Source organism: Piliocolobus tephrosceles, chromosome 4 (assembly GCF_002776525.5).
Source record: "Piliocolobus tephrosceles isolate RC106 chromosome 4, ASM277652v3, whole genome shotgun sequence".
Lineage (NCBI taxonomy): Eukaryota > Metazoa > Chordata > Mammalia > Primates > Cercopithecidae > Piliocolobus > Piliocolobus tephrosceles.
Window position 1 is genome coordinate 113,937,603 of NC_045437.1, and position 66,731 is coordinate 114,004,333.

Sequence of the window (66,731 nt, forward strand, 5' to 3'; positions counted from 1 at the left end):
AGCAAGACTCCGTCTCAAAAAAAAAAAAAAAAAAAAAAAAAGAGTATTACCTCTTTTAAGGCATCTATATTTAGTAAAATCAAGAGGAAAAAATTCTTAATAGTTGTTACTTCTGGGAAGGGTAGAGGGGGCTGGGATTGGGGCCGATAGTCACAGAGTCTTTACCTGTGAAGTTCTAGTGTTTTCAAAAGGAGAATGAATCCTTGTATGACATGTGTAATTTATCATAACCCAAGAAAGACAAAGAATTCCAACAGCTGGGGCACAGGCCCCTTGTGCCAGCCTCATTGCTGTTTCCCTCAAGGACCCTCTGGCTGCCCGAAGCGCCCCCACCCCATGCCCCGCCACACTCCCTGTCTCGCCCGCCACCCCCCACGCCTCCCTCAGTCCTCCGCCTCTCAATGGACCTAGAGCTGGAGGCTGTTAGATCTTCCATTTAAAACTCCTCTCCGCACCCGCACTGGGGAGTTTCTTATTCCCTTTCAGATGTAACTGTCTGTCACCAATAATAGTCTTTTTCGATTTCATTTCCTTCAGCTCCTGCCAGCTACTCTGAGAGCCTCCTTCCCATCCCTGCTGCCCCCCCAGCCCCAAGTCAAGGGAAAAAAATACATTTTTGCCTTTACTATGATGTATGCGATCCCATAAAATAGTGAAACAGATATGAAAGGTTGAGAGAAGTTAGATAAATGGCTCCTATTATTCTACCAATCAAATGAAATACCTCTCCACGTCCTCATTTGAATGATAATAAAACTCAGGGAGGCTGCTGGTTCGCTGTTGTCGTTGCTGCCAGTAGCTTGAGCCGCGGAGCCACAGGCCAAGGTAACCTTGGGGTGTCCTCTGCAGGACCTGCAGGGGCTTGCATCCCCCCACCCCATCTCCTCCCCTCCCCACTGCCTGCCCCCCACAAGAGCTCCTCCCCAACCCCACCCTCCCCTTCCTGCCGCGCCCCCAGGTCACCTCTGTTTGCCCAACCCCCTGCTCCCTCCTGGGTTCACAGGGTAGAGTCAGGGCCCAAGAATCAAAACCCAGGGTCTCTCCCCGCAGGAATGCCCTCCTTTCTGCCACGGCCTTGCCCTATACTGCTCAGCCTTCCTGGCCTCCTTTGAAAGCCCCTGCCTCGCATCCAGGTGGGTCACCTCCTCGGGCATTCCCCTAGCCCTTGCCACATGCCTCAGTGACTGGACGGTAGCCTGTGCGTGCCAGGTCTCTGCAGCCTCTTCTAAATTCCTAGCAGGTGGGGCCAGGTGAGACTGCCGAGGCCCGTGTGCTGGGCTTCATTCGTCCCACGTGAACTTCACAAATGTGCACGAAGACCCTCCCGTGTGGAGCCGCTGGGTCAGAGAACAGCTGGGAAGGCCTTCCCTGGTCTGGCCACTGGGTAGGTGGCAGCCACTTCTGACGCTCACAGCGCCGAAGACTTCTGCTGTTTCTGCCCCTTGGAGTTCACAGTTCTGTTTCCCATGCATTTGAGTGCCTCTGGCAAGCTCCACCTGACACTACTCTCCCACTCCACCAGTGTCCCCAACCAGGGGACACTTAGGACTTTTTCCTTCCCTGCATTTCCCCCACATTTTGGGGAGCCCACTGCAGGCCAGCTTAGTCATGAGACTCACCCTCCACCCTGGTGGGTACTCACCCCTCTGTGCAATTTTGAACCTCAGCGGAATTTCTCATCTGGGAGGCCACACCGTAGAGAGGCTTTCCTTCAGTTCTCACCACCCAGCTCCCCAGCATCGCCCTGACTTCTGCCCTTTCCTTCCAATTAATTCCCCTTTGTATTAAGGCAGTCAAAGTCAGACCAGGCACAGTGGCTCACATCTGTAATCCCAACACTTTGGGAGGCCGAGGTGGGTGGATTATTTGGGATTAGGAGTTCAAGACCAGCCTGGTCAACATGGTGAAACTCTGTCTCTACTAACAATACCAAAAAAAAAAAAAAAAATTAACCAAGTGTGGTGGTGCGTGCCTCTAATCCCAGCTGCTTGGGAGGCTGAGGCAGGAGAATCACCTGAACCTGGGAGGCAGTTGCAGTGAGCCAAGATTGCACCAGTGCACTCCAGCTTGGGCAACAGAGAGAGACTCTGTCAAAAAAAAAAAAAAAAAAGTAGTTAAAGTCAGTTTCTGGTACCAGGACTGGTCAAAGCATGGACAATGCCCCAAGTTAGTCCCCAGAGCATTGGGACCTCCTCTGTCATCTCCAAGGTCTGCAACAATGCATCTGCCTCTCCTCCATCAGGGCAGGGGCCTGTCTGGGTCCCTCTCCTCCGCTGATCCCCAGCCTCAGGGACAGTGCCTGGACCCGCAGGAGATGGGGTCAATGACAATGAATGAAACTGTGGAAATGGCACCAATTTTAGAGATGAGGAAGATGAGCCCCAGAGGACAAGCAACAACTCAGCACCCAGATCTTCGTCCTCGTTCCCTGGGCCTGGGGCTCTTCCCTCTGCATCAGTTGCTGTCAAGTACCAGGCTGTCCCCTCTCTGGGGCTTCCTTGCGCCAACAGAGGGGCAGGAGGTGGAGTCCAGGGGAAGAGTTCGCTAAGAGACAAGCCGGTGCTGAGGCCTCAGGGGCTTGAGGGAGGGGAGCATCCACTGTGGCATGCAGGGATCGCTGACTGCAAGCAACGGAAAGCTTCCGGGAGGCTTTGGGAGGTTATCAGGCAGCTTGCTGGGTAGCTGGGAGACAGAAACCTGGACCTGGAAGGGTGCAGGGCGGAGGCTGCCTGGAGCCTGCTCTGGCCATTTCTCAGTCCCTGTGTCAGTTCTCTGCACAAGGATCAAGGCCCCACCATAGAGAAGGGCCAGAGAAGACAAGCCCTCGGCATGTGGGCCTCCTCCAGAGAGCGTAAGGCCTTGGTGGCAGTCCCCACTGCTCATCCCCTGCAAATGCTAGAGGAGGATGAGCCCCTAAAGCAAAAACAGGTGGCGTCACCTCCAGCAGGGGAATGCATTCAGGACAGCTGAAGCCCTAGAAGCCAGCCAGCCAGCCCACCCACCCTGTCAGTCTTGGCTGTAGCCCTGCTCTGCCTGTGAAGGGCTGCAATGGGGCTGGGGTGCAGCCCACTGCCGTGGCTCAGGCCCCAGCAGGATTTGAAACACAGGCTTGGAGCTCAGGGATCTCAAAGGGGACTGAATCTGCACTTTGCAGCTGAGGACCTCTAGGCCCCTGGAGAGGCAAGGACAGAGCCAAGGCCTTCCCACCCACCACAGGGCCAGGCCGAATAGGGACCCCCAGGCCTCCCCCAGAGAAGAGACTGTGCACCGGTGGCAGTTGCTGTGAGCCATGTGATAGTCAGCAGGCCACCATAGCTCCGCTCTGAGCCCAACTCCTTATGCACAAAATGAGGCTGCTTTGCAGGGCTACTGCAAGCATTAAGCAAGTAATAAATGTATGTGCTCCTATGCTGACAATTAGAATGGAAATGAAAACATAGGTCCACACACGAGTTTGTACATGAAAGTCCACAGCAGCTTTGATCATAATCGCCAAAAGCTGGAAAGAACTCCAATGCTCCATCAACTGCTGAGTGAATGGAGAAGCTGGCGTAGCCCCACAATGGAACACTCCTCAGCAACAAAAGGAACCACAGGGATGAATCTCAGCAGCGTTATGCTAAGTGACAGAAACCAGACTCAAAAGGCAGCATCTGTATGACTGCGTATATGGCCGGCTCTCATGCCTGGCAGTAATGTTGCGTGACATTCCCGGGAACACTGAATTCGCCAGTATGGAAGCATTACTCCCAGGGAAATGCAGAGTTAGGTTCCTGCGAGGCTCTGCACACAAGATTTTGGTCATCTGACCAATGCATACTTTGTGGCATGTGTGCTTATGTTTAAAGACACCTTATTTGATATAGAGGCTGTTGATTTATGAGCATGAACTCATGGCCACAGCACTACAACTCATGACTCAGCAAAGCTTATCCAACACACACATTTTCTCTGAAAGACACGTCACAGCCTTCTAGCATCGACGAGCACCAGCCAGCGCCTCATTCCGATGCTTGAGGCCATTATCAACAGCGAAATCCCCAAGAAAAAGTACAAAAATGCGGGAAAGGTGGCCCTGAGTAAACGGGGGAAAGGCACTCACTGAGTTTGACCTCTGCAGGAAACGTGTGCATCCGCAAATGAGACTTCTCAGTGCTCTGCTGATGTTCAGGAATGATCACAAAAGTGTGAGGATTGATCTGGGGATTACAAATACATTTTTGCAAGTCATCAGCTTCACAAATATGGAATCCGTGAATACTGAGGATTGACTATATGCAAAACTTTAGGGAAAAATAAATCTAACCCACGGTGACAGAAAGCAGCTCAATGGTTGTTTGGCAGCAGGGTGGGAGCAGAGATTGACGTGGAAGGACCACAGGGCACCTTCTGGGTGATGGAAATGTTCTCTATCTTGGTGGTTACACAGGGGAATAAATTTGTAAAACTCACTGAAATATGCACCTAAAGTGTGCAGACTTCGATGTGTGTAAATCAGACTCAATAAATTGACTTTACAAAAACTCCTTAGCATGATGCCTGATCATTCCTCCACTCCTCTAGGGATCTTGGGATCAGCTCCCTTCGGAGGGGCGCTGTGGGACAGAGAGAGCAGGGATCACCAGCTTGGGCTCCATCTGGAAGTGGTTTGCATCTCGACCCCACCCTCGAGAGAGGGCATGTCGGACCCAGGCCTTCAACTTTTCCCTTCTTTCCCACTATGTCCGTCAGGACTTTCAGTTGAAGATGACAGAAACCCAGTTCAGACCCCCTTAGACAAAACAATGGCTCTGCCATAAGACATGGTTACCCCTACAGCTCAAGTGCCATCACCAAGCCAAGGTTGCCCACCTTCTCTGGACTCTGTGTTTCTCTGTCAGCCTCACTCTGGGACTACAGGCAGGAAGGTGGTCACCAGCAGCTTTAGAACTCCAAGGGGAGGGAGTGGAGCCTGTCTGTCCCAGTGAGGACCCAGGAGCAGGCATCCTCTGCCCCCTCCATGGCCAAGGCCGTGGAACATGCTGATGTCAGGACTGGGTCCTATGCCTCTCCCCTTGAAGAACATGAATCAAGGGTGGAGGGATTCTCCCCAAAGGAAAATCTAGGTGCCACCACCAGAAGTTGGGGGAGAGATGGGGACTAGGCAGAAGCAGTAGGTGCCCGACACACAGCTTGCCCTGAGCCAGGGCCAGCTTTCCTAAGTGTGTCACAGACACATAAGGAACCCAAACCTGGCAGTGAATAAACAAGAAGTGGGAATTAAACTCAATATTCTAGAACCCCATGGAAAACAGCAGCATATTCTGACACTCAGTGTCCCAGGGCAAAGAGTGAAAAGGCTTCCTCATCTCCCTGCAGCTCCCCGTGCCTGGAAGACACCGCCTGGCTTGTTCCCCCCAGCTCCCTGCTCCCACTTCAGAATCCAGGGGCCATTGAGTCCTCTGCCACAAAGACTCCACCAACCCAAACATCTTGCCCCTGTTTTTGGATCAGCATCAACTATTTTTAAAATGATTTTCCTGGCATCCCAAGAGCTCTCTCATTCTGCTCTGGTCTTAGGAAAGTATCACGCTTCTATCTTTTTGGCAGATCCATGACCAGTGGAACTTCTTGAAGACCACTGAATTTTTCAGACTCTAGCTACTAGATAATCCATTCTGCTCTGTCACTTTCAAGAACCTTCTTTAAGGATATAATGAATTTTTCTTCAATTTAATACAATTTATTAAGTATCTGCTTAATTGGAAACAAGAGGACGGAGATGGTTCCTGCCCTTGTCTCCTCCCTGCTAATCTTTATCATTCTTATTTATTTTCTTGTGTTACTGCATTGGCCAGGATTCCATGACAGTGCAGAACTGTAGCACTGAGTCAGCATCCTTGTCTTATTCCTGCTGCTAACGTTTCAACATGAAGTATAAAGTTTCTTCCATATGTCTGGTACATGCCCTTTATCAGGTGGAAGAAATTCCCTTTTATTTCTAGTTGCTAAGAAATTGTGACTTTTTTTTTTTTTTTTGAGACGGAGTTTCGCTCTAGTCGCCCAGACTAGAGTGCAATGGCACGATCTCAGCTCACTGCCACCTCTGCCTCCCAGGTTCAAGCAATTCTCCTACCTCAGCCTCCTGAGTAGCTGGGATTACAGGCATGGGCCATCACGCCCAGCTAATGTTTTATTTTTTTTTTTAATTTTTTTTAGTAGAGGCGAGGTTTCACCATGTTGGCCAAGCTGATCTCAAACTCCTGACCTCAGATGATCCACCCACCTTAGCCTTCCAAAGTGTTGGGATTGCAGGCGTGAGCCACCCCACCTGGCAATTTTTGTTTTAATTATAAATTGATGTGGAAATTTATCAAATATTTTTTCAAGATCATATTTTGCTAGTATCTGTAATCCAAACACTATTCTATTTTTTTCTCTGTCGAAGAGACGAATCTGCTGTGGTCCTTTCATGTGAGACCCTCCCCTGGTTTGTGAGCATCTGCCCAGTGAGGGTCGAGGGCACGCTTCAGTCCACAGGAACTGTAGTGGCAACATGCAACCGGGGTATTCGATAGTGAGGTCAACACACATGACAAAAATAAAAAAACAGTCATGATCACCCTTGAAAATTGCTTAAATTGCACATAAGAAACATACATGGGTTTTAGGTCTCAAACCCTGAAAGAATTCTTGAGTGTCCCTGCCTGCTAGGCTGGCTCCATCCTGCTTCAGTACTGAGCTTTATTGTATAACTTTAATGCTCAGGCTGGGCGCCGTGGCTCATGCCTGTAATCCCAGCACTTTGGAAGGCCAAGGTGGGAGGATCGCTGGAGCCCAGCAGTTCAAGATAAGCTTGGGCAACATAGTGAGACCCTGTCTCTACTTAAAAAAAAAAAAAAAAAAAAGAGTCAGGCGTGGTGGCACCTGCCTGTGGTTCCAGCTGCTCAAGAGGCTGAGGCGGGAGGATCGTTTGAGCCCAGGAGTTTGAGGTTGCAGTGAGCCATGATCTCACCACTGCACTCCAGCCTGGGCAACGGAGCAAGATCCTGTTGCAAAAACAGAAACAAAAACTTTAACACTCATGAATAGATTTCTTAGTTGCTGGGAGCTGGGTTCTCAAGTCAGACAGAAGTGGGACGAGACAGGAGGTCAGAGCCATGCCTGCAACAGGGGCCGGATGGCTTCTCCTAGAGTGACCAGGAAAGCCTCTTTCTGTCCTGTGCATTTGGCCATGGCTGGACCAGACCCCCGGGGCCTCCCCTCTCCCATTTGCAGGCACAGTGACCAGGCAGTGATGGAGTCTTCCCAAGCCTGGCTTCCCTTAGGTCCTCAGGCCCAGCTGACCCAGGCAGGACCTCACTCTCAGCTTTTGTGTATGGTCCATACCACTCAGGAAGGGGGCCCTGCCCACTGATCCCTTAGACCTGGCACCTGGGCTCTGGTCTTGACCGTGACTTTCCTCACTTTCCTGCCACCCATTTCTCAGCTCATCTCTTCCTCACGGGCCACACTGCAGCCGCAACAGCCCCTTCTTTTTCCTGAAATGCCCAAGCCCATTGCTACCTCAGGACCTTTGCACTGCCTGTTTCCTTTGCCTGGAATGATTTTTTTTCTCACCATGAAGGTTTCAGCCCACATGCTGCCTCCTCAGAGAGACGTCCCTGGAAATCTTCTTCAAGTAGTACCTCTGTCCCATCACCCCATCACATAACCCTGTTTGCTTTCTTCTGAGCATGTATCATCCTCTATGCCCCCCATCCATGGAAGAAGATCTTGACTGTCTTGGCCACTTCATACGGGCACCGGTCCTTGGCACAGTGCCTGGCACATGTAAGCACTTGGTGTTTGTTGACTCACTGAACAATGGCATCCTGCCTGCCCCATGCTGCCAGGTCCAGCTTTGGAGTGTCTCCCTCCCTCCCCAACACTGACTCCCCTCCGACACTGCCTGCCTAACCTTGGGGTCCCAATGCTCATAGCCTTCCTGGATGCCACCCCAGAACTCCAGTTCCACTTTCTTTTTTTTGACGGAGTCTCGCTCTGTAGCCCAGGCTGGAGTGCCGTGGCCGGATCTCGGCTCACTGCAAGCTCCGCCTCCCGGGTTTACGCCATTCTCCTACCTCAGCCTCCCGAGTAGCTGGGACTACAGGCGCCCGCCACCTCACCCGGCTGGTTTTTTTGCATTTTTTAGTAGAGACGGGGTTTCACCGTGTTAGCCAGGATGGTCTCGATCTCCTGACCTCGTGATCCGCCCGTCTCGGCCTCCCAAAGTGCTGGGATTACAGGCTTGAGCCACCGCGCCCGGCCTCCAGTTCCACTTTCTAAGGCTGGGCCCTAAACCCAAGGCCTGCTCCCATCCCCGTGGGCAGCTGAATTCCAGAGCTCCCCTCCTCCGCGCCGCATCTCCCATGTCTGCTCATCCTGCCGCAGGACCCAGGTTGGCCAGCAGTCCCAGCTGCGTGTGGGGCCTGGCTCTGCACCTCTCCATCTGCCTACATCTCTGCCCTGTGTGGGCTACTGGGCAACCCTCTCTCGGCGGCGCCTCCCGCCCCATTCATCCCCATTAGCCGCTGTCCACACTGGGCCCAAGGGAGATCAATTCCCAGCGCCAGCCGCTGAGCCGTGTTAATGAGGATGTAAGCGCCCCTGCGGCTGGGGTGGGTGGGAGTGGCAGGAGGAGTCCAGGAGGCGGAGCGGGCCATGGGGGATTCCTCACTGAATGCTAGGGGTCATGCTCCCTCTGGAGATGCTGGAAGATGCCCCCCCGTGGGGCAGAGACCTTCTCCCAGCCCTCCTCCAGGAGCCACAGTTTAGCTCAAGCAGAGAAAGAGAGCAGAGGAAGCAACCTGACTGGGGCCTGAGGGATCCAAGGAGCAGGGACCATGTGGCTTACCATTGAGCAGAGGGGCCAGGCCAGGCCTCCCTGCCACCCACCCCTCTGAGCCTTTGCTCAGGCCGGTCCCTCCACCAGGAGCACCCACCTTGCATCTACCCAACACACCACCGACCTGTAAGACTCCCAGACCACCAGCTCCCTCAACCCACACAGAACCACTCCAGCCCGGGGGGTTCCCCGCCCCTGGAGCTGGCTCTGGTAATTCTGACTATGCCAAATCGCACTGATCTGCATGGAAAGATGCTCAGCCTCTCTCATAATAAGAGCCATGCAAAGGAGAACCACAAAGAGACCATTTTTCTTCCATCAGGTTGACAAAGATGAACCGGGTGAGCGAACGAGAGCGGGCTCCGGCTGCCACTAGCAGGAGGGCAGAGGTTCCACACAACGATATCTGTGGCACTGTAAATCAGTATGACCTCTTCTGAGGGCAATTTGGCAACAGCTATGTAAATTAGAAATGCACCTGCCCTTTAACCTGGCAATTCACTTCCAGACATTTATCCCACAGAGATCCAAGTGCCCAAAGATAGAATCCAAGGGTGTTCGCTGCCTAGACACCTCCTGCATGTGCAAGAGGATGGGCTGAGTCCGTCAGGCAGTGTCCACCCAGTGGGGCACTCCTGGCTTCCTCGCCTGTGCAGCAAGACCAGCGGGTGCCTATCCCTGGAGTTCTTAGAGGAGTAGAGCAGTTAATATAAACAAAGTGCTGTGAGAAGAGTCCAGCACTTAGCAAGTATAAATTCTTGTTATTATTATCACTTTCCTGTTGTTGAAAATAACTGAGTAGATCTATACATACTGATATGTCATTATCTCCCAGAAATGCTGGTCAGTGAGAAACGCAGACAGGGTGTGCAGAGGCCTCCGGTGGGCCGTGCGGGTCTGTGGATGTGGCTCTGGCCTGCTTTGTTTCTTGAGGAACTCGGCTTTCTAAGGCATAGCCCACGTCCAGGGTGGCACAGACAGCACTGGCCACAGTCGCTGTCTTTGGGAGGGGAAGGGGACCAGGGAACGGGGGAGAGAGGGGATTTGCACTTAACTTTCCATGCAGTGTGTGGTTTTTAGCCACCTGCCTATACTACCTATTTGAACAAATCAATCACTTTTAAAGCCTGGTGATGTACCTGTCTGTGTCTCCCCTGGACAGTGAGCCCCTGGAGTGCAGGGACTGTGTTGGAGTCACTAATGAATTCCAGGCGCCCAGCACTACCCGGCGCACAACGTTACTTGGTGAACATTGGCTGATGGCAAGCTGGCTGAATTCCACGTGGTCCTGCTGGAGTGGACTGCACCCACCCCAAGAATGATTCCAGGGAGGTTCCCACAGATTGGGAGTGGGACAGACTGGAGTAGCCTGGGAAGGGGCTGGTGGAGGAAAGCCGATCTCTGGCAGGGAGAGCCTAGAAAGCTAATTGCCAGAGAGGATGATCCCGGGAAGCGGGACCCAGGTGGGCAGGTGCAGCCAGGCCTCCAGCACCCAAGGCTGCCTCTAGTCAAGGGCTGGATGCTTGGGCCACAGCAGAGGCCCCTCTCTTTGCAGGGTGGTGACATCCCCATCTCTCCACATGGCTGCCAAGGGGCCCAGGGAAGCATTACTGTGGCAACAGCCTTGGCAGGCAAGGGGTTCCTTTGTGACTTTCCCATCTCTGATGGGCTGATGCCCAGACCCTCCAGACCTGTGGTCTGCCCATCAAACCAACGCCTGGGCTGAGGAGCAGAAATGAGGCCCCTAGGCCTGAGCTGGGACCTGCTGGGGCCACCTCCATCGTCAGCCTTGATTTGGGGCCACCTCCCATGTCCCTCGTCCTCCTGCCCAGTGAAGCAGGAGGTCTTGGCCATGCCTTGTACCAATATGCCTTGGCGTGGGAAGGGCCCCAAAGTGGGCACAGCCTGATGATCCTCACGCATCAGGTAGAGAGGAAAAGCATGGCTCACCCCTGCTGGGAGGCACCCCTGCAGTCATGACACGAACCGGCTGAATGCATGAACTTTATTTATGTATTTATTTTTTGAGACGGAGTCTTGCTCTGTTGTCCAGGCTGGAGTGCCATGGTGTGATCTCAGCTCACTGCAACCTCTATCTCCCAGGTTCAAGTGATTCTCCTGCCTCAGCCTCCCGAATAGCTGGGATTACAGCTGCCCATCATCACGCCTGGCTAATTTTTTTTTTTTTTTTAATTTTTAGTAGAGACAGGGTTTCACCATGTTGGCCAGGCTGGTCTCGCACTCCTGACCTCAGGTGATCCACCTGCCTCTGCCTCCCAAAGTGCTGGGATTATAGGCATGAGCCACCACGCCCGGCCAATTTTCTGAGTAGAATGGGTTCCTATTTCACTTGTGCTGTCAAAAATGTGTTACAGTTAAAATGAAAGGTCTTTGCTCCATCTGGCATTGACAGCAAGGCCCGCTCCGACTGACCCATTTAGTGCCAGGCCTGCCCCTGCCTCACCCTTGCTTGGTCCGCTGTGTCCCCACTCGCAGCAGGGCAGGCTCACGTGATGATGTTCACTGTGCACCGTCTCCTCCCTTCCTGGACCTGAGTCTGCAAACTCCAGCCACGAGGTGGATCCCACCCGCTAGCTGTGTTTATAGAGCTTGAGAGCCAAAAACGGTTTTCTGTTGTTTAATAGTTGAAAATCAAAAGGAGGATGATATTCATGACTTACGAAAATCACATGAGGTTCGCCGTTCACCATCAGCATCCACGAGTACAATGTGATGGGGACACTCCACCTGGAGCTGCTTTCCACCATGAAGGCAGAGTCGAGGGGAGCACGGCCCCACAGCCTAGTGGATTTAATTAGGTTGGTGCAAAAGTAGTTGTGGTGTTTGCCATTACATGTGACCGTTGGCAGACAAAGCCAACTGCTCCCTGGCCTGGGCTGTGAGTTCCACGAGGTGGGGCCTTTGTTTTGTCCCTCACATAAGTGCCTGCGGCAGTGCCTAGAAGCGACGGGGTGCTCCGTTGCCCTGGCTGAATGAGTGAATGGAGGTGTAGGTTGTGGAGCACATTGCGTCATCCTCCTAGAGAGAGTGATGCTCACCTCCTTCTCCAGCTCTGTCTGGCAGATACCACCAACCGCCCAGCCCAGCAAGTGGGCTTGGGCCCTGTGAGCACTGAGAGAGGCACCCATGGGCAGGCAGCATCATGTACTGTACTCCCTGGAGAAGACAAGGCAGAGGGTGGTAAGGCCTGGATTTGACACCAGCAGGGTGGGCCCCTGAGTCTCTGAAACGATGGCATGGGCTTGCTTGGCCCTAGGAGTCACCCCAATGACCCTACACAGATCCCCTTCCACGAGCTGAGCCTGCTGTGCTGCGTGGGTGGCACTTTGGTGCCCTCTGGTGGTAACTGGGAGAGGGAGCTCTCCAGCCCATCTGACCACCTCACCCAGAGATAAAGGAGCTCGCCAGCCTGGGTGCTCTCTGTCCCTTCAGCCCTCTCTATAGGGCATATTGGTGTCACAGGATGTCCTCTCACCAAGCTGACCAGGGAGCTGCTGGAAGCCTCTCCTGTGGTTAGACAGGGGACTCCCAGGCTGCCAGACAGTGTGCACCTGTCTCTACAAGTGTGCATCTCATCCTGACGGAGGGTGGGAGGTGACCTTGGTCCCAAGGCCCAGGGACCCTTCTAGAGGGATGGCCAGCCATACAAGCTCCCTTGTGTTTTTCGTGTATCTGGAGAAGCTGCATCATCTGTGGGTAAGAGCCCCTTGGTGCACAGAACTGCTCTAAGTTCTACTATGGGGACAGGAAATTTGTCTGTAGCCAGCCCAAGACCCCACTTAGCAATGATCATCATGTCCTTGTTACCACGTATACATTGTACATTAGCAAGCATTCCTTGTCTGCCTCCAACAAGATACTGGGCTCCGGGAAGGCAGGGGCAGGTCTGAGCTGCCTCAGTAACCCCAGCCTCTAGCTAGGGCCTACCTGAGTGAATGGCAGTGGATAGCTGAGTGAGTCAATGAAGGATGAACATGGATGGATGGAGGGATGGGTGGGTGGATGGGTGAATGGATGGACGAAGGGTGGGTGGGTGGATAGATGAATGGGTAGGTGGGTGGGTGACTGGAAGAATGGATGGGTGAGTGGATGAATGGATGAACGAGTAAGTGGATGGCTGAATGGATGAACGGTGGGTGAATGGACAGATAAGTGAATGTGTGGATGAATGGGTAGGTGGGAGGGTAGGTGAGTGGATGGATGAGTGAACAGATGGATAGATGAGTGAACATGTGAATGAATGGGTGAGTAGGTGGGTAGGTGGGTGGGTGGGTGAGTGGATGGATGGATGGATGGATGGATGGATGGATGGATGGATGGATGGACGGACATTTGGATGAATGGGTAGGTGGGTGGTGGGTGGGTGAGTGGATGATGGATGGATGGATGAGTGAACATGTGGCCAGAAGGATGAGTGAATGTGTGGATGGATGGGTGGGTGGGTGAGTGGATGGATGGATGGATGGTAAATGTGGGTGGATGGATGGAAGAATGGATATCCAGTAGCAGAACTGAGCTTTGGATTACTCTGGGTCCCTAGCCAGGGCCTCAACCGCTCCTACTCATCACTCCCATCCCATCTCTTCAATCCTGTTTCCAAACAGATCTTGGTTACACCACTTCCCTGTGCTCATGCCCTTTGCCCCTCCCCACTCCCACATCTCCAGCCACCCCAGGCTCCCTCACACGGGACCCACCCTGGCTTCAGGGCCTCTACAGAAGCTGGTACTAAAACCTAGAACATCATTCCCCCAGAGAAGCCCAGAGATGGTACCCCTCCGCTCCCCTTCTCCCAGGCTCCTCTGCAGTCACTCCTGCTTTCTTCATAGCATGTATTACTAACAAAAATGCTGGCCAGCTTGCTTTCTGTGTCTCCCCCACAAGAATGCAGCACACAGGCAGGACCTTGCCCTTCTCTGTATCTCCACCCCTCAGTTGATGTTCACCTCACACTTGGGGGATGAATGAACCACCCTTATTATTTTGAGTACAGAGGTTTTACCCAAATGCATCAGATACACAGGACAGGTGTGGTGCAAAACTCCAGCAAGAGGGGTCAGATTGGTGTGCCTCCTCCCAGCTGTGCACTCCAGGCAACCTCCCTCCCGAGTCCATCTCCTCAACAGGAAAAGAAATTCTACCACACAGGGTGTTGTGTGACTTGAGGGATAAAATGAAAGTGAAAATGCAAGACACATGCACAATGCTGCGAGCTGCATTTATTGTATATGTATAAACCACTCCCAGCCAGCGCCTGTCAGGGGCCCAGGACACTGTCTGGCGGGGCCAAGGAGCCACATTGCTGGGCACATGCCCCACACCCTGGCTACCCAGCAGCAGTGCCCAGCATCCCTGAATAGCAGAGCAGCCAGGGCCCCAGGGGTGACTGTCCCGGAGGGACCTACAGGGGCATGGGGCCAAAACTGGGCCCTGCACCTTGTTTGGCCTGCAGATTTGATTTCTGAATTAGTTTCTGCCAACAACTTAAAAAATCAGGACATCTCGCATACAAATCTGTATTTCTGGCTTCTCCAGATTTCTGGCATTAGGCCTATATTCCCACACCAGAGCAATTAGCTACACCTGAATACAGCAGCGGCCACTGTCAGATGGGGACCCATGCTCTGCCCCCATCCCCACCACACTCTATCGGTCTCAAGGTAAGTAGCTGTTACCGACTAGCTTGTGCGAACTTTCTCTCATCACGATGTCTTTGTCTCCAGCAACAGACGTAAAGTCACAGTGAAGCAGGCTCCCAACTCAAGGGCCTATTTCATCCGTTTATACCACCTACGTGGACCCAGGGTCATCTGACTTTGAGATCTCTGGACGAGCCCAGGCAGGGGGCGGCAGGATCACTCCACACATACCCCTTCACATAGCTGATGAGGCAGAGCTGGGGACAGCAGCCAGCCTTCCCAAGCCTGAGCCAGTTGGCTCTTGAGAAATTCCCAAACTCTCGGAACCCCGGGGCGCTAGTAGGCAGACGCAGGCTCTACCACGCTGAGGTTGCAGGAGGAAGCCAGACCCAGGGAGTGTGGGGCTGGCGCGCCCTCTAGTGCCCATCAGGCAGCTCTGCAGCCACGGCGAAGATGCTGAACTTGATTCCTAGGAATCAACCATCCAGAGCCCCCAAACAGGCTCCCCCCAGTCCCATGGCTTCCAGCTACTTCTTTTGCAAAATTGTCCTGACCCCAACCCACCCCTCAGACCCTCTCCTGGGCACTCTACTCCCACCGCAGTCCCCAGCAAAGCCGCCCTTCCCAGACTGCACCCTCTTCAGAGTGGGGTCCAGCCTCCCCACCCTTCAGGTCCCTGTGCTGCACTCCAGGTTGGCCCGCAGCGGCCTCGAGGTGCAGGGAATAACCTGCAGCGGCAGGAGAGGCCAGATCCTAGTGTACAAGCGTCAGGCGGCACTTAGGTGAGTAGAATGGGCCAGCTGGGGCCCTCGGTGACTGGGGAGGCAGTGTCCCAGGTAGTGCTGCCACTGAAGAGCCGGCGTAGTCAGGTGGTCATTCTTCAAGAGAAGCTGTGGGTCTGGACGCTTATGTGAAATCTACCAATTTTTAAAGGTTGGCTCAGGGTATAAACCACCCAGGCCAAAGAAAGCATGTTGGCTGGGTGGGGCCAGGCCAGGGGCCCCAATCACAGAGTTCTGCTGAGGCCCCGCCGTGGACAGGACCTCGGAAACGGTGGGTGTAAGCCAGTGGTTTTCAAAGTCATCATTCCATTTGCTCCTGAGAGGCAAGCAAGAGAAAGAAAATTCTGGGACCCATTTCAGAGTCTGGGACACTGAGGCTGAGGTGGGTTCCTGGCAGGCTCAAAGTTACAGCTCATAGAAAAGAGTGCTCTGAAGCTGCGTGAGGCGGTGGCTCGGGCAACATGCCCCATACAGCTGTGCACAGAAAGGTGCATCCCAGCATCGGGGGGGTGGGGAATGGGGGGGCCCTCCACACAGCGCCTCCCACCCCACTTGGCCTGCACCCTCTGACCTGCACCCTTTCTAGTCACCTGGAGAGCCCACCACCCCAAATGTAGCCGAGACGGTGGCTCCCTGTGCACATGTGTGCCTGCATGTGTGTGTACACACGCACACAGGACAAGCGGCCCAGGCAGAGGCACGGCAGCTTTCTCCGTGGGTGGACAGCACAGCAGCTCAGGCAAACCCCTCAGGGCTCAGTCCCAGCAGGAATGCCTCCTGCAGCCTTGCCCATCATGAGTATAGTAGGAGGGTCCTGGGGGGCCCCCCAGAGGCCTGGGTAGGCTGGGCATGTGGCCATGGCCTGTGGCGGCCTCACCAGTTGGCTTTCACTGCCTTGATGTCACTCACGAGGTTCTGGGCCAGGCAGATGCCAAAGATCTGTAAGACAGAGGACAGGTGAGGGGAGAGCAAGGGCAGCCCGGCAGGGGGAGGGGCACGTGGGGCCACAAGCGTACCTGGAGGAGGGCGATGCCCACAAAGACTCCTGCCACCACAATCAGGTTGTCCTGCAGCCACTTCTCAAACTGGCCCACGCAGCCTTTGGTGTGGATGAAGCCCTGCTGCTCCAGTTCCTGGGGACACGCAGGCACCAGGCTCAGCCTGCCTGCCCTTCAGGCCGGCTCCCTCCCTCCCCAGCCTGCCAAGCTCACACCCACCCCAGGGCCTAAACCTGCAGCACCTCTCCCCACAGGGCCTCCACAAAGCCGGCTCTTCTCCTGGGGCCTCAGCACGGATGCACGCCCCCTCCTGCCTGCCCGGCTCCTCTCCTATTACCTCCCTTATTTTCTTCCAAGCTTTCGACTGAGACCGTCACACGGCTGTTCATACTGCTTTCTCTAAGGGCTTACCGTCGTTCTCCCTTCACTCCTCCAGAGCCGACTGTCTCATGAGCACCAGATCTCTGGTCTCCAGGGCAAAGCCGGGCACCCCAAGGGTGCTCCACAGAGCAGGACTGAGTAAACGCACATCTTCCCAGGCCCAGGGACCTACTCCCGCTCTGCTGCCTGGGTGTCTGGCTGGTTCCTGGGACCCAGCACTCTCTCCCCAAAGAATGCCTTACCCCTTCCAGAGGAGGTTATAGACAGTCGCATTCCCACCCCAGTACCCCCGCCTGCCCCAGCCCAGTTCCTACTCCTCTCACCAGTTTGAGCCGGACGTCATAGCCACACTGGGTATTGAGGACATCCTCCTGAGGGAAGACAGGCCAGTTAGTGACTTGGTGAGGAACACATCCCATGGCGTCCATGGTACCTGGTCATTGCAGTGGCTTTTCCTTCTCAGAGGAAGCAGATAGGCCCATGGAGTCTGCTGTGTCTGCCAGTCTTAAGTGAGGCTCTCTGAGGCCCATGTGCCTCTTTTATTTTTTTTTGAGACAGGGTCTCACTCCACGGCCCACGCGGGAGTGCAGTGGCATGATCATAGCTCACTGCAGCTTGAACCTCCTGGGCTCAAGTGATCCTCCCACCTCAGCCTCCCAAGTAGCTGGGACCACAGGATTGTGCCACCATGCCTGTCTAATATGTTTTTGTGTGTGTAGACCTGAGGTCTCACTGTGTCGCCCCAGCTGGTCTCGAACTCTTGGACTCAAATGATCCTCCCATGAGCCACCGCAACCGGCCCCACGTGCCTCTTTCCCAGATGCTGGAATGCATGGCTGCAATCGCCAACCTACACCTGCCTCCGTTCAGGAATCCTGCCTGCAGGTTTCTCCCCATTCTTATCTCCCCATAAGAATGGGGAGAAACCTGGCCCTTGGCACCCCAGATGAACTATGACTGAAGAAACATCACCGGGAGAGGTTTCTGCCTTGAAGAAAGTCATAAAGGGACAGAGGTCCCCACTCCCTGCTACCCTGCAATGGTGGCCCAGTGGGGTGGTGGCTGGCAATGGCCCAGGCGACCTCTGCCACATACAACTGTAACTGAGAGTGATAGCCTGGCCAACCTTCAAGCTGGCCAGGAGCAGACAATGGCTGTGGCTGTGTTTCTGTGGATGTATAGGGCGCAGGGAGGCCCTCCAGGCCAGTCCCCATCCCTGTGCCCCAGGGTCCTGCGGTTTCCATCTCATTACAATAAAAAAGACAGGTCTTGCTGAACAGGAAAAGCAGCCGCATCCCAACAGGCTTCAGTGCCACCCATGTAAAACGACCTCCCCCAGCATCCGTGCCTCCAGAGCAGGGCAGAGCAGAGCGGGACCCCGTGGGGGGTTTCCCCGGAGTCTGTGCACTGGAAAGCCCCTCACCTCTCCTCCCCCAGCCCCACTCACCGCAGGGTCCCTGACGCAGCAGGAGAAGGGCACCCCGCAGCGCTCCCGGCTGGGGTTCAAGTCAGTGCAGTTGAAGTAGATATTGAGGTTCCAGTCGTTGGGGCCTCGGGCTCCACAGCAAGACCACTGTGGGGGAAGGGGAGAGCCCCAGGTGAGCCAGGCCCACCCCAGCAGCCTCAGCCTGTTTGGGGACAAGCCCAGGCTGCAGGAAAACAGGGCTGTCAGGGACAGGGCTGGGACAGCCAGGTGGGTGGCCACCTCCCCATCCCCACAGGCCTGGGCCCAACCTCCAGGTTCCAGGTTGGGGAGGCAGAGGGGTGCGAGGGAGGGGATCCTGAGCTTTCCCCCCGGCCCAAGAGAGGCTAGAAAAAGGGGGGGAGTGGGACAAGGATACTGGTTCAACGACCATGGCTTCCCCCGGACTACCTGAGAAGCAGGCGCCAGGCCAAGCCCTGTGGCTGCAGAGACCTCTGGGCCCCATGTCTGCAGCAGGCCTCCCACACTTGCCCCAGAGGTTATACAAAGCCCTCTTCTCCTCAGTGCAGGGACAGGAGGGGAGTCCTGCCCACCCCAGCCCTGCCACTCCCATAGCCATCCTACCCCATTTCCTCCATGCCAGCTGGCATCATCTGCACCCTATCACCCCCACCCAGAATACCCTAAGCTGTCCCCTAGCTAGGCAGGGGCAATGGCGAGGTTGGGATCTGCCATGAACCACGGTCTTGTGGGGCACACGGGTGCACACAGCCTTCACTGAGCAGCAGCGCCGGGGCTGAAGAGCAGCACACAGGGCTGGGGGAGCTCAAGCTCGGCAGCAGACACAGACAGGCGCCGGGGCCGAGCCAGAGAGCTGGAGGAGCCAGGCCTGCCACACGCCCTGCATGTGCTGGTCCCAGGGCAGGGCTCAGCCTCCACCTGCCTCCTGGCACCTGCTCAGTGCCAGCTGCTCCTGCTAGAGAACACTCTCCCTTCTCTTCCTTCTCCTCCTTTGGGAGGCTTCAAGCTCTCCACGCAGAGGCCTTCCCATTCTCCACCCTTCATTTTGACTCTTACCACAATGTACAATTTTGCACACACGTGTGTACATGCACACATTCGTTTGTTCTGCTTGTTCACCATCTGTCTCTTTCCAACTGCCATCCCTGAGAGGACAGGTCCCAGCTTTTTTCCCCGCCGAATCCCCAGGGCCTGGCTTGGGGTCTGGCATATGGTAGGCCCTTAACAATCATGTGCTGAATGAATGAACTGCATCATAACTGCCTGGCTGTGTCTGCCTCTGCCCTGGGTTGAGAGCTGCTTGAAGCAGGCACCAGCTCTGCCTCATCTCTGGATCCAGAGCTGACTCTTGGTGGTGACTGGTGCCAAGGGCCTGTGGCCATGCGTGGGTGTGATCGGGTGTGACTCATGTGTGACTGTGGGACCATGTGTAGGTGCAGGTGTGATCAAGTGTGCCTGTATGTGACTGGGTGTGGGTGTGACTGTGGGTGACAGTATGTGACTGTGTGTTTGTGGTAAGGGGTGAGTGGGCGAGATGGTGCAGGTGGGAGGCAGATAGGGTTTTGGGAACTCTTCTCTGGCTGCTCTTCACTAGGGTAAAGTTTGCAAGCTTGAGGGCAGACCTTCCGTCAGGGGTCTAAACTCTAATATGCACAGAGGCCAAATACAGTATAAATGAGAGATAAGGGCTGATACATATAATAAAATACAGAGTGTTGGGAACAGTGGCAAACAGAGCCTCTGTACCAGTAAAAGGGCAGCAGCAACATAGCTCCAGCCGATACTGTGGGCCCAGGGTTGAGCAGAAGTAGAAATCTATATTTTTATGTCTCATTTTCTCCATTCTCCTGTGTGTCATGGGCCCTGGCCTGGGAGCTGCCAGTGTGGAGCTCATGCCCTCTGTTCCCCAAGGCCGCGGCCCCATGGCACTAGGCAAATGGGGAGCCATAAGGATCACTAGGGGCTGGCTCTCCTCGGACGAGGACACTCCTGGGTCTCTCTCCTGGGAGCGCTAGCCCAGGTGGGTAAGCAGATGGTCCCATCACAGGGAACTTGCTTCCTCATTCGTCTGCCAGGAAGGGGCCTCCTACAGGTGTCCCAGGCTGGACGCTGGACTCACGTATTCCTGAGCAAAGTCAATGAGGTTCTGGAGGTCAATGTCGTCCCGGTAGGCCTTGACGTTGTTGTTGATGAAGAGGTTGAGCTGGTCTCGAATCCAGTCCTTGAAGACAAAGGCCAGGATCCCTGTTGCCAGCTCCAGGAAGAAGATGAGGCCAAGGAACACGGAGAACTGGGGTTGGGGCATACAGACAGTGGGGGTTGGAGACGCAGGGCTCTGGTGGCCTCCCAGGGCTTGAGTGTGCCACAGGGAAGGGTTACATCTCTACCTCCACCAAGACCCAGAGGCGCCCAGAGTCCCCACCTTCTATTATTTTAGTATTGTTATACGATGGTAAAAGGCATCTGTTCTTACCTACCCATCCAATTCCCTTTGTCTGGTAATGACACCCTGCTCGCTCTGAAAAATCATCCTCCATGCAAAACTTTAGTTTCCAAGGTTCGGATGGAGCCACCTCCCCGCACCCACCAGTCCCAGATACAGGACTGGCAAGTGCCCAAAGCTCACGAATCAGAGCACTACCTCCCTCGGCCTCCAGGGATTGGTCCAGTGGCAGCCAATCAGAGCCAAGGAAATGCAATTAAAGCACTTTGGGAAAACAGTTGGGAAGAGAGCTCTCAGCCCCCAGCAGGAGTTCCTGGGAGGGCATGGGGAAGCCGGCTCTGTTCCTGAGCCTCCTGCCACCTAGGAATGGAGCCAAAACGGGGAAGCGGGGGGACCTGAGAAACAGAGAGAAAGCAGGCCGAGTGACACTGTAGCAGCCCCTGGATCAAAATGCACTGGCAGCCAGCACACCCCTGGACTTTTCCTATTTGAGTCAATAAATATTTTATGCTTGGGCCACCAGGTCTCGGTCACTTACCATATCACAGAAAGGATCCTAGTAAATGTAGATAACATGAATCTAACGATGACGATTATAGCATAATAATAAAGCTACACATCATTAGGCTCCAACTGTATTGCAAGAACTGGATGGGAGGAGATTGGGGTTCCCAGTGGATCTCGAGGGCAGCACTCACAAACTTGAGCAGGAAGGTGTTCTCCCGGAGGGCCCCGATGCACCCAGCAAAGCCCAGCACCGACATGACGCCGCCAACTACCACAAACAGCCACACGGGGTCAAGACCTCCCAGATCTGTCAGCGCTGAGATGTTGGAGAGAACACCCTGTGCCGGGCAGCAGAGGCAGGTGTGGGGAGCTGACCTCCCCACCACCTCGTCCCACACCAGCCCCACGCCCGCCCACTGCCTTACCTTCTCACCCCAGGCCCAGAGGCCAATAGCCAGGAACAGGGCTCCCAGTACCTGCAAGGGCAGCAGCAAAGAGCTCAGGGCTGGGAGCAGTCCCAGGACTCTCCCGGCTCATCCTTCCCCAGTGGCCAGGGCCTTTGGGAAGCCAGTGGAGACACGAAGAGGCACAAGGGCTGTGAACAGGATCTGGGGTCCTTTCCATCTTCCCAAGAACACATCCCAGTGCTTCTTCCCCACAGGACGCAGCCTAGAGGACTGAACCCTCCCCTAGCCTTGGGATGGACATCAGGGGCCCCTTCCTGGAAACTGGAGCAGACTGTGGCCAAGACACTCCTGCCAAGGAGCAATAGCAGCAGTGGCAGCAGGGGTAGTGACGGCACCAGCATACTGAGCCTCTACTCCTGACCGAAGCTGGTGTTTGGGTTCCAGGCTCCTAGCCTCCATTCTGCACCCTCCCAAGTCCAGCTCTCCTGCTGCCCTAGAGTCCTGTGACTGCTGCCCCACCTTCGACACTCCTCCCCAGCCCCATCCTACCCCTTTAACCGCCTGCCAGAGTCAGTTTCTGTGGCTCACAACCAGACGCCCTTGAATGACAAGGAATCTCAATGATCCCTAGCAGAATCCAGCTAGCATTTGGCCTATGCCAGTGGCTTTGCCCCGTAGTCACAGCTCTGCTTGGGCCTTCAGAACACCAGCGAGACTCCCCACCAGGGCAGTCCAAGTGCCCCTCCTCCATCCTCAGCTTTCCCACCTTCCTGCCTCAATTCCCTACTGGGAAGAGCCCTGGATGTCAAGGCTGGTTACCCTCACACCTGACCCTGGGCAGGTCCCTGGGCATGCAGTCTCAGAGGGGGCAAGCCTGGGGCCATGACCCCACCTCCTACAACCTCCCCACCCACCTGCTTTCTCTGCAGACTCCTTTCCCTCAGCACATAGCCACAGCCAAGGCCTTTATCACTTTCCCTTCCCTGACCTTGGGCTCCCCACACTGCTCTATTCTTTCTCTGGAAACATCTTCCCTTCCATCCTACCTGGTGGGTCTGCTGATGTGAAACCAAACATTACTTCTCCTGCCTCCTCCCACTTGGCCTGCCCTTGGCCTTCGGACAGGGGAACTGAGTGCCACTTTCTCCTTCCTGAACCCCACCTTCAGTTAACTCAACCCCATTCCTCCCCGAGCTCCTTCCCAGGATGCTCCGCCTTCACCTGCCCCACACCTGCAGCTGGTCCCACGGCCTCCAGCCTCAGCCTTCTGCCGTTCTTCCTCCTCACACTCGTCTTCCATCCCATCATGGCACTGGTATCTCCCGATCTCCACCCAGACCTCACACTGGTCCCACACCCCTTCATCCACCCGCCTGCAGCAAATACCTCCACAACCCACCGGCACTGATCCCCGCCATGCCGGGAATTCACTGGTGAACAGGACGGACTCGACCCTCACAGAGCTTACACTCCAGCAGGGGAGACGGACAGTGAGTGAGCAGACAAGGAAACTTCAGATACAAACAAATCCCTTAACAAATATCAAGCAGGGTTAAGATGGGGGATGCTGGGGTTGGAGGTGAGCTTTAGAGAGAGCAGGAGGGAGGGTGGGGGCATTTCAGCGGAGGTTTGAATGATGAAAAGAGTAAGAGGGAAAAGCCTGTTCCAGGAAGAGAGTTGGGCAGAGGCAGAGGCCCTGACACAAGACCACGTCTAGTTGAAAGGCAGACAGCCCGGATCCACAGGGCCCTGGAGGCTGTGGAGAGGAGACTAGACGGTACTCTAGCGGCAGTCAGAAACCATGAGCCAGATGGCCCGGCGCGGTGGCTCATGCCTGTAATCCCAGCACTTTGGGAGGCCAAGGCAGGCGGATCACCTGAGGTAAGGCGTTCGAGACCAGCCTGACCAACATGAAGAAACCCCATCTCTTCTAAAAATACAAAATTAGCCAGGTGTGGTGGCACACACCTATAGTACCAGCTACTTGGGAAGCTGAGGCAGGAGACTCGCTTGAACCTGGGAGACGGAGGTTGCAGTGAGCCGAGATTGTGCCATTGCACTCCAGCTTGGGCAACAAGAGTGAAACTCTGTCTCAAAAAAAAAAAAAAAAAAGAAAAGAAAAAAAGAAACCACAAGCAGGTTCCAAGCAGAGCAACACCAGGGTCTGCCTGACATTAAACATGAAAACCTCTGGGCCTGTTTCACAGGCATCCTACCTTAGGCCACCTTGACCCAAACCTGAAATCCTCTCTCCAGCCCCCAAGTGACCCAACCCAGTCAATTCAGCCTCTTGACTTTCCCAGCAGCCTTCCTCACCTTTCCCACCTCACCATCCCAGCTTTGCCCCAGCCCTGCCCGCGTTCCAAACCTCCAGGCCCTACCCCTCATCCACCCTCCACGCATCAGCCAGGCAAGCGGTCTCCAGAACAGAAGCCAGATCAGACCCATCACCTGAAGCCTTCACTTCTCCATGCCACCTTAACACACAAACCCGGGTCTCTCACACCTGCTCCCCCTCGGTATTTGAGGTTATTTCTGCTCACAGCTCTGCCTCACCTCCACCCTCGGCCCACTGGGCTGTCACCTTGGCTCTGTACTTTCTGGCTGTGTGACCCTAGGTAAGTGACTTAACTTCTATGTGTCTCTTCCTTCAGTTTCCCCATCTGTAAACTGTAGATAATAAGGTAGTTGTGAGAACACAACAAATTGAACTGCTTGTATCTGCCTAACAGCCCTCATGGGCAGATTTTTTATCATCCCCTCCCAGGCAGGAAAGCTGAGGCCCGGAGAGGTGAGGTGACTTGCCCAAGGTGTCCCAGCCAGGCCTGCTACAGCCAGGCCTTCTGACTTCCTTGCCAGTGCTCCCACACACTGCCCACACCCTCAAGAGCCTAGTGCTGCAGTGCAAGGGCACCCACCACACCAGTGAGCTCGGTGGCATGTGGGTGGAGGGCAGTGCCACTGAGTCTTGCTGAACACAAGTGGAAGGGCCTGGCATCTTGACCCAAGGCCTCAGGAGCAGAGACTGCAGAGGCCACAGCTTTGGAGAGATGGGAAAAAAGACTTGGCATGGTCCAGGGGGACAGACGCCACCCTGGGAGGGGCACTAGCTGCTCCCTTCCCCTGTAGGGGCAGCTCCACCCAGGAGCCTCAGCTTGTCAGCTGTGGAATGTTGAATTCTGTTCCCCAAGGCCAGCTCCCAGGCTCTCAACCAGGGAGATCCCCTCCCAGCCGCCAAGGACTCGCTATTGCCCCTCCCTGCCCATCCTGGCAGGTCAGCCTCCTTGTACGGGACGGGGGTGGGGAGAGGGCTGTGACCCACCCCACTTTGCAGGAGCCTAAGGTGAGGCACCTGACCCAGGTACTACTGGAAGGGAAAGGAGGCCGGGGAAAGGGCCCGGCGGCTCCCTTCACGCCAGAATCTCCTCCCTACCGGCTAAACCAGTGGTGGGGCTTGGCACGCATCCCACATCCCAGGGATGGAAGGAGGGCTGGGCGAGAGAGGGGGCAACCCGCACCTAGCACGACCCTAGGGTCTTCAAGGAAACACCTTCCCTTTCTCCACAGGGCCTCGGGATTACTCAGGGAGACTCCCTACCCCAACCCCCACCCCACGCTGTAGCTGGGACCCGCCCCCAGCAATCCGGGCCTCTGTAGCTACCAAGGGTGGTCCTGGAAGTGGGCGTGGGGGTGGCAGAACTGGGGGGATGGTCCCGAGCTCCAAACTCTTGGGGCAGGGAGTGGTCACCCCCAGCAGAAGACTGAATCTCCCTCTCCCACCACCCCCCCAGCACAGGGCAAGGCGCAGACCCCGCGCTCACCCAGAAGACAATGTTGAAGCCAAACAGGAAGTATTTCCCGCAGCAGCCGACCTCGGGTTCCTGGAAATGCTGGTGCTTGCCGGGCATGGTGAGCGGCCACCCGCCGGCCCGGAAACCGGAGCCGGGAGCCAGGCCCAGCGCCCCGCGGGCCGCCCTGGGCTAGAGCCGCCCGGGGCCTAGCCGGGCGGCTGCGGCTTCATCGCCTCGGCCACACAGAGCGCCGGTCGGGCCCCGCCCGCCGCTCAGGGACCGCCCTCAGCATCCAGACCGCCTTGCCCGGAGCCCTGCTGTCCCCGCCTCTGTCCAAGCCCCGCCTCTGGACCGGGCTCAGCCTCTGCATCAGGCTCCGCCCCCATAGCCCTCAGTCCCTTTGGAGCCCCGCCTTCTCACCTGGCTCCGCCCCCATAGCCCAACTCAGTCCCGTCTGAGCCCAACCTCTGGATCTGGCTCCGCCCCCGAGCTCCGCCCCCGCAGCCCGATTCGGACCTCCTGGCAGCCCCGCCTTCGGCCAGGTCCCGCCCCCGCGCAGGCCGCGGCCGCCGCGTTTCCCAGCGTCCTGTAGACCGCCTGGGACGCCGGCTGATGGCACCGGAGGCTGCCTTGCTTCCCCTGCTAGGTACCAGCGCCATCCCGATCCCCAGCCTGCTGTTGGAGCCCATCCCAGGGGAAGATTAACTGTGGCTCCGGCAGGCGAATGGGGAAGCTAGTCCGGATTGAGTTAACACGTGCAGGACGTTTTATCATTGTGGGGTCGCATCAGGCTCACCTTCACCCAGCGGAAATTCAGCTCTACTTATTCTGACTCAAACTCAGGCCAAACGAGGGCCTGGGCCTTGGTGCCACGCCGGCTGCACCCTGCCAGGTGCATATGCCCCAGCACCTGGCTCAAGCCCCTTTGGTGGCTGAGTTCCCCCAGCCGCGCCCCCTATCCTCCATACTGGCCTGGGTCCTGGTCAGGCTCCTTGATACCCAGTGATCTCACAATGAGCCCCTGTAAGACAGGACACGGGCAGATCAAAGTTTGGGGGAACCTGAATCTTACTCCAGTTTGAAGCCCTCTTAAAAATAATTCCAACTTTGTTCAGAAGTTTTTATTTAAAACAGGAACAGAAACATGCTTAAGCTTTTATTGTCAAGTTTATCCACTTCTACCAGAACCTTGGTGAGATCTAGCCCAGCATCCCCCCACCTCCACCTCAGTCTGGTCCTGAGGCAGACAAGGCCCAAACAGCCTGGCCACAGCTAGTGAGAAGGGGAGCGGCCTTGCAAGGCTCTCTCAGTCCTGAGCAACCCACATATCCCTCTGTACAAATGATGGTGTTCACCCTCCAGAGTGTCTGTGCCCTTGAGCCCCCCACCCATGGGAGAGTCTGTCTCTCAGGTCACCTCGCCCCCTTCTTGGGTAGCAACAGAGTAAACACTGGACTATGGGCTTCTCCACCTACCATAGAGCTCTCCTTCCCCGCCATGACTCACCCCACCCCTGGGAGTTTCCTCCACCCTGCTGCTGTCCTGTGGCCCCAGGACAAGCTAGGTCCTCAGACTGCCACCACTACCCCCACCTGGCCCCTAGGGCCCAGGCCCCAACTCCTGTTAAAGAGTGTTTGCATTCCTGTTCACTTGAGGACAGGTAAGAACTAGGCTGTCTGATCCCCAGTCCCACCCCACCCCCACAAAGTAATGAGGCTCGGGTGGTGGCTGTCCCATTACATAGAAGGGGTGCCAAGGCCCCCCTCACACCACAAACTTGTTCTTGGCTAGGGAGTTGCTCTTGGTGGCTGTGTCTGCGTGGGCCTGGTACCCAATGATGGTCTTCGGGGAGAGGCCCAGGCGCTCTTTGTATACACGCCTGCAGGTGCAGGGGACACAGGAAGAGAGACACAGGTAGTCATCAGAGGGTCCTAGAGATAACCTAGGCCACCAGACTCCTACCCTCATTCTGGCCACAGCCACACCTGTTGTGTCTTATCCATGTGGAAAAACAAAATATGACCCCCTTAATGCAAAAGGAGAACCGCACTGCTATAATAGAAAGTTAGAAATCTGGACACCAGACCCTTCCATACAGGTGGGCAAGGCAGAAAGGAGACAGGCTACGGAGACTTCCAGAGGTCTCCCTTGGAGGCCAAGCCACCTCCACCCACCTTCCCTCTAGAAGAGACCCAGCCCCCACCCCGTGCCAGAGAACCTCCTCACCCAATGTGCAGCACACCCGCCTGGTTTTCTGCCTCCTTGGTCCACACAGCGATCTTGTCCCCCTTGGTGCGGATGTTGACGACGGCCCCACATACCTCCCTGCTGTGTTCCTCAAAGCTCTCCCCGATCAGACACAGCAGCTGGACTCAAAGTAGGGAGTTGTGAGATCACCGGCTGGGACATAGGGACTGGCCTGCCATCCTTGAGACCACTGCCACCATGAGACCCACACAGCCCGTCTCTTCCCCTGAGGACCCTCCTCCTCCAACTCACCGTCTCCAGCCACAGCCGGTCCAGCTCAATGTGGCGCTGCTGCTTGGCCAGGCTGACCAGCCAGCGGCCACCCCGCTTATTCCTGCTGTCCTCCCACATGGGCTGGATGCCATCCTGCAAGGCAGATGGCAAGTCAACTGCCTCCCTGTGTTCAAAGGGAAGTGGGGACCCACCTACCATCCCGGTCTTATCCGCTCTCTGCTGAGGCCCTAAGTAGGCCAGATTCTCTTATCCTCCTTCCCTCCATGCAAGCAGGTTCCACCCCCAGCCACTCAGCCCCCGGACAGACAGCACTGGTCACCTTGTATAGTGTTGTATATGTGCATGTCTCCTTTACTGAGTTCCTTGAGATAAGCATTCAAATGGGGGTGGATTATGGAAACCTCAGGGGGCAGACCCCAGTGCAGGCAAGGGGGACATCCCGGGCTTGGCTGCATGGTTCCCAGGCAGGGCAGAAGTCACCTGGAGAGGTCTCTAAATGTCAGCCCTCCAGGGATGGGTGTGGCATCAGTGAGTGTCCTCAAGCAATTCTGATGCCCTTCCCTAGTTAAGGAGCCAGGCCAGAAATCTCTCTCCCTCCCTCTTCCCCTTCCCGCCGCCTCTTAAGGTCCTCCAAGGTGTGGCTTGGGCCTGACCTACTCTGTACGGGCTCCTGTGGAGCATTTCCTCCAGTCAGAAACCGCAACTCTGCTGAGAGGTGGCCCGTAGCTCCCCACCCCCACCCCTCTGAGGGATTAATGCAGTGGAAGCCGGGAGGGAAAGGGAGCTTACCTTGAATAGGGCATAGTCACAGCCAGAGGAGAGCTTGCTGGCCAGCTGGATGTGGCTGTAGAGCCTGGACAGAGCCCCCCGCCCCCCCATGCCAAAAGTCAAGGCTTTTTAGGGCCTGGTTCCAACTGGGCTCAGCCCTCCCAACTCCTCATCTGACCCCATGGCCTCCAAGCTTTTGCTTACACTGGCCTGCCACCTGGGATTTCACCCCCGTTTATCCAAACTCTCAAGACCCACCTTCTCCACGGCGCCTTCCCAGTGAAGGCTGAGCCAACCCCTGCGGAGGGTTTTGGACCCCCTCATGCGCCCCTCTCCAGCTACAGCCGAGGCCTTCTCGCCCTCCCTAGAGCCTAGTGCAGCCCTTTTCAGAGCCACTCCTGTGAGCACCTGGACACTGGGGCGGCCGAGTCCTCCCCTTGCAGCTGAGACAGGTTCAGAGAGGGGAAGGAACTTGCCCAGGTCACAAAGTCATGGAGTGGCTGAGTCAGGGTCAGCTCCCTGCTCCTCCCGCTCCCCAGGTTCTCTCCCTGAGCCCAGGGAAGGTGGTGGGGTGGGGGGTGGCCGTGCTCTACACTCCCTGGGCAGAATCCACCAAGCCCCAGCCCTCACCAAGGCTGAAAGGCCCTAGGGAGGGCTGGCTCAACCAGGAGAAAGGGAGCCCAGAGCTCAGAGACCCCCAACTCTAGCCCCACTGGGGACAGACACTCACGCCCAGAAGTCCTCCACACTGTCCACCTTGGTGACCAGGTGTAGGTTGTCCTGCCAGGCCCGGCTGCGGTCATTCTTGAAGAACCACAGAGCCCACCTGGTGGGGGAAGCGGGAGGTAGCCAGGCGGAAGCAGAGAGCTCCTGAGTCCACCCCCGGACACCTGGACTGACAGGGAGGACCCGCCCCTTCGAGGGCGCACCGGTAGATGAGATTTAGGGCAGAGAATTCCACTTGTAGGTGAATGAAATCAGTTGTCCTGAAGGGCACGGGAGGAGTGGGGGTGTTTGACCCACAGTCTCTGAGGGGTTAGGGCTGGAAGGGTCAACAGGGCCCAAGGCTTAGGTCAGCTCTGGCCTCCCACGGATGAAGAGCTAGGGCTGAGAAAGGAGGGGTTGCCCAAGGCCACGTTGCCAGCACAGAGGCTGGCCTGAAAGCAGGGGGCTGTGTTCCACCTGCAGGTTCCTTCCTACCTGTTCTGCAGGGGGTGCAGCTCCAGCTTGACTTCCATGGGGATTCCCATCCGGGCCTTCCCTCTCAGAGACAGCAAAGTCCTGGGAGAGTTCGGAACCTTTTCTCCCATGGGCGTCCTCTCTGCTGCTTCCTCCTCCTTCTTCTCCTCCTCCTCCTCCCACTCTTGGATTCCACCCTTAGCTTCACTCACCTGAGCAAAAAAAAAGGAGCCAGGATGGGTAGTGAGCTCTGGCCCTGGCTGTCCCTGTGCCCACCCTGCCCGTCCCCTGCTCCAGGAGGGGAAGGCAGGGGCACTCACAAGGCCTGCAGTAGCCATGCCCAGCTCAGGCTCCATGGACGACCCAGCATCTGAAAAGCCCCCCCGCTACCAGCTTTTAACCCACCAGCACCTGCCCCGCCCACCTGGGGTGGGGGAGAGGGTGGGGCCGTGGTGCGTTGGGGTAGCGAGGCCAGCCTGATTACCTCAACAGCAAACATTTAGTGAGTGCCTTCTCCATGCAGGCCTGGGACTGGGGAAGCAGCTGTGACCAAGCCAACCCAGCCCCACACCGTGGGGGCCAAGACGTGAAGGTAAGGGTCAATATTTGGAGTCTGCCCGAAGGGAAAGCAAGGTCTGCATCCCATGGAGGGTGACCCCAGAATGTGAGGTGGACGGCCCTGCAGATGGCAGAAGCAGAGACACTGATATGGCCGTGGGGCCATCTGGCACCATCCCCATCCTTGCATCAGAGCAGGTATTCATCTGGTCTCTGGAAGCACCTGAGTTTGTTTATTTGTTTGTTTGTTTTTAAATAAAATATTTTTTTGACTAGAGATGAAGGGATCTCACTGTGTTGCCCAGGCTGCTCTCGAACTCCTGGGCTCAAGTGACCTCCCATTTCAGCCTCCCAAAGTGCTGGGATTACCGGCATGAGCCACCATACTCAGTGGCATCTGAGTTTTCTAAAAGTTTAATCATCTGCCAACATTTAGACATGGGGGATTTTATACTAAGATTCACATTTTTGGTTTCTCTTGAGAATTTGGAAAGGTCCTCCTGGACCTACTGCCTCATAGGCACCTAGTCCCTTTGGAGACACATGAGGCTCCCTACAGCCCCCACCTTACCTCCTGCCCCACCTGAGTGTTCTCTGCCTGACATGGATGGTGAGGGTCAGGGCCACAGCCACACAGCCTGGGTTCCAGACCTGATTCTAGCCTGACTGCAGCCAAGCCTGCGCTTCATCGAGTCAGTTTCCCCATCTGTAAAATGAGAATGTTAATCATACACAACTCAGAAGCTTGTTGAGGGTATTACATGATATAGAACCCATAGAACAAGGCCTGGCTCCTGCTCAACAGAAGTCAGCTGAGTGTTCTCCCAGGCTGGGGAGGGTGGGGACTGGAATAGGGAAGGAAGGCGGGGAAGCTTTGGACACCTTTCTCAGCCTTCTGAATGACCCCTTTTCTGTGGAGGCTGAAGCCTCCCCAGGTCCTTTAAAGTTTTGCATCCTCCCCTTGGGCACTTTTAGGATCCCAGACGTATAAAAGGCCCTGCTCCTCCCCGGCTTGTGACCATCTAGAGGCTGAGTATTTGCTCAACCCACATCCTTAAGCCCTCATATGTGCTAGGCACAGGGTTAGGTGCTGCTACGGTGATGAGCAAAAAACAAGCGGGCTCTGCGCTCAGGTTTATGAGATTATGCATCCATCAGACAATCTGTTTCATCACAAACACAACCCACTGAAGGAAAGGGATTCAGGGATGGGAGAACCTAAAAAGTCCACGATCCAAGCTGGGGGCTTCAGAACAGCAGTTCTCAGGTGTGTATATCAGAATCACCTGCACAGCTTGCTCATCACACGCGGCTGGGCCCTGTCTCAGAACTTCTGACGCCTTAGTTCTGGGCTTGGGCCTGAGGATGTTTCCGTTTTATTTATTTGTTTATATTGTTTTGAGGCAAGGTCTCACTCCAGCTGCCCAGGTGGGAGTGCAGTGGTGCCATCTCGGTTCACTGCCATCTTGACTTCTCGGCTCAGGTGACTCGCCCACCTCAGCCTCCCGAGTAGCTGGGACTACAGGCATGCACCACCATGCCCAGCTAGTTTTTGTTGTTGTTGTTGGTTTTGTTTTGTTTTGTTTTGTAGAGGTAGGGTTTCTCCATGTTGTCCAGGCTGGTCTTGAACACCCAGACTCAAGCAATCTGCCCACCTTGGCCTCCCAAAGTGCTGGAATTCCATGCGTGAGCCAATGCGCCTGGCCCAGGATGTTTGTATTTCTAACAAGTTCCCAGATGTTGCTGGTCAGGGACCCCGTTTTAAGAACCACTGGGTTGGAAGAAGCTCACTGAGAGGTGGTATTTGAGCTGAGACCTAAAGCATGAACAAGAAATAATAGGAAATAATTAACTGGGTCGGGGAGGGCATCTCTGGGAGTAGGAACAGCATGTGCAAATGCCCTGGGGCAAAGGGAATGTGGAATACCAGTGGACGAGAAGACAAGCCAGTGTGGGCGAAGCCAAAGGGGGAAAGAAATGGGTAAGCCTGATCCTAGGGGCAGTGGGGAGCCACTGAGCATTCCCAGTGTGTGCAGACCGGCTGGGGAGGCAATCAGATATGCTTTTCAGCAGGTTCTCTGGATTGCTGTGCAGGAAACAGACCCCTGTGGCTGCAAGAAGATGTGGGGAAACACTGACTAGGATGCTAATGTAGTCGTCCAGGTGACAGATGGGGTGGCAGAGAAGATGGAGAGATGATGATAGATTCAAGGAGTATGTAGAAGCAAAACTCAGTGATATTTGGTAGGCCCTGGAGGGGTGAAGCACTGTGTCCCACTTATCTATTGCTGCACAACAAACCACCCCAAACTTAGTGGCTTAAAACAATCATCATCATTTATTATGCTCACAAGCCTGCAATGTGGGACAGCCCAGCTCTCCTTCAAAGGGAGGTCAGCTAGGGTGGCTTACAGGTTAGGGCTGGAGTCATCTGCTCACTCTCACGTGGGGCAGCTGATGCCAGCTGTCCGCCAGAGCCTCAGCTGGGGGTGCTGGCCAGGATCGCTCTGCGTGGCTTCTCCATGTGGCTGCTTGGCTCCCTCACGGCGTGGTGGCTGGGTTCCCAGAGCAAGCCTCCCAGGAGACAGGAAGCAGAAGCTGCCAGTTTCTTAAGACCTGGGCCTGAAACCTGGCACCACATCAGACCCACTGTATTCTACTAGAGTCACAGGCCCAGATTCAAGGGAGGGGACATACTGCCCCCTCTCCGTGGGAGGAGCATTGAAGAAATTTGGACAGAGGGAGCACTGGAGGAGGACCAGGCTGGGAAGAGATCACGAATCTAGATTTTTTTGTTGTTGTTTTGAGACAGGGTCTCACTCTGTTGCCCAAGCTGGAGTGTAGTGGCATGATCATAGCTCACTGCAGCCTCAAACTCCTCGGTTCATTCTCCCTTCTCAGCCTTCCGAGGAACTGGGACTATAGGTGCATACCACCATGTCTGGCCAATTTTCAATTAAAAAAAAAGAGATGGGGTCTCAATATGTGGCCCAGACTAGTCTCAGATCAGCCTGGGAGGGTTCAAGTGATTCTCCTGCCTTTGCTTCCCAAAGTGCTGGAATTACAGGTGTGAGCCATTCTCCTGCCTTTGCTTCCCAAAGTGCTGGGATTACAGGTGTGAGCCACTGTGCTGGCCAGGAATCTAGATCTGATTAAGAAAAATGAAGGAAGGGCTCTCCCCCAGTACCAGGCATGGTCTTAGCTACCTTACAACTGTGGCCCAGAGCCCAGCATGGAATGGCCCTCCCAGCCACAGCACCCCTTCCCACCACCTCCCACAGCTTCCAGCCTGGGAAAGCCGCTGGAATCTTGGATTGACGTGACTAAGGAGAGACCTTAAGAGCAACCCCCTGGCCCTACAGGCATCCTGGCCCCTCCCTGAGCCCTCCCAAGTCTGTCTATGGGGGACATCTTCATGTCAGGATTGAACCAGCTGGGGCTCTTGAATCCCAGCCCTACCATCCTGTTCCTAAAATATCTTGAATCTGCCCATTCCTCTCCTTCCCGACTCCCCTGACCCCAGGGAAGCTGACTATGACTTTGGCTGCTACATGAGTCTTTCCTGACACTCCATTTGCTTCCACTCCTGCTTTCCTACAGAAAGTTCTCCAGGTTCCTCGGGGGGATCATTTAAAATATTAATCTGGTCACATAACTTCTTTGTTTAAAACCAAGGCCAGGTGTGGTGGCTCACGCCTGTAATCCCAGCACTTTGGGAGGCTGAGGCAGGTGGATCACCTGAGGTCAGGAGTTCAAGAGTAGCCTGGCCAACATGGTAAAACGCTGTCTCTACTAAAAATACAAACAAACAAACAAACAACAACAACAACAAAAACTAGCCGGGCATGGTGATGGGCACCTGTAATCCTAGCTACTTGGGAGGCTGAGGCAGGAGAATTGCTTGAATTGGGGAGGTGGATGTTGTGGTGAGCCAAGATCGCGCCATTGCACTCCAGCCTGGGCAACAGAGTGAAACTGTATCTAAAAAAAAAAAAAAAAAACCTCCAGGACACCCAGGATGTGATCCAAAGTCCAGATCCTGGGCTTGCAAAGTTCTTGGGAGATCCAGCCTCCCATACCCTGAGCACATGGAGCCTCCAAAAGGCCAGATTAGTTCCTGCCTCAGGGCCTTTGCACTTCTAGTTTTCTCAGCAACTTTTTACAGAACTTCTCGTTGTCATTCTGGGCTTGGCTCAAATGTCACCTTCTCAAAGAGGCCTTCCCTGACTGCTACCCTATCTAGAGAAGAGCACTCTCCCGCATGCCCTCGAACTCATCACCCTGTTCTATTTCTTTCTTAGCGCTTAACACTTCTTATTTCATTTATTCATTCAAAAAATGATGACCTACCAATTACTTTGTGCCAGACACCATTTTAGGCTCTGGGAAGCACAGCTGTGAACAAAATGGTTTCTCCTCTTTGCATCAGAAGGCCCTAGGACTCAGCCCTGGCACCTCTTCTCTGTTCTGTCAGTACTTGCTGTTTCATGCCGTTATTCAGTAATGGGCATTGCATGTCATTGAGATGGTGACATGCTTAGCCACCACCAGAAATCCAGAAGAGCATATCCAACTGCCTGCCCGACAGCTCCATCTGGGTATCTAATGTGCATCTCAGAGCTACCATGTCCAAAGCTGAATTCCTGACACCTCCTCTGCCCCGCTCCAGACTTGCTCTTCCAACCGTCTTCTCCACCCTTCCAACTGCTCAGCCGAAAACGTTGGAATGGTCCTGGGGCTCTGTCTCTCACGTGTGAGCACATGCCATGACCGGTTCTCCTTTCAAAACATCCAGGACCCAACCACTTCTCTTGGTGTCCATTGCCACCATGAGCGATTCTCCTGCCTCAGCCTCCTGAGTAGCTGGAACCACGGGCACATGCCACCATGCCCGGATAATTTTTGTATTTTTAGTAGAGACAGAGTTTCACCATGTTCGCTAGGCTGGTCTTGAACTCCTGACCTCAGGTGATCTGCCCGCCTCAGCTTCCCAAAGTGCTGGGATTACAGGCATGAGCCACTGTTAAATTATATAAAGTTATAGTTAAATTATGTTAAAAACATAGATAATACTCAAAATGCATAACTTCCTAGTTATTTTACTATTATCTGTGCTCTTAAGGTTATTTTTATCTACGTTATCTGTATCATGAAAATTCTAGATAACTGAACCAGTTTTCTGTTCAGTGACATCACACTGACAGCTTGGAATCAGCTATGGTGGGTATATTTTACCCCACGGACATTGGCAACTACAAATGTAGGTATTCCTTCCCGCCTGCCCTTCTCCCGCCCCAACCTCGGAGAACCATTTGTGTCATTTGTTAAAGAATTCTGACTACACTGTGGCTCAAATTTGCACCTGAAACCAGCCTGGAGTGCTTTCCTGAGCTCTGGGCTCAGATACTCTACTATCTGCTGGACACCTCCTCCAGCTTGTCTGTCATTCCCCCAGGCAAGTTCATCATCATCTCCCACCAAGCTGCTCCACCCCCTCATGCCTATTTCATTTTGCAGCAGCATCACTCACTCCATTGTCCAACCCAGAAACCTGGGAATCTTCCTCGACTTGTCCTTCTCCCTCTCCCATAACACCTAATAAGTTACTCCCAAGTGATATTCACATCTCTCCTTCCAGCCCTGCTCCAGCCCCACTGGGGCTTCTGTAATTCAGGCGTCCTTTTCCCTCCTCTGGAGTCTGCCCCAGCCTCCTACTGATCTTTCTACAGCCAGTTTTATCCTCCTCCAACCCATCTCCATTTGGCCCCATAAAATGTAAATCTCATTAGGTCTCTTGTGCTTAAAGTCCTTCAGTGACTTCCCGTTTCCTGTGATCTGAAGTTCAGATACGCTTCATTTCATCTTCTTTCTCCCTTCCTCTTTCCCCCGCTCCTCCATCCTCCTTCATCTTTCTTTATCTCATACTCTGGCATCAGGAGTTCTTAATCCCAAGCCACAGAAATCACTTCTGGGTGATTTAAGCAGATAAGGAGTTTATTAAATATTGGGCAGCTCATGGGCCAGGTGCAATGACTCATACCTGTAATCCCAGCACTTTGGGAGGCTGAGGTGGGAGGATCACTTGAGGCCAGCAGTTTGAGGCCAGCAGTTCGAGACCAGCCTGGGCCACCTAGTGAGATTCCGTCTCTACAAAAAATAAATAAGTAAATGACAAACAAATACCCCATCTCTACAAAAAATAAGTAAATCACAAACAAATACCCCATCTCTACAAAAAATAAGTAAATCACAAACAAATAATAAATATTTGTTAAATTAGTCAGGCATGGTGGCATGCACCTGTAGTCTCATCTACTGAAGGGGCTGAGATGGGAGAAGCGCTTGAGACCAGGAGTTCGAGGCTGCAGTAAGCTATGATTGATGTGCCGATGTGCCACTGTACTCCAGCCTGGGCGATTCAGTGAAGCCTTATCTCTTAAAAAAAAAAAAAAAAAAAAAATACTGGACAGCTCAAATAATCTCCAGGATAGCTAGAAAATCCACATTGGTGACCACACAGGCTGAAATGATGCCCCAAATCCCACTACCAGGCAGACCCATGAAGAATCCCAACACCATGGCTGGGCATGGACAGTGCAGCTTGTCCTGTTGGTGTTGGACACTCCCACAGTGAGTGTCACTGCTGCCAATGATCCTTGGCAGGAGCTGCCACCACCACTTTTCCACACCACAACACACCCCCGCCTCCTTCCCTGCTGCTTCCTGGGACTAGCTTCCGGTCCCAAGTCTGGAGCTGCACCTGTCAGTCACATGTCCTGGTTGCAAGGAAGACTGAGAAAGCAATTATTTGGCATGGTCATCTCTCAGAGGGGAAGGTGGGTTCTGCCTCAGAAGGTGGGGGACCCCTTTAAACATGCGAAGGGGGAATTCTGATGCTGACAGACCAAAAATAATTACAGGTATCCTCCATGCTAGTTCTTTTTTTTTTTTTTTTTTTTTGTGATGGAGTCTTGCTCTGTCGCCCAGGCTGGAGTGCAGTGGCATGATCCCGTCTCATTGCAAGCTCTGCCTCCCTGGTTCACGCCATTCTCCTGCCTCAGCCTCCCGAGTAGCTGGGACTACAGGCGCCCGCCACCATGCCGGGCTAATTTTTTGTATCTTTAGTAGAGATGGGGTTTCACTGTGTTAGCCAGGATGGTCTCGATCTCCTGACCTTGTGATCCGCCTGCCTCAGCCTCCCAAAGTGCTGGGATTACAGGCTTGAACCACCGCGCCCAGCCGCTAGTTCTTAAAATAATACAAGTAAAATACTATCCAAGGGAAAATAATCAAACAGCACAAGGAAGGAAGGCAATGGAATGTGAAACTTCCTTCCCGGAACCCTCTCAGTCCCATTTCCTAGGTGCAACGCCCTTTAACAGTTTTTTCAGAAATTATTACAGATGTGTGGCCAGGTGAGGTGGCTCATGCCTATAATCCCAGCACTTTGGGAGGCCTAGGAGGGCAGATCACTTGAGGTCAGTAGTTCGAGACCAGCCTGGCCAATATGGTGAAAACTTGTCTCTACTAAAAATACAAAAATTAGACAGGTGTGGTAGCACATGCCTGTAATCCCAGCTACTTGGGAGGCTGAGGCAGGAGAATTGCTTGAACCCTAGAGGTGGAGGTTGCAGTGACCCAAGATTGCACCACTGCACTCTAGTCTGGGTGACAGAGGGAGACTCTATCTCAAAAAAAGAAAAAGAAAAAAGAATTGTATATCTAGCCATAAATATGTGTATGTTTATATATAAAGTGTCTGTGTATAATGTATATAGTATGTGATAAGTATGTATATGTTAGTATATAATATATATTTGACACATAGAAAATTATAAATACTTATACATAAAATATAATTCCCTTTGTATAAAAATTGGCTCATTCCACACATTGCAGTTTGGCACCTTGCTTCTCCCACTTAACACCGCATCTTGGCACACTCCCATGTCAGCACACATGGGTCTAGCTCATCTTTCCCAACCATAGTGTGGCACTGCACTGGGTGGACATGCCACAGTTAGCTAGCCAGTCCTGTACAAGTGATCATTTAGATCATTTTCAGTTTTTCGCTACAAAAAAACATGCTACAGTGAATCCTTGCACAGATATCTTTGTGTGCATGTATGACTAGAGTCACACGGGATCAATTCCTGGAAGGGGAGCTGTTGGCTCCAAAGGCGCATGCATTTATGCTTTTGGTAAACACTGCCAAATTGCCTTCCAAAATGTCTGCGCCAATTTGCAGTTCTACCAGCGGCCTGTGAACGTTTTTTGTTTGGTTCGTTCGTTCGGTTTTTTCTTTTTCTTTTTCTTTCTTTTTTTTTTTGCAGTCTGGCTGCTGGTGGCCCCCTTACCTAATTACCTGTCACTTACACACCCTGCATTTCTGGCCACAGTGCCTTTGCTCATGCTGTACCCATAGCCAAAAATTCTCTTTCTCCCTAGCCTGCTAGATGAAGTGTTCCCCTTCCTGCCAGGCCACAGTTCAGATGTCACCTCTTTTTATGTCCTTTCCTGACTCCCCTAAGCTGTCAGAGTCCCTTTCCTCTGGGATACTACAGCTTCTTGGGCATAATTCTATCATAGCACCAACTGAGGGCCTACTGTGTGCCTGGCATTCTGTGATCATTTTGACAGTCCCCACCATAAGCACACAAAAATGTGGTTTTGTTCACCTCCCTCCATCCTGGCTCTACAGCTGCGCTGTCTTTTGTCAGCACAGTACTGCTTTGGGGCCTTTGCATTTGCACTTTCTATGGATCTTGTCCTCACCCATGGTGCCTCTCTGGAGTCTCTACAATTCACCTGCTGGTGGAGGCTTTCCCTGACCACCCTGTCTCAAGCACCCCTCCTCTAGTCCCCGTGTTACATCACCGTTACCTTCACAACTTACAAGCTGTAATGACTTTGTTGCTTTCGATGTTGATCCGTTTATTTTCTGTCCTGTCTTCCTCCGCTGAGCACACGAACACACACGTACAAACACCCCCATGGTAAGCTTCCCCAGACCAGGAACCTTGTTTTCCTTTTCCACTGCCTCCAGCCTTGAACCTGCACCACTTGTCTAAGCGCTCAGTAAACATTCGTTGAATTAACCACTCCTGTTTTACAGAGGAGGAAACTGTCATTCAGAAAGGAGAGCCAAGTAGCTCAAGGTCCCACGGTTAATAAAAAGCACAGCTGAGATTCGAGCCCAGCAGAACTCCAAATCCAGTCGTGTGATTTCTTCCCCACTCTTCGCACGCCGCATTGTCCCCCTCCTCCGCCTCCCAACAGACTACGAGAGCCTCACGCCCGGGGCCCCGAGGGGCGCGTCCCAGGCCCGCCCCCGGAGGCTCATCGGCTACGCGCAGTCACCCTCCCCGCCCCCTGTCAGTCAGGCCGAGGGGGCGGCGCGGCCGCCAGCGGGGTGCTGAGCTCAGAGCTGCCGCAGCGCCAGAGCCGGAGCCTGAGCGCGCGAGCTCGTAGGGCGGGAGGATCTAGCGGTGGCTGGCGACGCACCCGAGACCCGGGCACTGCTGCGCTCCTGCTCAGGACCCGCGACCCAGGCGGCTGACCCCGGCCCTATCCCCGCTCCGGCCCCTAGTCCACCCCGGCCCGGCCTAGCGGAGCCCCCGCGTCCGCCCGCCGCAGCCACCGCTCCATCCCCAGCCCCGGCCCCGCATCCAGGTGAGGCGGCCGCGCGCCCGGGATGGGGAACGGGATGAAGGTGGAGAGGGGACTGAGGCGGCAGGAGGGAGCTGGGGAAGGGGATGGAAAATGGAGGGGGATCCGGGGGATGCACGTCAGTGTGCACCCCGGAGTATGTGAGTATGCTCCGGTGTTTGCAGCTGCCCGGGAGGCTGTGGGGACGTGTGTCCGCGCCCGTGTGGGTCGGGGTGTTCGCGCGCGTTGGAGCGTCTGCGTGTCCTGTGTGTGCACGTGAGCTTGTCCATGGTGTATGTTTGTGTGCATGACCGTGTGACTCTGCCGTGCGTGTACAGGCGGGTCCTGGATCTTCGCGCCGAACCAGCACTCCGGTTCCACGGGGCTGCAGGTTGCAGGGCCCGGATAACAGAGGCGGTGGCCCCTCCCGCATCCCCGGGTTTCAAGGACGCTAGGACTCTCCGCGGCCCTGAGGCTTCGCACTGGGGAGTGGGGTGGGATGGGGGAAAGCGGGAGGGGGCTCAGGGTCCAGAAGGGCGCTGCGGTCTCGGGAGGAGGAGGGGACCCACGACCCTCGGAAGGGTGCGGGGCCAGAGCACCGGTGCCCGTGTATCGCCCTCCCCAGGTCGCCAGGATGGACGTGTTCATGAAGGGCCTGTCCATGGCCAAGGAGGGCGTTGTGGCAGCCGCGGAGAAAACCAAGCAGGGGGTCACCGAGGCGGCGGAGAAGACCAAGGAGGGCGTCCTCTACGTCGGTGGGCGAGGGGCGGGGTTTCTGGGGCTGCAGAGCTGGGGATCCCCCAAGAGTGTAGAGCTGGGGCCGGGTCCCGGGAAGGGGGGTTCTGGGCAGGAGAATATGAGTCAGCAGATGGGGCGGGGTCAGCAGGGGTCACGGGGGACATAGCCAGCCCATAGAAGCCTGGGTCTGTATCCGGAAATGGGGACACAGGGCCGGCTGATGAGGGGGAGCTCCAGCTGAAAGGCCAGGGACCAGTGCAGTGATGAAAACAGAGAACCTCCTTTTTCTTATCCTTATTATCATTATTACTAGTTACCTGGTGTTGAACACTTGCTGTATGCCAAGTACTGGGTAAAATGTCATAACATCCATTTCCTCATTTAATGCTCCAGCCCATTCTACAGATAAGAGAAACTGGGCTTCCCAGAGGTCTAAGTACCTTGCCCAAGGTCATCCAGCTGGTAAATGCTGAAACTGGGGTTTGAACCGAGCTTTATAGAGTCGGAAGCCCCATCCCTCCCCTTGTGGCACCTCCCTCCAGCATCTCCAAGGCCAAGTTGAGTTGCGTTCCAGGTCCGCCTGCATCACCACTCCTGTGGTCTTACCATTGCCATCTCTCCTCCCCATCCGCTTTCCTTGCAACCACCGGCTGGTATCAGGAGAAAGGCCAGGGTTGGATAACTTGCCCAGGGTCGTAGCGTATTTGGATTGTGGCCATTTGAAAAATATTTTGTGTCCACTTATTATGTGCCAGGCCTCCTGCGAATGCTGGGGTTTCACAATGAACAGGAAAGAAGGGTTCCTGCTCTCCTGATGGTGATACAGAGCATTTCAGTAGTGCAAGTTGACATCCAGTGGCTCCCTGAAGAGAATGCCTCATCCCTGAGTAGTAAGAGGGGGCAGGGCTGCAGAAAAGCCAGGTGTAAAGGCCCTGGGGTGAGCTGGGGGCAAGGCAGGAAGCAGTGGTAGGAGGTGAGGTCAGAGTGATGGGCAGGAGACAGTTCACGAGGGCCCTTTGCAGGCCAGGGCAAAACATTGTTATCATGGCCATGAGAGATTGTAAGCAAGGGACTGCCATGATGTGATTAGTTTAGAAAGGTCACTTGGGCCTCCGGGGACAGAACAACTGCAGAGAGGTCTGATGGGAGATGGTAAAGCCACAGGATGAGGGTGGCAGGGACGAAGGCGGTGGCAATGGAGACCAGGAGAAGGCTAAATTGCATGTCTGCTTGATACCAGCTCTGGCCTCTCTCCTGCCTCCTCCCCAAGGTCTTTCATTCCTGCTGGCCTCTGGCTCCCTGACATTGTCTCTCTGATAATATAGACTCAGCCCCTCCAAGCCATACTGCTCTTCCCCTTAGATTGGCACTTCCTGTTCCTCCCTCTGCCTGGGAGCCCCTGATGGACCCCAGTTCCTACAAGTTAAAGCCTTGGCTCCCTGTACCCTGGCATTCAGTGCCCTTCACGGTCCTGCCTCAGTTTACGTTTCCCACCACACCCATGGCTCCTGGCACATGGACTGTCCTGAAAGCACATTGCTCTGCCTTGTCTAAGTGGGTCCCTGGGCCTGGGATACCCTCTGCAATTTCCTTTCTGATGTCCATCTGTTCCCCATTTCTCAAGGCCCAGGCAGTGTCCCTTCCCTCCTCACACAGTCCTTGGAGGCTGGAAGACCTCCCCTCAGTTCCTTGAGGTCCAAGAACTGAATCTGTTCTTCTCTTACCCACTTCAGACAGTGAGAGATTGGTCCAGGGCCTGGCACAGAGTAGGTGGAAACTGATGTTTTGTGGGAGGAGTGAAAGGGGAGCATGCAGCCTGCCCCTCCTGTTTCTGGGTGCTGGTTGGCCGTCGCCCTGAGAACCCTGTCTTCCCACGCCAGCCTCTCACCCCAACCCCCTGCCAGGCTCAGCCTGCCTAGACACCCAGTTCTGGCTCCATCACTGTTTTCTGTGTTGCCACATTGTCAGACAGGATACTCCCCGCCCCGTTTCTGGCTCTCATCCTCCAGCCCAGGTCAGGCCCTCTGGCCTTCCCAGCAGCCCCCAGCCATTTTGATGTGACCAAGTTGCTACCCTCCTAGGAAGTCCCAGCCAATGCCATGGGTACCAGTCACAATCTACACATCACCTTTAGACCCACCCTGAGCCTGACACCCCCTACTTTGGCCAGAAGAAGGGGTTTGCACCCTTCTTAGGTTAGGAGGAGAGAATCTTTAAAGGAAATGGAATGGGGCAGTGGGCTGTGGGCAGTGGTGCACTGGGCACGAGGGGAACCTTTCAAAATATATAGCTTTGTCGCCTCCCAGCTTCACCCCTACTCCCACCCCCCACCTGCCTCCCATCCTGGGCTACATGCTGTTAGAGTGGTTGGTAGCTGAAGTTTTAGGGTCAGAAAGGCCGGAATTTGAATATCAGTTCAGCCACTTCCTAGTGGCGGAACCCACACTGAGCTTCCATCTGTGAAACGGGGACAATAACAGCACCCGCCTCCCAGGGCTGGGGAAAAGTGAAGTGCAACGGGGCAGGCAGAGGACCTTACACAGCACCGGCCCTCAGCCAACATCCACTAGAGGGGTGGGGTATCGCCTCAGGCAAGAGAGAACTGCAACTCCTGCAGACAGAGGTGTGGGGGCCCAGTGCAGTGATAAGAGGGGGGTTAACATGGGGGTGCAGGTTGTAGGATGTGGGGACCCAAGGAGGCAGTGACAGGATGCCCACTTTGTCATCACCATGCTGTGCTGGAGTTTCTGTTCCCTCAGCACAGAGCCCTTAAATGTGCCGCTTTTTCTCCCGGCAGGAAGCAAGACCCGAGAAGGTGTGGTACAAGGTGTGGCTTCAGGTACCAGCCCAGCCCTGGCACCAGCCCCTTCTCTCACTTAGGCCGGTGATCTGGCCGGGAAAGAGGGCAGGGGTGGGGGAGACCCCCAAGGCTTCTGCGGGAATGCACTGTGGGAAGGGCAGGTCCCGGGATACAAGGTGGGGCATCGATGGTTCCCACTTGCTCCCAAACCCCTTCCTCAACCCCTCCCTGCTCCAGTGGCTGAAAAAACCAAGGAACAGGCCTCACATCTGGGAGGAGCTGTGTTCTCTGGGGCAGGGAACATCGCAGCAGCCACAGGCCTGGTGAAGAGGGAGGAATTCCCCACTGATCTGAAGGTAAGCGATCCTCCTGACCCATACATGCGCGCGCACACACACACACACCAGCACACAAATAAACCTGTCACCATCCCCACCCCTACAATCCTGCCACCAGCATGGAACACAAGCTACTTTGCCTCCCATCCTGCAGGGCCGTGCTAGACTCAGCTCAGAATGCATCTGAATAAAGGCATGCATGGGTGTGATGTGTGATGCTCCCAGTGATGGGGACCCCCAGACCTGGCTGTCTGCGTGTATCCTGCTTGCCAGCGTGACCCAGATGACTACTGGCCACGTCTGCATGTGTCAATGATTGTTCATTCATTTCTTTTCATTCAACAAATATCCATGCCAGAGAGGAATTGTTGTAGAGGCTGTCGCAGTGAATAGGTTCCTACGTTCCTGCAGCTGACATTGTAGTGGGAGAAGATAGTAAAACGCAAGCCAGCAGGCAGGCTGCTTTCCGCGGGGATAAGTGCTACAGAGAAAAGACAGAGAGGGCGATGGGACAGACAGGCAAGGGGTGAGAGGGCTATTTTAGCTGGGAAGGCTTCTCTGAGGAGGAACCATTTGAGCTGACACCCAAGGAATAAAAGAGGCAGCCTTGAGATGTGTGGCAAGCGAATTTCAGGCCATAGGAACAGCAAGTACCAAGGCCCTGAGGCAGGTTGGAGCAGGTGGGAGCTGTGCTGGGGTGGATGTGATCTGTGCAGTTGTGTTTCCTGGGGGCCACTCATGTGTGCATGGAGACAGATCCCCCTACTAGGACCCCCTGATAAAAGGGGATTAAGAGTTGTGAGCTCTGAACCCACCGACCCCTAACCTCAGCTGGATTTGAATCCTAACTCCACTACTTCCCGGCTGCGTGACCCTGGGCAGGTCCCACCATGTCTCTGAACCTGATAGTTCGCTTGTAAAATGTGAGTAAACACAATAGGACTCTTATGCAGATTAGAGATAATATAGATTAGATATTCTCAAAGCTTGAGTGTGTATCAATCACCAAGAGGCTGGGTTAAAATACAGATCATTGGCCCCATCCTTAAAATTTCTGATTTAGTAGGTCTGAGGTGGGGCTGGAGGATCTACATTTCTAACAAGTACCCAGGTGATGTTACTGGTGATGTAACAGGTGATGTTGATGCTGCAATTCCAGGGAACATATTATGAGAACCATGGATATAAAGAGCTGGGTTTGCATAATGTGAGTGCCCCACAAGAGATTGTGGCCACGTGATCACGCAAGCAGTCTGTGTCTGCCTGCAGGGGATCCTGTGAGCACAGGTGTGCCCGGAAGTGGACCCCATGACATGTGTGTGCAGGCATTAGCTGTGGATGCTCTGTGCCTGTCCATGGACATGTGCAGACCCTGCCTCCATGGGGATGGGGGCTCCTTCTGCAGCGTTTGGTTTGGGTGACCAGTGTACGTTCAGCGTGAGTGCACCCACCAGGCTGTGGGAGACCCCATGCTGCCCTCCACTCCTGCCGTTTTGCATAGGTGGTTCCTTCCACTGTTGGAAGTCAGGGTCTTGACTCAGAAGTTCTAGTTCAAGCCCTGTCTCTTATTTTTATTTATTTATTTATTTTTGAGATGGAATTTTGCTCTTGTTGCCCAGGCTGGAGTGCAATGGCACGACCTCCGCCTCCTGGATTCTAGAGATTCTCCTGCCTTAGCTTCCCAAGTTGCTGGGATTACGGGCACCCGCTACCCGTAATTAGCCCGGCTAATTTTTTGTGTTTTTAGTAGAGACGGGGTTTCACCATGTTGGCCAGGCTGGTCTCGAACTCCTGACCTCAGGTGATCCACCTGCCTCGGCCTCCCAAAGTGCTGGGATTACAGGCATGAGCCACTGCGCCCGGCCATGACTTCCCATTTCTTATAATCATGTTACCAATAATCACTCCCATTCATTGATCTCTTTCATGAACAGGTACTGTCCTAGATGTTTTACATGAACTAACTCATTGACTCTTCACAATGTACCTATATGGCACCATAACCAGCCCATTTTACAGATGAAGAGACTGAGGTTTAGAGAAGTGAAGTCACTTGCCCAAGACCCCAGTTCCTGCCTGCCTCCCTCATAAGATGGTCAGGAGGATAAGCTCAGGCCATGTCACTGGAGTTGCTTGGTGATGGCACAGGGCCAGTCCTAGTGCTGTGAGCTGGGGTGCAAAAGAGAGGCAGGTTCAGCCTCTCTGTCAGCCCCAAGGCTGTTTGTGATGTGGGTAGTTGAACAGAATCATTTCTGTCTGGTCACCTTTCTCCTACTGGTGCTTGTTGACGCCTCAAGGCTACCCTCCCAAGGGAGCCCAAGATCGCAGAGTTATAACCCAGACAACAGCCCCTTGGGCCACCAGCAGCATGGGGGGACTCATGCACACCCTGGGTCTGCATTTCTGAGACTCTCTGCTTCAAGCTTGCTTTCCATCCATCATCATGGAATCCTCACCAGCCTCGTTTCCCATGCAAGGCTGCTGAGATTAGAAGCAAAATCACTTGCCTGATGCCAGGTAGCTACCAAGTGGCCAGGCTGGGGTTGTTTGTTTGTTTTCTGAGATGGGGTCCTGCTATGTTGCCCAGGCTAATCTTGAACTCCTGGGCTCAAGCAATCCTCCTGCCTCAGCCCTCCAAGTATCTGGGATTATAGGCTATGGGATTTTATTTTAAGTGAACTTTTTATTGAAGTACAATGTACATGCGGAAAACTGGCAGCTCCATGAAATGTTCACAAGGGGAACTCTCCTTGTAACCAGCAGCCAGCTCGAGACAGAACATTATCCCCCAGGACCCCACCCTGTGACCCTTTCCAGTTCCTATCCCCAGGGCCAGGACTAGGGGGAGACAAAAGAGGTATCTGGGGCACTCGCTCATGGAGTCTCACTTGCACGGCCAGGAGAGGGAGGCCAGGCCTCCCTGACGTCTGCACTCCAGGAGCCTCACCCGCCTCCCATTAGTCCTGGCCCTGCCTATCCCCCTCCAAGGGGAACTGCTTTCTGACTTTTTTTTTAGATGGAGTCTCACTCTGTTGCCCAGGCTGGAGTGCAGTGGCACAATCTCAGCTCACTGAAACCTCTACCTCCTGGGTTCAAGCGATGCTCCTGACTCAGCCTCCTGAGTAACTGAGACTACGGGCGTGCACCACCATGCCTGGCTAATTTTTGTATTTTCAGTAGAGACGGGGTTTCACCATGTTGGCCAGGCTAGTCTCAAACTCCTGACCTCAAGTGATCTGCCCACCTCGGCCTCCCAAAATGCTGGGAGTGGTAACAGGCATGAGCCACTGTTCCTGGCCTTGCTTCCTGGCTTCCGTCAGCACAAAATTAGTTGGGTGTTTTTTGACTTATTGTAAATGTTATCATGAGGCTGGGCGCAGTGGCTTATGCCTGTAATCCCAGCACTTTGGGAGGCCGAGGTGGGAAGATCACCTGAGGTCACGAGTTTGAGAACAGCCTGGCCAACATGGCAAAACCCCATCTCTACTAAAAATACAAAAATTAGCCGGACACGGTGGCACATGCCTGTAATCCCAGCAACTTGGGAGGCTGAGGCAGGAGAATCTCTTGAACCCAGGAGGCGGAGGTTGCGGTGAGCAGAGATCGCACCACTGCACACCAGCCTGGGCCGCAGAGCAAGACTCTGTCTCAAAAACAAACAAACAAAAAAATGTTATCATGAAGTCCATGCTCTTCTATTCTGTATCTGGCTTCCTCCATTCATCAGGAAGTTTGTGAGACTCAGCCCTGCTCTTGTATGCATTGTTGCTCTTCATTCTTGTTGTGTAGTATTCCATTGTGTCATTAGCTCACACGGCACACATCCGTTCTTCTCATGTTGGACCTTTGGGTTGTTTCCAAACAATGTGCTCAAGCTGGCTTTTTTGAGATGGATTCTCACTCTGTTACCTAGGCTGGAGTGTGCGATCTTGGCTCACTACAACCTCCGCCTCCCGGGTTCAAGCTATTCTCCTGCCTCAGCTTCCCAAGTAGCTAGGACTGCAGGCATGCGCCACAGTGCCCAGCTATCAAGCTGGCATTTTAAACACTACATTCCATCCCTGGGTTCTGGTCATAGCTGGGTGACTTGGGGGCAAAAATAACGTTTCCCCACCTCCTAGGCCTTGGCATACCCATCTGTGCAGTGGGGAAATGAGCCAGGTCAGGAGCTGGAAACTCACATGCCCACAGGGCCCACCTAGACAGGTAATGTGAAGGAGCTGACGCTGCCTGGATGGGACTGGGACACCCAGGGTGCAGATATGGTCAGGGCAGGCTTTCCTCGACACCATTGCTCCTGGATCCCAGGTGTGTGCCAGCCCACAAGAGGCCCTGCACAGGTTGTACATGGATCCCAGGCTATCGCGTGTGCTTGTGTGTGCAGCCAGCTCAGTCCCGTGTTTGTTCACATACATGTGGTCACCTGCAGGTGTCTGGCCATGTGTCTGGCAGCCCACCCACATGCATGCCCGCTGGTCTGCGCCTGTCTGGGCAGCAGACGCAGTGGGGAGGGGAGAGTCTTAGCTCACACATCCAAGCAACACCACGAGCTGTGGCTTCCAGCTTATCTTAAAATAGCAACAGCTGAAGAAATGAGGCCACACAGGGCCTGGGGGAGGGATGACTGGAAGGTAGCGGGGAATGGCTCAGAGCCCCTGCCCAGCCCTGTCCCTGAGCCTCCAGCTCCCTTCAGCCCAGAGGAACCCCCAGGGTTATCTCTGGGGTCCCGATGCCCAGCACAGAGTCTGACACAAAGGATGAGGCATAAGCTGGTGACTGAGTATCCAAATGATGGAAGTGCAGAGGCCGCCATGCATGGGGGGAGCACTGTGGAGAGCCAGCTCCCACTCCACACTGTCACTTCAACTGTGATTCAGGGGAATTTCCCCCTTCATCTCCCTCCCACTTCCAAGGCATTCCAAATAAACAACTGAATTAGAAATTATCCTTGCTCTGCCAACCCACCCTAGCTTTCCCCACTCCGACCAGCCCAAAGCTTACCAGTGTGGGAATTTGGGGGGCATCCTGGCTGTCCTCACCAGCCCTGCCCTTCTCTGCCCACAGCCAGAGGAAGTGGCCCAGGAAGCTGCTGAGGAACCGCTGATTGAGCCCCTGATGGAGCCAGAAGGGGAGAGTTATGAGGATCCACCCCAGGTGAGGGGGCAGCAGGGCTGGGTGGGACTTTGGGAATCCAGGATGATTGCTGCCGTCTCTAGCTGGGGTGGGACATCCCTGGCATGAGATGGTTGGGCCAGGGAGCTCGACACCCTTCTTCTAGAACCCAGGCCCCAGGAGGTGGGAGCAGGGAGGAGAGGGCAGTTAGGGTCTAGCGCTGGGCCCCAGGAACCCCTGCCCAGGAATTCTCTGCTGTCCCCAACTTCCAGGCTCCTCCCCTGCCCAGGAAAAGGGGAAGGTACTATTGCTCCTTGAGGGAGAGGGTTATTGGGCCAGGGCTTGGCCATTTGGTCTCCAACTCCTCCTCCCTTTTGCTCTTCTCTACTTCACCCCCATCCCTGTGATGCAGGAGGAATATCAGGAGTATGAGCCAGAGGCGTAGGGGCCCAGGACAGCCCCCACCAGCAGCACAATTCTGTCCCTGTCCCTGCCCCACCCCCTAGAGCCAGGGCTGTCCTTTGACTCCTTCTCCCCAGTCACGAGATCTTCCTTCCGCTCTGAGGCAACCTCCTCCGAGCCTGTGTTAGTGTCTGTCCATCTGTCTGTCCTACCCGCCCACGTCCAACCCTGGGGCGTGGACAGGGCCCGGGCTGCGGCAGCGGCTGGGAGCCTCGCCCCTCCAGTGTTGCCTCCTCCCGTCCAGCGTCTGCGCGGATGTAGCATGTTCTATGTGTTTTTAAACGAAGATCCGAAGCGACGGCTCCTCCCCAATCCCCGACAGTGGCTCTCCAAGGGGCCCCCGGGCAGCCTCAGAGCACCCCGCCCCACTCCCATTAACCCCGAGAACATTTTTTTTTAACCAAAACCAGGAGCCAGGCTGTGCCATGTCCCCCCTCCCACCGCCCCCAGCCGGCCCGGTCCGAACGCGGGCGTCGTGTGTTGTGATTGTGGCATGGAGAGTCCCCATCCCCCCGTGTGAGCGTGTCCCGGGCGGGTGGGCCCGGCCGCCCCCCACGAGTCCATGAATAAAGCTAATCTGTCTGTAGCCGGCGCCGCACGGGCAGGGCTGGGCTGGGCGCCGGGTGGGGGCGGCACATGGCAGCGGGTGTTCCAGGTCCCAGTCTGCCCCTCTGCGCTCTTCGGGGTCTGGCACACACAGCCAAGGTACAAGACTGGCCACCTCTGGCTTCGTGTCTCCATCTCCTACTCTGTCCCCCGGATGGCAGGTCGGGGAGGGTGCCCCCGGGGCTGGGACACGCAGTTGGCTGGGAGGCGGGAAGGTGGCCTCGGGCGCCGCCTGCTAGTCCCTAAAGTGCCAGCTGGGAGTGCAGGATCTAGGGAAGCCCCATGCCACCGCAGTGTTGGGGCGGAAGGGCTCACATCTGGCTGCACAGGCAGCGCAGGCGCGCCGATACCCACTCACGTGCGGACCCCGCGTGCCTGTCCGTGGGTCCAAGTGCGCGAACCCGAGTGTGCGCACTCTGGCCGCGCAAGCGTGCAAACACGCGTGCACGCACGCTGGCCAACACGTGCAGACCAGCGCGCTCCCATTCGAGCGCTGAAAGACCTCTCCCACTCCAGAACGTGGACACGCACAAAGCCCCGCGCATACCTGCCCAACGCAGAAAAACCTGTCTAAGGGGAGGGGAAATGAGCAACTGCTCCTGGAGCCAGCAGAGCCCTGGCCTCCAGTGCTCCACCCTCCCACCCCGACGAAGGCGCCGGAATGTTTGAGGCCGAAAGTTTGAGGTGGGCGAGGGCCCGCAAAGGTCTGGGATGCCGCCTGGGAGCCTTGAGCAGATCAGGATCAGCACTAGGGGGCCCCCAACACCGCCTTAGAGTGAGACAGATGGAGGCGGAGATACTGCTGGCTCCGCGCAGAGGCACCGCCCCACCATTCCCTGCCTTTATTGGCACAGGCACACCCTGCGCGAGGCCCCGCCCCTGCCCTCTCGCCGCAGAGGCCTTGTCTCAGCGCTTGCACCGAGGCCCCGCCCCGTCCCGCAGAGGCCCCGCCCCCACCCGGACGGGATCTTGGCGTGGCTGTGCCGCAGAGGCCCCCAAACTCGCCTGCGCAAGACCCTACCCTATTCTAAACCTCGGTGCGACCTCAATTCCGTGCCGCAAGCCTGCCTCGCCCTCCAGCCCCTAGCTGGAAGAAGTTTGCTCTATTCAGTTAGCCCCCGAGTGTTAGCGCCTCTTTCCCTAAGTTGTTGGAGGCGAGAAGTGGTGCCAAGCTGGGAAGAAGGCCTTGAACGCTGCGGGAGACCGTTCTGCTCAGGTCACCGTGGCCCGCAGGGTAGGGACCTTTATTTCCGGAAGTAAGAGGCAGCTGGCAGACGTGGTGCGGGGGGGGGGTGGGGGGGGGCGGGGAACAAACCGGTGGTCTTGGATTCTCTGAGTCACTTACGTGAGGATGTCACGAGCTCCAGATCCCTTTTGGTTGAATTAAGATGCTTCTCACAACCACAATCCGTGGGGATTGCAAACTCGTGGCCCTCAGGCTGAATTTGGCCTGTAGATATGTTTGATTTGCGAGCACAAGGTTTTAAAATTGTAAAATTTGAATGCCTTTAGGCTGGACACACCTTTTCCGCTTGGCCACGGTCCTGTCCCTTCCTTTTGTATCACACCCATCCACTTCACTCATTTTCATGCACTGCCTGGCCTCTAAAGACTGAGTTTGCCGCCTCCAATCCAGCTGCCAGCACCTGACCCCCATTTTTAAATGCCAAAACCAGGTTTGCCATCTGGCTTGTGGAGAGATTCATTCCTGCTTCCTGGGTGCCAAGCCTCACATCTGGTCCCACTGAGAATGGTTGTGCTCAGAAACCAGTGTTCTTATCTGCCAGGGTCAGTACATTCCAGGCACAGGCTAGAAGTGTCAGCCAAGATACCAGCCTCGTGTCAGAAGCCTTGACCGTGTGCATGTGAGAGCCCACACATCTCATGGGCTCTCCCTTGTGACAGGGACCAACCCATTTCCGAAGTGCAGAGTACATCCCACCATGAAACGCTTATCTCCAGTAATTTCACTGGAAACTGCCCTCAAGTCTTTCTTGTTTTTTACCTCCAATTTATGGATGAAGGAATGAAGGCTGGAGAGGCAGTTACCCTGCCCACCGTCACCGTTGCTGGGAAGTGGCAAAGGCTACATTCGGCCCCAAGCCTGTCTCCAAAGCTCAACTCCTTTGGAATTTCCAAAAGGGGACTGCTTTGCCTCTGAGGGGAGATAAAAAAAATACACGAGCAACAGGAAAATGTGGAGGTAGCAGGTGGAGATTACGGACACTTGTGCAATTTCATGGAGCCAGGGAGCGAGGCTATGTACGTGGGTGGGTTTGAACTGTGTGTGCACACTTACAAAGGTGGTATGGGCATGAAGTGTGCTCTGTCTGCATCAGTGTTCACGCATGTACACGTGTTGCCCACAAGTGTTGTGGGTTCGTTTAATCCAACAGTGTGCGTGGCACAGCTGCTCTGTCCTTAGATGAAGGAGGGCCTGCAGGGAGCAGCCCTCAGGTCACTGCTCCAACTAGAGCTCACCTAGTGATCACAAAATGGTCAAGAAATACATAGAACGAGGTAATCTTGAGTTTTACAAAAAACAAAGCAGAGCAGTGTGAGAGAATGTGATGAAGAGGAGGTACTGAGCAACCTTAAAATAAGGCGACCAGGTCAGTTGTCTGAGGAGGGGAGGTTGGAGCTGAAACCTAGTGGAGAAGAGGGTGGTATGGGAAGACCTGGGGGGTGGCAAGTGTCACAGGTGGAGGAAAAGCCCACCTCTCTGTGTGTCTGTGTGTCCCCAGCAGTGTGGTCATGAGGCTGAGCCCAGCCAGCCAGGCCTCCTGAGATCTGTGGATCCAACCTCACCTCACCTGGCCCATGATTTCCCTTTGTCTGCCGGCCTCCTCCTCCATCCAGACAGCAGCCATCACCTCTGCCTGCTGCAACTCTCCCTCTTCTGAGCTTTCCTTAGTCCTCTGACTGGAAGTGATTTCTCCTCCTCACCCCCATCCTGCTTTGCTGTGCACATAGAGACTGCCTTCCCACCCATGTCAGCACCCTGAGGACCCTTGCTGGGCGGCTAATCTGAAAACTGCCCTCTCCCACTGATGGAGGGCTGGGGAGTGTCCCCTGTCCCCACTGTTCGTCGGTCTCCCTACCCCCACCCCCAGTAATGCAGCTCCACAGCTTTCTCTGGAACTTTATTTTTGTTTTCTCCCTTCCCTATTTATAGCTCTCTCCCCTTCAAACCATCCCTGCATCCATCCTGTTGCCTAGAAACGGGCTCTGGGCTGAGGGTGGGGGAAGGCCAGGCCGAGCCCAGGCAGGGGAAGGAAGAGCTGTCACCCACTCCCCTGTTAGCACCACCCCCAGCCTCCCAGAAGCCCACCCCTCCCTCTGCCCAGCACCCATGGTGTTTTTTAAGAAGAGAAAACAAAATGTGACAAGCAGCAGCCTTTGGGAAGTCCTTCCTGGCTCCTCAAGGGCACCATGATCATGATTTCACTCGCACCTCTCAATAGCCTATCCTGCCTGAAGCCTGGACCCATTTTTTCAGATGAAGAAATGGAGGTTTCAAGAAGCAAAAGTCTTGCAGCCCAGGTACCCTCTCAGTGGAAGCTCCATGCTGTGGGGTTGAGAGCCTCGGGATATCGGCCTGACACACTGAAAAGAAAGCTTGAAAGCATAAATCATTCTGTAATTATTTACTTACAGAAGGATGGAGGGAAAAAGTTTACAACAAACCTGCCACACACAGCAAGCCACTGGCCATGCATCCACCATGCCCTCTACCATGCGCCCTACCATGCCCCTGCAGTCCCCCCACCTACCTTCTACTGTGCGCCCACCACACCCAACTGCAGCTTAACTTCTGGCCCTAGTGCTTACTTCTACAGATTGGACCAGGCCTGCTTCCTGACTCCATCACGCCACCAGCTGCGGCAGTGGACGTTCACATAACCTCTCTGAGCCTTGGTTTCCTGAGTCCCAAAATGAGGACTCCCCATAGGACTGGTAGGAGAATTACATGCAATACTGATGAGAAAGTGCTTTGTAAATTATAGAGTGCTGTAAATTGGGAGTGATCAGTTAGAATAGTTAATATTGTTTATTGTTGTTGTCGTTGTTAGGGCCAAGAGGTAGGGCAGGGGAGCCAAAATCAGCCCTGAGATTAGAGAGGGAGCCCCTGGTCAGGGTCCAGGAAGAAGGACTCCTTTCCCTGGCAGAATGAGGGACATGGGTGGGGGCTGCCTAGGCACACCTGCAGGATATCAGGGAGTGGAGGAGGGCACAGAGGTCCTCTTGTGCCCAATTTCTCCCTCTCAAGTGCTCCATCCCTTATTGTCCACCCCCAACTCATTGTCCCCTGCCCTAAGGTTCAACTTTGCTTTCCAAATAAGCTCTCTGGGATAACTTGAGCCCAGGAGTTCGAAATTAGCCTGGGCAACATAGCAAGACCCTGTCTACAACAAATACTAAAATTCAGCTGGGTGCAATTGCTCACACCTGTTGTCCCAGCTACTTGGGAAACTGAGGTGGGAGGATTGCTTGAGCTCAGGTATTGGAGGCTGCAGTGAGCTGTGATCATGACACTGCACTCCATCGTAGGCAAAGCAAGACCCTGTCTCAAAAAAGAAAAAGAGAAAGAAAGGCTCTTGGGCAGTATGGGAGAGAGGGCTGCCAAGGAGCAGCTGGGCCATGATTCAGCCTGAGTCACCATCCGAATCCTGGAGCCTCCCTCATCCAGGTCGGGCGGCAGCTGCTGGGGGTGAGGGGTGCAGTGAGTGGGGAGGGGGCCTGTGTGAGCAGCAGGCTGTGTGCATATGTGCCCAGGCCAGGGCTCTCGTGACCACCAGTGCAGCACTGTGAGGGCCTGGGGGCAGTGCATATGAGGAGATCAGGGTGGGGAAGGTGACCCAATGTGCATCAGTTATCTGGGCTGACTGAGAAGGTCAGGTTTCCTCGTGTGTGTGTGTGTGTGTGTGTAGCATGTGCACATGTATGAGGTTGTATGTATGTCTGAGCGGGGCTAGAGTTTGACTCCCAACTTTGTTACTTCCTAGTTGTGCAACCCTGGCAAGTTGCTTAACGTCTCTGAACTTTTTAGTTTCCTCACCTATGAAATGGGAATAATTGTATTGTCTCACATGGTTTTCTTTAGGATTAAATAGAATGAGGTGAAGACTGTAAAACACGTATGTACAGTAAGTGGTATACTACCATCGTTGTCATCATCTGGGGAGTCCTGGGTTATACATGGCACACGGGAGAATGAGTGTGGATCCGAGTGTCTGTATTCAGAGGGTGCAGGTGTGTGGGGTCTGGGTATTTGTTATTTTTATTTTTAAATAAATTTTTTTAAAAATCTTGTTCAATCTTCATAGCCAGCTATGGGTAAGTATTTCTTGAAGGAGCGTGTGCGTGTATGTGGTGTGTGCATCCCTGAAGCAAACACAAGAGCTTTACAGAAAGTTGGGTTTGTATGGCACTGCCTTCCCTCCACCACCTACACACACACACACACGCACACACGCACACACACACACACAGCACACACCTTCTCTAGTGGCTTCAATTTGCTGAAATATGGCCTAGACCAGGGCTAGTATCCAGGCAAAGAGTTCAGGAACTGTGGATGCTGCTGTGTTAGGAATCTCAGACCTTCTCAAAAGTTTTAGCCTCAAACAAAGCTAGAGTGGGAGTAGCCGCCTGGGTGTGGGAAGGGGATTGTGTTTTTTGGAGGAGATATGAACGTGAAAGAGAGGGGGAAAGAGGGCAAGATACATATTGTGTGTGTGTATGTGTGTGTGTGTGTGTGTGCAGGGGTGGCTTTGGGGGGTGGCTGCTGTCTCTGCTCTGGTACAGTCTGCTTGTCTCCATGGTGTCTGTTGCCACACACGCTTGCTTTTCAGAAAGTCACTGGGATTGTTTATTCCACCCCCGGCCTGGGCGCCAGCCAAGAAGCTGCAGGCACTTGTTTATCTTGTGGTGCGTACGAGTGTGTATGGCTCCCCAGCGGCAGAGCAACCCGAGATACATACACACATTCACATGGGTGTGGGTGACCATGTCCGTTGTCACAGGGTGAGCCTGAACCCTAGGATGAGTCACAACCTGGGACCAGATGGATTTTCTCCACACAGGGACAAAGATGACCCCCAGCAATTCCAGGTGTATGCAGCACCGATTCAGCAAGGCCCAAAATTCCAGGAGAGTGGGAGAGGCAGGTGGCTTTGGTTCTGTGCTCCATCCCTGACTCCCCCTCCCCCCAGAACAAATCAGTGACCTGGGTCACTGCCCACCCTAGAGCTGGCACTGGGATCCATCCCACCCCACCACATGGGCTGGGGTGGGGAGGTGGTCTCCCAAGGAAAATGGAGGTGCCGTAGTCAGAAAAGCGTGCGCAGTGCTGGGCTTGCCGTAACACTGCTGTCCACAGCAAGGGCATTTGGTGTCTTTTTCATCCCTACATCTTCCTTACAGCTCTGAGAGCTAAGCATTGCATATGATGACATCGAGGCTAAGAGAGACCTCATCCAAGGCCATACAGCTAGTAACTGGCAAAGCCAGGACTGAACCCACATCAGCTGCCTCCGTACCTGTTTTGAGCTCCTCCTCTGCATTAGCAAGTGCTTTGTTTTGTTGTCTGGAAATTTTCATTTTAAAAATGTTTTTATCAACAAGTCCCTATGGGACAAGAGTGGTTGCAGAGCATGGCAGAGGACCTAGATTGTAAAGAGGCTCCAATGTCCACATAGCAGGCACTGCCAGAACTCCGACCACATCCCCTTGGGTGCTCTTATCATTTTTGTGCCCACCAGCAGGACTCCCAGCAGCAGTACCTGCATCTTTGTCAGAGAGATGCTCTCAGGCTGCTGGGACCCACTTTGCCCACATTCATTGTGGGCCAGGAGTGCCTGGGATTTAACACACAGCCCATGCAACACATTCCATGGATGGCCCTTAACCAACATCTGCTGGTGTTGGGATATAAATACCCCACCTCCCTTGCCCTCAGCCAGGAGAATTCCAAAATGTGTATTTACCCCATTTTCCAAGAGTTCCCTGCAGGACTAGGCTTCACTCACTCACTGTGGTAGCCGACTTAATAATAACCTCATACTGGCTGCCTTCCCTTCCTGGGTCACCTTCCCACTCCCCTGCTGGTGTCCTTGCACCTCACAAATAAACCACATGCCTTTGATCTTTATCTCCAGGTCTGGGAGCTGCCCTGGGGTTCTGGAGCCCATCCCCGCCTTCCACCTGAGCATCCAGGCCCAACCCTGGTCCTCTCTTTTGCTGACACCTTGCCCTTTCCCTCTGTACTGGGCACCTTCCATCAGAATTTAAATGCCTTCGAGTCTCCTTCATCTCAAACTCCCATCCCTCTGGAGACACTGTCATTCCTCTTTTCTCTCTCAAAGCCCAGACTTTCTGAGGAAGTTGTCTACTTGCCCACCCCATTTCCTTACTCCCATTTCCTCATCAGCCTACCCCCGACCATGGCTGCCTTCCACCCCCCTACTCCACTGACTGCATATCATCAACTTTCAAAGTCCAGAGGACACCTTTCAGGCCATATCTTGTCTTCTTGATGTGGTTGACCCTGCCTGCTTTCTGGAACACTCTCTCCCTTGGCTTCTGAGACATAACACTCTCCTGGGCTACTTCTGGCTTCTCAGATCACTGCTTCTCATTCTTTGCTGCAGCCTCCTTTTCCCAGCCAGTCTCTTCATGTTGGTGTGCCTCAGAGTTGGCCTAGGGCCCTTGTGTCTCCCTGCCTGGTGTGTGCTATCCTCCCACGTGCCGACACCCCTCCCATGACCTCCAGCACCAGCTGGAGGTGGATGGGCTCCTCGTCTGCCTTCAGCTTTGGCCACTACAGAACTCAGTTCTGGACTCAAATATATCGGCACGGCCATCCTATAAGCCCCTCTTTCCCCCCAGAACTCGTAAGTTATCTGTCCTTCATCCACCTGGCTCCCCAAGGCAGAATCTCAGAGAGACAGCAGAGATCTCTCTCCCCTCCCACCCACATCCACCTCATGGTCAAGGCCTATTGATTTTAACCCTAGACAGTTATCCAATCTGATCCCTCCTCTCCATCCCCTACAAATGCTACCGTGGTTCAGGCATCGTCATCGCTCAACCTGAACACCTGCCACAGCCTTCTCACTCCTGCCTAGTCCCTGCTCCTGTCCACCCTCATCCTGTCGCAGGGGGACCTTTTGTGATCACAGGTTGGTTCTTGCCACTTTTCGCATCTGTGAACTTCTCCAAGTCTTAATTTCATTTGTGTCATGGAGCCAGTAATGTTTACTTTGAAGGGCTGTAGGGAGAAAAAAATGAAGTGATGAATGTGGAATAAGGGTTTGTAAGCTCTGAAGCGAAATGGCCTTGTGGGCAGTGAATGAGCAATTTTCAGGACCGGAAATGTGAGGAAGCAGCCCTGGTGTGGTGCTGTCCGTGGTGCTGAAACCGGTCCGGCACTCTGAGGTTTTCTCCTTCCCTGGCGTGCTGCCTGGAGACGCCAGTCCCACAGATTTTCTTCATTTACCACTTAGAATATATATATATATATTAAGGATCACGGTGACTTACGGTTCACTAAGTAAGAGAGGGGAGTAAAACATAAGAATAAGACGTGAGGTTTCAGGAGTTAGACTGCATGGGTTTGTAATCCTAGCTCCACTACTAACTAGATGTGTGACTGCAAACAAGTTACTTATCTGCTTCTGTTCTCTTACCTGAAAAATGGAGATATAATACATTCATATTAACTTGCTCCTAAACGACTGGAAATTGAAATTAGATAAAACCTGTAAACAGAATCTTAGCGCTGTGTCTGGCCCTACATAAGCATCATTGCCAATAGTTGTTACCATTAATTAATAGATGGCGGTGGCTTCATAGTACCGGTGCGAAAGGTTTTGTCACATCTAGGGCAATTACGGAATTATTTTTTCTCCTCTGGGAAGTCAAGGGGAAGGGAACTCCTTCTCTGCAGGAAAATGTGGAGGGGGCGGGCAGCGAGTCTCCATGTCCTTGGTGATTCAGATACCACTGGAAGTCCCTGAACACCTACTTTGCCCTTCCAAGACCACCACGAGGTGCTTAATGTTAATCCTGTTTTACAGATCGGGAAACTGAGGTGCAGAGAGGTGAAATAATTTGCTCGAGGGTACCCAGGGGAGGGGGCGGGCCCCCCGACTGGGGAGGCCGCAGCCAGGGACTGGAAGACGCCTCTCCCGCACCACTACCTCCAGGCGTCCCCGCCATTCGCTGGAGCGTGGGCAGCGGCGAGACAAAGGGCCGGGGGCGGGGAAGAGGAGGCCGGAAGTGCGACCAGGGGTGTGGGGGGCGGAGGCGGGAAATTTCCTCGCTGGCGGAGCCGGGAGATCGCGCCGACCTGGGTCCCCATCCAGGCGACGCGAGTCCTCGGCAGGCGACTGCCCCTCTCTGAGCCCCAATTCCCTCCTTGGTCAAGCCAGGCGAGGGCATTCGAGGGGCTGGACTGAGATCTGCGAGACGGCGCGCCCCGCCCTCAGCAAGCGCGCAGCAAAGGGGCAGCCTCTCCGGCCCTCAGTCTCCCTGTCTGTGAAGTGGGAACCCGCCCGAGGACGGCGCGGAACCCAGGAGCCCAGGGACCGCAGTTACGGTTGGCTAGCGAGGGGCGCCCCTCCCTCGCTCCCTCGGGCCGCGGTTTCCCCGCGGTCACCGCCCCCTCCCGGTTCCGAGGCTGCCGGGCAGCCAGTGCGCATGCCCGGGGCGGGGCGCGGGGCGGGAGCGCAGAGCCGGCGCAGGGGACGGCGGCGCGGAGTCTGCGGGTCCTCCCGCCAGCCCGGCCGGAGGCAGCCGAGGCCGCTCGGGCGGCGGCGGCGGCCGGAGCCGGGGCGCAGCGCGCCCAGGAGCCGGAGCAGCGGCACTGCCTGGTAAGCGCCGCGCCCACACCCGCTGTCTTTCTGGGCGGGCGGCGGCAGCCCCTTCATCCGCTGGCTGCCGCCCCAGAGCCGCTGTCCAGGGTCCTCGAAGCCCCGCGGCGGCGGGGCTCAGACACCGCGCGCGGCATGAACCCGGGTGTGTGCGCGCGGCAGGGGGCGGTGGGTGTCTTGTTTCCAGGCTCCTTGCCGGAGCGGGTGGGGCGGGGCGGGGGCGGGTCCCGCAGCCCCGGGCCGAACATCCGAGGGGCCCGGCGGGCCAGGCTGCCCTGGCTGCGGGGTCGGCCCCGCGCCCGGCCTCGCCGCCGCCCGCTGGCTTTGTTCGGCACGGCCGCGCGGGAGGGGGGCGCTTCCCGCCACTGGGGGGAGGGCGTCCTCCCGCGTTGATTCATCTTCCCCGGAGCGAGCTCAACGCTCCACTGGCTCCACTCGCACTACTGAGCACACTCGCCGTCACACCCATTATGGCACACACTCCGGGGCGCGATCACACACTCACCACCGCGTTCACGCACGGGCACCTCATTTCCTCCAGTGAGGCCACAGGTCTACACGCACACACACAATGGCTGTTGGTCATTCCATTGGACTCATACACACAGCCACCTGTCACCCAGGGTACTGGGTGGGAGCCTTGCGTACACACCCAGGCACAGCTACGCACTCAAACCAGCCATCGCGGATCACAGCATGGTCCACTCAACAGTACTCCCCGATCACAACACACTCGGGGCCACCCTGCCCTGGCCTGCTCACCCCTGCTCATGGTGTCCCTTGCATACCCGGAGACCCTGGAGTAGACTGCCACCCTTGTGCACACACTCCCTGTTACACACACACTCCTTAGCGTGCTGCCCACTCCCACCCACACTGTCCCACGTTTGCATGTCCATGAACGTCCTTTCTTGCCCTCCTATGTATGTATGTATGTATGTATGGTCTGAGGACCATTTCTGGAAGAAGGTCTGGTGAAAACCTTTAGATTCCTTCTCCCCCCAACATCCCAGAGCAGGAGACTTTGCGGCTCTGAGGGCACTAGGAGAGAAGGGGACAAGGGGCAGCAGACTGAGATTCTTAGACATACACGACTACTGAAGCCCCTCAAGCCTTTGTTGGTCTTGTCAGCATAGGAAGAGGTATTTGCAGGTGCTTGGCAGCTCTGGCCCTGTTTATGGGTGTAAGGATGGCTCCATGCTGGAAAGAAATCCTAGAGGGAAAGGAATGGCTGGCCAGGTCTCTGTGGCCTGAATGGGCAGTCGCAGAGGCTGCTGCTCTCCCTGGGAGCAGGACGCAGGCGCCTGTGCAACACCCAGATAAGCTCTCCCAAGAGTGAGATACCCACAGGGTCAAAGTAGCCCCCATGAGGCACAAACACACAGGCCATTCTGCACATGCATGGTGGACATACGCAAAACAAGCTCTTCTTGAGCAGACCACAGGAGCCAGGTCCTGGCCCCAGAGCGGCCCAAGCTGGTACATATATCCACAAGCAGTCTGCTCACTCCTTTGCACAGCAGGTGAGCCCACCCACATACCTAGCAGTCATTCCTCCCTTCTGCCTCAGTCGGGCCACACTCAGCCTGTTTGTGCCCAAGTGTGCAGGCTCATCTGCTCATAGGGTGTGCACATTCCCACAGGTGGGGGAATGTATGCAGGGGCATGGGGAGCTCCTGCTTCTTCTATTGTGTGCTCCTTGGCACTGTTACTTGGGAGGAGCCTTGGCCTGACCTCAAAAACGAGAAAGGGGGTTTTAAGAACCAAGTGTCAGGCCAGGTGCAGTGGCTCATACCTGTAATCCCAATATTTTGAGAAGCCCAGGCAGGAGGATTGCTTGAGGCCAGGAATTTGAGACAAGCTTGGGCAACATACCAAGACCCCCATCTCTACAAAAACATAAACATTAGCTGGGTGTGATGGCGCATGCCTATAGCTACTTAGGAGGCTGATGAGGGAAGATTGCTTGAGCTGGGGAGTTGGAGGCTACAGTGAGGTATGATTGTGTCACTACACTCCGGCCTGGGCAACAGAGTGAGACTCTGTCTCAAAAAAAAAAAAAGAGCCAAGTGTCAGTGTCCACAACCTTAGAAAGAACCCAGGCTTTGTGCTTGGGCACAATTGCCTTTGAACCACAGCCTTCCTCCCTCCCACCACAGCTGTGTGCCCTTGGTCAAGTCTTCTCCCTCTGACTTCAGTGGCCTCATCTGTGAAATGGGATGATAACACCACCCTCATGAGATTGTTGTGGGATCCAGATGATAAAAAGAAACTGAGACAGGGTGCAGTGGCTCACGCCTGTAATCCCAACACTTTAAGAGGAAGGTGGGTCACTTGAGGCCAGGAGTTCAAGACGAGCCTGGCCAACATGGTGAAACCCTGTCTCTACAAAAAATACAAAAATTAGCCAGGTGTGGTGGCACATGCCTATAATCCCAGCTACTCAGGAGGCTGAGGCAGGAGAATCACTTGAACCTGGGAAGGTGGAGATTGCAGTGAGCTGAGATCATGCCACTGCACTCCAGCCTAGGCAACAAAGCAAGACTTGGTCTAAAAAAAAGAAAGTCAGTGAGCATGCTGGGCCCAGGTAATGGAGCTGGGTTCTAATGGGATAGTTGCAGGGAGAGAATGTGGGGCCCCAGGCCTGGGCTGCCTCTCGGAGAAGCAGCTCGAGGATCCTCAGGCCTCCCTAAGATCCAGGAAGGGCCCAGCAGAACTGTGAGCAGTAGAGCCTCTGGGAATGGTCTTGGGGCATTTCTTAAACCCAGGGCTGGCCTATAGCTCTTCCAGATAGAACTACCTCCCTTCCCCCATTTCACAGATTGGAAAACTGAGACCCACCGAGTAGAAAAACTCACTCAGAGTCATAGAGGATGTCAGTGACTAAGCTGGGGCTTGACCCCACATCTTTCTACCTCCCTGACCAGGCTCTCTGTCCCTACCCTGGACTTTATCCCATCTCAGAGGCTGGAAAATACAAGTTGGAGATGGGGAAGCCTGGGGACTTTCAAAAGGGGCATGTTATCAGCTGAGCCAAGCTTGCCTCTCAGAACCTGTTTCTTCCTCTGGAAAACAGGACTACAACACCTGCCTGGCAGGTGGGTGGGATTTTCACATAGCAAGGGCTTGATTTGTACAAGGTCACCTCCTGCCTTTCTTGGCATTGAGGTCCAGGGTCCAAACTCAGGTGGCTACAGGCCAGGAGGGTGACATACATGAAAGGCCGGCTGTGAGAAAAACGACAGTGCAAATTCCATGATTGATGGCAGCAGACAGTCAGCCTCAGTGTCTAGGACACCATGGGGAAGGGGGCGGATTGTGGCTGATTGGGGAGTACACCCCCATCTAAGGAGGCTGTCCCTTCGGGGCTCCAGCTGAACGTTGCCAGGCAGGAAGCACACTCAGATTGCCAAATTTTAGTTTTCCAAGAGAAGCTGGAAATCTTACTGTCAAATGAAATCTTCTAATGTTTAGAAGTTAATCAGTTAATTCCTTTTTAAAACTGATTTTAAAATGTGTTTAGCGCTGTGGGTCAAACATGCGTGTCTGAGGGTCAGTTTTTGCTGCTTTGTGTCTGCTGCAGGCCCTTTCCTCCCCTGCCCCCTCCTGGGAGCACAGCTGGGCTCTGACAGGCCGAGTAGATAAAAACAGGCCTTCCACAGACACAGACCAGCCCTGAAGTGAGCAGAGTCAGGCATACCCCTCATTTTCTTTAATTCTCATTGTAGCCCTGGGGGAGCAGGAGGTGGGTTCTTCAGGGTCCCCAAGGAGGAGAAGGCCGTTGCTTGAAGTCACAGAGCTGATAAGCGGTGGGCTGGCCTGACTTGCTGCCCGGGCTTCACCCAGGAAGAGGAGCTTGTTGGCTGGGCTGGTGTGTGAGGACCCCAGGGTTGGGCTTCCAGGGCTGAAATGAAGGGTACTGAGGGCCCAGAGCACCCTTCCTATATCCTTTGCTGACTTCTTCCAGCTCCAGCTAAGCTTCCTGTAGACCAGCCAGGCAGCTGTTGAATTCCTATTTTCCAGAGAAGGAAACAGGCAGGCATGGGAGGCAGATCCTGGCCCTCACTGGAACCTGGGCCCTTTCTCTCTCTCCCTGTCTCTCTTTGTTTTAAAGACAGTTTCTTGTTCTGTTACCCAGGCTGAACATAGCTCACTGCAGCCTCAAACTCCTGCGCTCAAGAGATCCTCCTGCCTCAGCCTCCGGTACAGGCAGGACTATAAGTACATGCCACCACACCTGGCTAATTTCTTTTTTGTTTTTAATTTAAATTTTTTGTAGAGATGGGATCTTGCTATGTTGCCCATGTGGGTCTGGAACTCCTGGCCTCAAGCAATCATCCCACCTTGGCTTCCCAAAGCACTGGGATTACAGCCGTGGTACTCAGCCCCAGGGCCCTTTCCCTTGACCATCTTCCCAGTCACCCTGGCTTATAACATCCCTTTCCATAGCCCAAGGGCCAGATGGATCAGAGGTTGCAAGCTGGTGACCTAGGGGTCAAAGTTGGCTCATGAAGGTGTTTTGGCCGGGCGTGATGGCCCATGCCTATAATCGCAGCACTTTGGGAGGCCAAGGCAGCCAGGTCACCTGAGGCCGGAAGTTCATGGGGAAACTCCGTCTCTAATAACAATTTTTAAAATTAGCTGGGTGTGGTGGTGTGTGCCTGTAGGCCCAGCTACTCGGGAGGCTGAGGCATGAGAATTGCTTGAACCTGGGAGGCAGAGGTTGCAGTGAACTGAGATTGTACCATTGCACTCCAGCCTGGGCGACAGAGTGAGACTTGGTCTCAAAAAAAAAAAAGTGTTTTGTTTAGCCTGTATGATATTTTTTAAATAAGCCAATATTTAAAATACAGATATCCAGGCCGGGATTACAGGCTCATGCCTATAATCCCAGCACTTTGGGAGGCCAAGGCAGGCAAATCACCTGAGGTTGGGAGTTTGAGACCAGCCTGACCAACACAGAGAAACCCCATCTCTACTAAAAATACAAAATTAGCTGGGCATGGTGGCGCATGCCTGTAATCTCAGCTACTCAGGAGGCTAAGGCAGGAGAATCACTTGAACCTGGGAGGCGGAGGTTGCATTGAGCCAAGATAGCACCATTGCACTCCAGCCCTCCAGCCTGGACAACAAGAGCAAAACTCTGTCTCAATAAATAAATAAATAAATAAATAAATAAATAAATAAATAAATAAATTAATAAAAATACAGATATCCAGATTTATGACTTAGCTAAAAAAAAAAATTTAGGAAACCTGGAGGCACAGAGGCCACATTCACTTCCCTGCTTAAATACTTCCAAGGGGCAGGACACACTGGCTCACTAGGTGCTAGGTGTAATCGTATTCTAGAGACGGGATCTTGCTATGTTGCCCATGCTGGTCTGGAACTCCTGGCCTCAAGTGGTCAAGGTATAATCCTATTACTTTGGGAGGTTGAGGTGGGAGGATCACTTGAGCCTAGGAGTTTGGCTCTTAGACCAGCCTGGGCAACATGGCGAAACCTCATCTCTACAAAAAATACAAAAATTAACCTGGCATGGTGGCGCACACCTGTAGTCCCAGCTACTTGGGAGGCTGAGATGGAAGGATCATTTGAGCCAGTAGGTCAAGGCTGAAGTGAGCCGAGATCGAGCCACTGCACTCCAGCCTAGGCAACAGAGTGAGACATTGTCTCAAAGAAAAAGAAAATACTTCCGGGGTTTCCGGTTCCCTTAGACTAACCCCCCTCCTCCACCACGCCTCCTGATCGGCTGCCTCCTCTTCCGCTGCCCTTTCCAACTCCACTCCAGCTCTTCATGGCTGGCTGAGATGGTAACCGCCTCAGACGGGCTTTTCTTGACCACATGTCTAAACCAGCTGCCCACTCCTTTGTCTTCACAGCATCCATTATTTGAAATAATATGATTTATTTGCTACTTGTTTATTACCTTCCTCCCAATCTTTCTGCATCTATAAGGCAGGGACCCCACATTTCTTATTCACTGCTGTATCCCCAGTCCCAAGAGTAATGCCTAGAACATTGCCTGTGTGCTCAGTAAATGCTGAGTTAATGGAATAATTCCTAATTGACCACAATTGGCAGGAATTGAGTGCAGTTGCCCCTTTAGAAGGGGCCAGTGCCCTCTAGTTTGCCACAGTCCCCACCACTCCCTCTTGTCTCCCTCAGTCTGAGGATATCAGGAGTCTTTCATTATCTCCCTTGCTCAATTGTTTTCCTTACAGGAGAAAACAAATACTTATCTGTGCCCATATCACTATCAAAAGGCCAAAGATGAAGATGGACTCAATTCATGCCACTCAAATCTGATGCCTGCCTCACCCCTGCAGGCTAGTGACCATCCAGTGATCCCAAGAATTCCACCAGACCTCTCCCGTGCTTCTGGCCTGCTTCCTACTGCCTCCTGGATGTCACCCTCCATAAGCCCATGGGAACTCCAGTTCCACTTCCGAAACCCAGTGCCCCATCGTCCTCTGCAAAACTGTTCCTCTTCCTGTGTCCTCCTCTTAGTGATGGTCCCCCTCCCCCACCTCATAAGCCAGAGCCTGGGGGTCCCAGTAGTGCACAGCATCGACTGCGTCCCCATCCAGAGACCTGAGGTCTGGCTAGGGACCCAGAGGTGTAAATGGCTAGATGCAGAGTGACATGAGCCTGTTACAGGAGGAGCAAGAGGCTGCAGGAATCCTCAGGAAGCTGGTAGCGAAACAAGACCCACTAGAGGAGGAGGCGTTTTAACGGAGACCTGAAGGTGTAATAAGAGACAGCCAGGCCAGAAGGGAGGGAGAGATTCCTCCAGAAGAGGGTGTGTAGAAGCTGAGATCGTGGGGGAGAGAGACAGCGTGTGTGTGTGTGTGTGTGTGTGTGTGTGTGTGTGTGTGTGTGTGTGT

General features: G+C 54.5%; 4 protein-coding genes across 13 annotated transcripts in view; 2 read left to right on the forward strand and 2 right to left on the reverse strand.

Moving 5' to 3' along the window:
- Window positions 1-14,084: 14,084 nt before the first annotated feature.
- TSPAN17 (tetraspanin 17) lies at window positions 14,085-25,607 on the reverse strand. 2 transcript variants are annotated; one of them, XM_023185131.2, is made up of 9 exons: window positions 25,310-25,607; window positions 21,507-21,557; window positions 21,273-21,419; window positions 20,251-20,421; window positions 18,135-18,260; window positions 17,011-17,058; window positions 16,325-16,441; window positions 16,186-16,247; window positions 14,085-15,624 (listed from the first exon to the last, which is right to left on the reverse strand). In XM_023185131.2, the coding sequence occupies exons 1-9, from the start codon at window positions 25,394-25,396 to the stop codon at window positions 15,444-15,446; spliced, it is 990 nt and encodes a 329-aa protein (XP_023040899.1). In that variant the 5' UTR covers window positions 25,397-25,607; the 3' UTR covers window positions 14,085-15,443. The 2 variants fall into 2 exon arrangements, with proteins under 2 accessions (XP_023040899.1, XP_031791326.1); XM_031935466.1 differs by lacking the exons at window positions 21,273-21,419; window positions 21,507-21,557.
- Window positions 25,608-27,043: 1,436 nt separating this feature from the next.
- On the reverse strand, window positions 27,044-30,206 carry EIF4E1B (eukaryotic translation initiation factor 4E family member 1B). The gene is made up of 7 exons (XM_023185018.1): window positions 30,192-30,206; window positions 29,729-29,919; window positions 29,259-29,354; window positions 28,550-28,613; window positions 27,779-27,892; window positions 27,506-27,645; window positions 27,044-27,158 (listed from the first exon to the last, which is right to left on the reverse strand). The coding sequence occupies exons 1-7, from the start codon at window positions 30,204-30,206 to the stop codon at window positions 27,044-27,046; spliced, it is 735 nt and encodes a 244-aa protein (XP_023040786.1).
- A 9,456-nt stretch (window positions 30,207-39,662) lies between these two features.
- SNCB (synuclein beta) lies at window positions 39,663-50,070 on the forward strand. 9 transcript variants are annotated; one of them, XM_023185148.2, is made up of 7 exons: window positions 39,689-39,937; window positions 40,252-40,407; window positions 40,539-40,668; window positions 43,449-43,490; window positions 43,689-43,807; window positions 48,854-48,943; window positions 49,314-49,949. In XM_023185148.2, the coding sequence occupies exons 3-7, from the start codon at window positions 40,548-40,550 to the stop codon at window positions 49,344-49,346; spliced, it is 405 nt and encodes a 134-aa protein (XP_023040916.1). In that variant the 5' UTR covers window positions 39,689-39,937; window positions 40,252-40,407; window positions 40,539-40,547; the 3' UTR covers window positions 49,347-49,949. The 9 variants fall into 9 exon arrangements, with proteins under 9 accessions (XP_023040918.1, XP_023040915.1, XP_023040921.1 ...); XM_023185150.1 differs by lacking the exon at window positions 43,449-43,490 and having other exon boundaries at window positions 39,663-39,937; window positions 49,314-50,070; XM_023185147.1 differs by lacking the exon at window positions 40,252-40,407 and having other exon boundaries at window positions 39,663-39,937; window positions 49,314-50,070.
- A 9,622-nt stretch (window positions 50,071-59,692) lies between these two features.
- Window positions 59,693-66,731, forward strand: part of GPRIN1 (G protein regulated inducer of neurite outgrowth 1) — a 14,466-nt gene continuing 7,427 nt past the window's right edge. Inside the window, exon 1 of the mRNA XM_023185026.2 lies at window positions 59,693-59,844. The gene's annotated coding sequence lies outside the window, so the exon portion shown is untranslated. The remainder of the gene's footprint in view (window positions 59,845-66,731) is intronic.

What these genes read in the sequence shown, in the direction of transcription:
- EIF4E1B (XM_023185018.1), bottom strand. An exon ending in CTGCACCCCCTGCAGAACAG is followed by an intron (nt 29,355 to 29,728) that starts GTAGGAAGGAAC and finishes TTCCCCCACCAG; the next exon opens with GTGGGCTCTGTGGTTCTTCA. An exon ending in ACCGGCTGTGGCTGGAGACG is followed by an intron (nt 27,646 to 27,778) that starts GTGAGTTGGAGG and finishes CTTTGAGTCCAG; the next exon opens with CTGCTGTGTCTGATCGGGGA.
- TSPAN17 (XM_023185131.2), bottom strand. Translation starts at nt 25,396, where the DNA reads ATGCCCGGCAAGCACCAGCATTTCCAGGAACCCGAGGTCGGCTGCTGC. An exon ending in ATGACGTCCGGCTCAAACTG is followed by an intron (nt 16,442 to 17,010) that starts GTGAGAGGAGTA and finishes GCGTGTCCCCAG; the next exon opens with GAACTGGAGCAGCAGGGCTT. An exon ending in TGGGCATCGCCCTCCTCCAG is followed by an intron (nt 16,248 to 16,324) that starts GTACGCTTGTGG and finishes TCTGTCTTACAG; the next exon opens with ATCTTTGGCATCTGCCTGGC.
- SNCB (XM_023185144.1), top strand. Translation starts at nt 40,413, where the DNA reads ATGGGGGAAAGCGGGAGGGGGCTCAGGGTCCAGAAGGGCGCTGCGGTC. An exon ending in GGAGGGCGTCCTCTACGTCG is followed by an intron (nt 40,669 to 43,448) that starts GTGGGCGAGGGG and finishes TTCTCCCGGCAG; the next exon opens with GAAGCAAGACCCGAGAAGGT. An exon ending in GTTATGAGGATCCACCCCAG is followed by an intron (nt 48,944 to 49,313) that starts GTGAGGGGGCAG and finishes CCTGTGATGCAG; the next exon opens with GAGGAATATCAGGAGTATGA.